Source organism: Symphalangus syndactylus, chromosome 16, assembly GCF_028878055.3.
Source record: "Symphalangus syndactylus isolate Jambi chromosome 16, NHGRI_mSymSyn1-v2.1_pri, whole genome shotgun sequence".
NCBI lineage: Eukaryota > Metazoa > Chordata > Mammalia > Primates > Hylobatidae > Symphalangus > Symphalangus syndactylus.
Genome location: NC_072438.2, coordinates 95,197,966 through 95,270,054, shown reverse-complemented (window position 1 = coordinate 95,270,054; position 72,089 = coordinate 95,197,966). Strand labels below are relative to the sequence as shown.

The following is a 72,089-nucleotide window of genomic DNA, read 5'->3' as shown; positions in this document are numbered from 1 at the left end:
CCTCTTTCAGGATTTATCTTTGGGATGAATAAGTGAACGGTTTTTTTCCAGCTTTTAAGTTCGAGGGGCACATGTTTAGATTTGTTACATAGGTAAATTGTTTGCCACTAATGTTTGGTATACGAATGATCCCATCACCCAGGTAGTAAGCATGGTACCCAATAGATGGTTCTTCAACCCTCAGACATCTCCTCCCACCCCACCTTTCTAGAAGTTCCCAGTGCGCAGTGCCTACCTTTCCCATCTGTATGCCCATGTGTGCTCAATGTTTAGCTCCCACTTATAAGTATTTGGTTTTCTATTCCAGCATTAATTTGCTTAGGATCATGGCTTCCAGCTGCATCCACATTGCTGCAAAGGACATGATTTTCTTCTTTTTTTGGTTGCATAGTATGCCATAGTGTATATGCACCACATTTTCTTTATCCAGTCCACTGTTGATGGGCATCTAGGTTGACTTCATGTCTTTGCTATTGTGAATAATGCTCTGATGAACATACAAGTGCATGTGTATTTTTTGTAGAATGATTTATTTTCCTTTGTGTATCTACCCAATAATGGGATTGCTGAGTCAATGGTAGCTGTGTTTTAAATTCTTTGAGAAATCTCTAAACTGCATTTCACAGTAGCGAACTAATTTACATTTTGAACAGTGTATAAGCATTTTATTTTTTCTGTAACCTCAGTGACACTGTTATTTTTCTTCTTTTATTTTTTTATTTTATTTTATTATTATTATACTTTAAGTTTTAGGGTACATGTTCACAATGTACCAGGTTTTGTTACATATGTATACATGTGCCATGCTGGTGTGCTGCACCCATCAACTCGTCATTTAGTATTAGGTATATCTCCTAATGCTATCCCTCCCCCTCCCCCCACCCCACAACAGGCCCCGGTGTGTGATGTTCTCCTTACTGTGTCCATGTGTTCTCATTGTTCAATTTCCACCTATGAGTGAGAACATGCAGTGTTTGGTTTTTTGTCCTTGCAATAGTTTGCTGAGAATGATGGTTTCCAGCTTCATCCATGTCCCTACAAAGGACATGAACTCATCATTTTTTATGGCTGTATAGTATTCCGTGGTGTATATGTGCCACATTTTCTTAATCCAGTCTATTGTTGTTGGACATTTGGGTTGGTTCCAAGTCTTTGCTATTGTGAATGATGCCGCAATAAACATACGTGTGCATGTGTCTTTATAGCAGCATGATTTGTAATCCTTTGGATATATACCCAGTAATGAGATGGCTGGGTCAAATGGTATTTCTAGTTCTAGATCCCTGAGGAATCACCATACTGACTTCCACAATGGTTAAACTAGTTTACAGTCCCACCAACAGTGTAAAAGTGTTCCTGTTTCTCCACATCCTCTCCAGCACCTGTTGTTTCCTGACTTTTTAATGATGGCCATTCTAACTGGTGTGAGATGGTATCTCATTGTGGTTTTTGATTTTCATTTCTCTGATGGCCAGTGATGATGAACATTTTTGCATGTGTTTTTTTGGCTGCATATATGTCTTCTTTTGAGAAGTGTCTGTTCACATCCTTCGTCCACTTTTTGATGGGGTTGTTTGTTTTTTTCTTGTAAATTTGTTTGAGTTCATTGTAGATTCTGGATATTAGCCCTTTGTCAGATGAGTAGGTTGCAAAAATTTTCTCCCATTCTGTAGGTTGCCTTTTCACTCTGATGGTAGTTTCTTTTGCTGTGCAGAAGCTCTTTAGTTTAATTAGATCCCATTTGTCAATTTTGGCTTCTGTTGCCATTGCTTTTGGTGTTTTACACATGAAGTTCTTGCCCATGCCTATGTCCTGAATGGTATTGCCTACGTTTTCTTCTAGGGTTTTTATGGTTTTAGGTCTAACATGTAACTCTTTAATCCATCTCAAATTAATTTTTGTATAAGGTGTAAGGAAGGGACCCAGTTTCAGCTTTCTACATATGGCTAGTCAGTTTTCCCCATTTATTAAATAGGGAATCCTTTCCCATTTCTTCTTTTTGTCAGGTTTGTCAAAGATCAGATAGTTGTGGATATGTGGCATTATTTCTGAGGGCTCTGTTCTGTTCCATTGATCTATATCTCGGTTTTGGTACCAGTACCATTCTGTTTTGGTTACTGTAGCGTTGTAGTATAGTTTGAAGTCAGGTAGCATAATGCCTCCAGCTTTGTTCTTTTAGGTAAGGATTGACTTGGCAATGCGGGCTCTTTTTTGGTTCCATATGAACCCTAAAGTAGTTTTTCCAATTCTGTGAAGAAAGTCATTGGTAGCTTGATGGGGATGGCATTGAATCTATAAATTACCTTGGGCAGTATGGCCATTTTCACAATATTGATTCTTCCTACCCATGAGCATGGAATGTTCTTCCATTTGTTTGTATCCTCTTTTATTTCATTGAGCAGTGGTTTGTAGTTCTCCTTGAAGAGGTCCTTCACATCCCTTGTAAGTTGGATTCCTAGGTATTTTATTCTCTTTGAAGCAATTGTGAATGGGAGTTCACTCATGATTTGGCACTCTGTTTGTCTGTTATTGGTGTGTATAAGAATGCTTGTGATTTTTGCACATTGATTTTGTATCCTGAGACTTTGCTGAAGTTGCTTATCAGCTTAAAGAGATTTTGGGCTGAGACAGTGGGGTTTTCTAGATATACAATCATGTCATCTGCCAGCAGGGATAATTTGACTTCCTCTTTTCCAAATTGAATGCCCTTTATTTCCTTCTCCTGCCTGATTGCCCTGGCCAGAACTTCCAACACTATGTTGAATAGGAGTGGTGAGAGAGGGCATCCCTGTCTTGTGCCAGTTTTCAAAGGGAATGCTTCCAGTTTTTGTCCATTCAGTATGATATTGGCTGTGGGTTTATCATAGACAGCTCTTATTGTTTTGAGATACATGCCATCCATACCTAATTTATTGAGAGTTTTTAGCATGAAGCATTGTTGAATTTTGTCAAAGGCCTTTTCTGCATCTGTTGAGATAATCATGTGGTTTTTGTCTTTGGTTTTGTTTATATGCTGGATTACGTTTATTGATTTGCGTATGTTGAACCAGCCTTGCATCCCAGGGATGAAGCCCACTTGATCATGGTGGATAAGCTTTTTGATGTGTTGCTGGATTCGGTTTGCCAGTATTTTATTGAAGATTTTTGCATGAATGTTCATCAAGGATATTGGTCTAAAATTCTCTTTTTTGGTTGTCTCTCTGCCAGGCTTTGGTATCAGGATGATGCTCGCCTCATAAAATGAGTTAGGGAGGATTCCCTGTTTTAATATTGATGGAATAGTTTCAGAAGGAATGGTACCAGTTCCTCCTTGTATCTCTGGTAGAATTCAGCTGTGAATCCATCTGGTCCTGGACTTTTTATGGTTGGTAAGCTATTAATTATTGCCTCAATTTCAGAGCCTGTTATTGGTCTATTCAGAGATTCAACTTCTTCCTGGTTTAGTATTGGGAGGGTGTATGTGTCAATGAGTTTATCCATTTCTTCTAGATTTCTAGTTTATTTGCATAGAGGTATTTATAGTATTCTCTGATGGTAGTTTGTATTTCTGTGGGATCAGTGGTGATATCCTCTTTATCATTTTTTATTGCATCTATTTCATTCTTCTCTCTTTTCTTCTTAGTCTTGCTAGCGGTCTATCAATTTTGTTGATCTTTTCAAAAAACCAGCTCCTGGATTCATTGATTTTTTTGAAGGGTTTTTTGTGTCTCTATTTCCTTCAATTCTGCTCTGATCTTAGTTATTTCTTGCCTTCTGCTAGCATTTGCATGTGTTTGCTCTTGCTTCTCTAGATCTTTTAATTGTGATGATAGGGTGTCAATTTTAGATCTTTCCTGCTTTCTCTTGTGGGCATTTAGTGCTATAAATTTCCCTCTACACACTGCTTTGAATGTGTCCCACAGATTCTGGTATGTTGTGTCTTTGTTCTCGTTGGTTTCAAAGAATATCTTTATTTCTGCCTTCATTTCGTTATGTACCCAGTAGTCATTCAGGAGCAGGTTATTCAGTTTCCATGTAGTTGAGTGGTTTTGAGTGAGCTTCTTAATCCTGAGTTCTAGTTTGATTGCACTGTGGTCTGAGAGACAGTTTGTTATAATTTCTGTTCTTTTACATTTGCTGAGAAGTGCTGTACTTCCAACTATGTGGTCAATTTTGGAATGGGTGTGGTGTGGTGCTGAAAAGAATGTATATTCTGTTGATTTGGGGTGGAGAGTTCTGTAGATGTCTATTAGGTCCACTTTGTGTAGAGCTGAGTTCAATTCCTGGATATCCCTGTTAACTTTCTGTCTCATTGATCTGTCTAATGTTGACAGTGGAGTGTTAAAGTCTCCCATTATTATTGTGTGGGAGTCTTAAGTCTCTTTGTAGGTCACTAAGGACTTGCTTTATGAATCTGGGTGCTCCTGTATTGGGTGCATATATATTTAGGATAGTTAGCTCTTCTTGTTGAATTGATCCCTTTACCATTATGTAATGGCCTTCTTTGTCTCTTTTGATCTTTGTTGGTTTAAAGTCTGTTTTATCAGAGACTAGGATTGCAACCCCTGCCTTTTTTTGTTTTCCATTTGCTTGGTAGATATTCCTCCATCTCTTTATTTTGAGCCTTTGTGTGTCTCTGCACGTGAGATGGGCTTCCTAAATACAGCATACTGATGGGTCTTGTCTCTTTATCCAATTTGCCAGTCTGTGCCTTTTAATTGGAGCATTTAGTCCATTTACATTTAAGGTTAATATTGTTATCTTTGAATTTGTTCCTGTCATTATGATATTAGCTGTTTATTTTGCTCATTATTTGATGCAGTTTCTTCCTAGCCTTGATGGTCTTTACAATTTGGCATGTTTTTGCAGTGGCCAGTACCGGTTGTTCCTTTCCATGTTTAGTGCTTCCTTCAGGAGCTCTTTTAGGGCAGGCCTGGTGGTGACAAAATCTCTCGGCATTTGCTTGTCTGTAAAGCATTTTATTTCTCCTTCACTTATGAAGCTTAGTTTGGTTGGATATGAAATTCTGGGTTGAAAATTCTTTTCTTTAGGAATGTTGAATATTGGCCTCCACTCTCTTCTGGCTTGTAGAGTTTCTGCCGAGAGATCTGCTGTTAGTCTGATGGGCTTCCCTTTATGGGTATCCAGACCTTTCTCTCTGGCTGCTCTTAACATTTTTTCCTTCATTTCAACTTTGTTGAATCTGACAATTATGTGTCTTGGAGTTGCTCTTCTCGAGGAGTATCTGTGTGGCGTTCTCTGTATTTCCTGAATTTGAATGTTGGCCTGCCTTGCTAAATTGGGGGAATTCTCCTGGATAATATCCTGCAGAGTGTTTTCCAACTTGGTTCCATTCTCCCTGTCACTTTCAGGTACACTAATCAGATGTAGATTTGGTCTTTTCACATAGCCCCATATTTCTTGGAGGCTTTGTTCATTTCTTTTTATTCTTTTTTGTCTAAACTTCTCGCTTCATTTCATTCATTTCGTCTTCCATTGCTGATATCCTTTCTTCCAGTTGATCTCATTGGCTACTGAGGCTTGTGCATTCGTCACGTAGTTCTCGTGCCTTGGTTTTCAGCTCCATCAGGTCCTTTAAAGACTTCTCTGTATTGGTTATTCTAGTTATCCATTCTTCTAGTTTATTTTCAAGGTTTTAACTTCTTTGCCATTGGTTTGAACATACTCCTTTCACTCGGAGTAGTTTGATCTTCTGAAGCTTTCTTCTCTCAGCTCATCAAAGTCATTCTCCGTCCAGCTTTGTTCCATTGCTAGTGAGGAGCTGCGTTCTTTTGGAGGAGGAGAGGCCCTGTGATTTTTAGAGTTTCCAGTTTTTCTGCTCTGTTTTTTCCCCATCTTTGTGGTTTTATCTACCTTTGGTTTGATGAAGGTGATGTACAGATGGCTTTTTGATGTGGATGTCCTTTCTGTTTCTTAGTTTTCCTTCTAACAGTCTGAACCCTCAGCTGGAGGTCTGTTGGAGTTTGCTGGAGGTCCACTCCAGACCGTGTTTGCCTGGGTATCAGCAGCAGAGGCTGCAGAACAGTGGATATTGGTGAACCGCAAATGCTGCTGCCTGATCGTTCCTCTGGAAGTTTTGTCTCAGAGGAGTACCTGGTCATGTGAGGGGTCAGTCCACCCCTACTAGAGGGTCGATTAGGCTACTCCCAGTTAGGCTACTCGGGGGTCAGGGACCCCCTTAAGGAGGCAGTCTGCCCATTCTCAGATCTCCAGCTGCATGCTGGGAGAACCACTACTCTCTTCAAAGCTGTCAGACAGGGACATTTGAGTCTGCAGAGGTTACTGCTGTCTTTTGTTTGTCTGTGCCCTGCCCCCAGAGGTGGAGCCTACAGTGGCAGGCAGGCCTCCTTGAGCTGTGGTGGGCTCCACCCAGTTCGAGCTTCCAGGCTGCTTTGTTTCCCTACTCAAGCCTTGGCAATGGCAGGCGCCCCTCCCCCAGCCTCGCTGCCAACTTGCAGTTTGATCTCAGACTGTTGCGCTAGCAATTAGCGAGGCTCCATGGGCGTAGAACCCTCCGAGCCAGGTGTGGGGTATAATCTCCTGGTGTGCCGTTTGTTGAGCCCATTGGAAAAGCGCAGTATTAGGGTGGGAGTGACCCGATTTTCCAGCTGCCGTCTATCACCCCTTTCTTTGACTAGGAAAGGGAATTCCCTGACCCCTTGCACTTCCCGGGTGAGGTGATGCCTCGCCCTGCTTCAGCTCATGCACGGTGTGCTGCACCCACTATCCTGTACCCACTGTCTGGCACTCCCCAGTGAGATGAACCTGGTACCTCAGTTGGAAATGCAGAAATCACCTGTCTTCTGCATTGCTCACACTGAGAGCTGTAGACTGGAGCTGTTCCTATTCGGCCATCTTGGCTCCACCCCCTATTTTTCTTCTTTTTCAATTATAGCCATTCTGACTGGTGTGAGATGGTATCTCATTGCAGTTTTGATTCACATTTTTCTAATTAGTGATGTTGCGCATGTTTTCCTATGTTTGTTGGCCATATGTATGTCTTCTTTTGAGAAGTGTCTGTTTATGTCCTTTGCCCATTTTTAATAGGGTTATTTGTATTTTTGCTTATTGAATTGTTTGCATTCCTTTTAGATTCGGATATTGGATCTTTATCAATGCATAGTTTGCAAATATTTTCTCCCATTCTGTAGGTTGTGTGTTTAAACTGTTGACAATTTCTTTTGCTGTGCAGAAGATTTTAGTTGAATTACATGCCCCTTGTCAGTTTTTGTTTTTGTTGCAATTTCTTTTGGCTACTTAGTCATAAATTCTTTGCCAAGGCTAATGTCCAGAATGGTATTTCCTAGGTTTTCTTCTAAGATTTTTGCAGTTTGGGGTTTTACATTTGATCTATCTTGAGTTGATTTTTGTATATGGTGAAAGATAGGTGTCCAGATGCATTTTTCTGCATATAGCTAGCCAGTTATTCCAGCACTATTTATTGAATAGGGAGTCTTCTCCCCCATTGCTTGTTATTGTTGAGTGATCTTTGATTCAGTGGCAATTCAGTCCAATTTTATCCAGTTCAATGTATATGAAAAATGATGTTTCATGGTCAACACAAAAGTACTTGACATAAGACTAAACTTGTCATTACATGGTGTGTCCTCTGGTGTTCTTCTAAGGCTCAGCCCCTTCCACTAATTTCTGCCCACTTTTCTTTTCTGCCTGCCATGGTGTTAAGCTATCCTAGACTAAAAAACACAAATTTGGGGCAATTTGTTGTGGCAGCCCCAGAAAACTTGGGAAACACAAGTTTCCTGGGGCTGGCACAACAAATTGCCCCAAAATTCATGGCTTAAAACAACAGAAATTTATTTTCTTACTGTTCTGGAGGTCAGAAATTCAAAATCAAGATGCCAGCAGGGCCGCATTCCCTCCAGAGGCTCTAGAGAAGAAAACCTCCTGGGCTCTTCCAGGTCTGGTAGCTCCTGACATTCCTTGGCTTGTGGCCACATCAATCCAATCTCTACCTGTGTATTAGGACTTGGAAATACCATTTTAGGGAAGACAATTGAACTGACTACAAGGGGAAAGATTCTGCTGGGGATTTCTGTGTCCTTGGGCCACCTGGTAGGTGAGGTAATGCAGCTCTTGCAGGTTTGATGGGAACTGTCCTATCCCAGAGGCAGAAACAATAGCAGTGAGCAGAGCCTGACACACAGCCAGGACGCAGGGTCCTCCTGATGCAATTTAACTTCTATCAGGGCTCTTTCATTAAATTAAGGGAACAGTCATTTGAGACTCATAATTTATAATTTTCTCTTCCAATGATATAACTCCCTTTTCACAACTCCTATTTTTTATTAAACTCAGAGTCCTGTAGAGACCTTTAGTGGTGCTATAGAGGCAATAGGGTAAAGTTGTCTGTGGCTCCCTGACCTTTGTTCCTCCACAGTCTGTTGAGGAGGCCATAGCCTAGGGCCCCGGTCTTCTCTAATTGCGAAATGGTTCTGACCAGCCTGGGGCTGAAAGCCATTGAATGAAGGTGTGCACTAAAGGGAGGATCATCAGCCTGGTACAGCCTTGAGAACATACCTGAGTACACCTGCAAGCTAGAGCCAGACCATCTCTAAAGGTGGAGAGGTCTGATGAGCACATATGAAGAGATGCTAGCCATGCAGTCTTGAGCTTAGTCAATCATGGGCTGCTGTATGCAGGACTCATGCACTTCCTAGAACATAGGAGGAATCTTAGATACAGAACCAAGCATCATTGGTGGCATCACTGAATCTATTTACTGATGACAACAATGATGACAATTTTCAGTGCCTGAGGATTGGTATAGATGTGGCTGATGGCAATGAGGCAATTCTACAGTGTAGGAGTGATTTGTTGTATTTGTCATTGATTTGTTTACTAATATTTGGAGCCTTTTAGTACCTTCAAGTGTATTTTAGAAATCTGATGTTAATAACACCAGTGCCCATCCAACAGTCCCAGGCCTATGATCTGGGGGTCTCAATCCACCTTTCCCTTGATCTCTCTCCTTCACTACCCCACATCCATAATCTCGTTGTCCACTTGCACCCCTTTTCAGACCACCTGGCCTCTGCTGAGAGCATCATGGTCTTTTTGTCCCACAGGAAGCTTCACACGTAGTTCCCCTCAGCCCCATATTTGCCTTTCCTGTCCAGACATTTTGGGCGACAAAGTGCAGGGTTGGACACGTGAGCTTTGCTGCTGCTCCTTGAAAAAGCACCCTGCTGGGTGATGCATCTCTTTTAACCAGACTTGACAGTGTTTGATTCACCTTTAAACATCTCAGCTCCACCCAGAGCTGCATCTACTAAGTGGTAAATATAGAACCACACTGCACAGCTAAGCTGAATTGGCCTTTTCTATAAAAGTAATGACTTTAGTCTGCTGGGAAATATTCTGAAGGTTAATATCCCAGAGTGCAAGAGAGAAAATGAACAAAGAATTGCTTCCAGTCAGCTCAAATACATAATGATTTTATGATGTCTCCTAATTACATTTTTTATTGAAAAATATATCTAGATGTTCATGTCTCCAAGGGCATAACCACAGAGCACTACACAATTTGGAGTTTTCCAGGTTCCGAATTTTGTCATTTTAAAAAAACACATTTATTTCCTTAATTCTTTTTAGAAATTTAAGTTTTTAAATAAAAATAATGGAATGCTAACACAGTTTATAATACATATTAATTAAATCATTATTTTGCATTATTTGCTGTCTGATAATTTAGGTCAAGAATTACTCTAATTCACATTAACATAATCCACACTTACACATTTCTACATTAGTAAGAGTGACGGTATTTTTAAAAGTAGATGAGTCAAAACAGAGCAATGTGAAAAAGAAGTCATGGGGACTTTCCTCCACCGGGAATTTTTTCCAGGAAATACAATTCCAAATACCATGTACTTAAAAAAAAAAATGCAGTATTACACAGCATTTTTTGATGGTAGAAAATTCACTTTCAACAAATTTTCTGGCTAACTGGCTAAAAATGATTTTCTTTTTTAACCATCTTGACCTAGTTGAGCTTAGCTGCTTTTTTTCGGAAAAAAGAAAAAGAAAAAGAAGTAAAACAAAAAAAGCCTGTTTGAACCTTAGAAAAAGAATTTGAGTGAATAATGAACCTCAAAGCAAAATTCAGTATTCTGTTTTGTTGTTTCATGACTTCCAACTGTCTAGAATTATAACCATTATTATTACACAAGAAAAATTATTATTTTGGCTATTAAAATAATTATTACATTATTATTTCCAACTTTGGAAATTGAGATGTGCAAAAATATTTCCCCAAGGAAGTCCTATTTATTACCTAATTATTGGGGAAGTTTTGTTCAAATTGAGTTATTGCTACCAACTGGACTTCTATGACGCCTTCCCTTTCTTTGTTTTAGTGTTAGCATTATGTATCTAGCAAGGGCTGGCACACAGTGGGCATTCAGCAAATGTAGGTTTCTGTGGAAAATACAAAATAATGGATACAAAATAGACCCTCGACAATAATGAACGCATATTTGCTATTCATTCAGCAATACATTAAGTCTCATCCATTGGGCAGATGGGACGTCAACAAGTGCTAATTAAGGACAATAATACTCATAACTCTGAGATGTGCTTAATTGGAAACAAGGAGTATAGGATGTTTCAGGCTGGTTATATTCCTGGATGGAATTCTTTTCCACAGAAAGTGTCATCAGGGCTGTAATTGATGCATTCGTTTTTAATGTAAAACACTAGAACGAAACCTATTTCACATTGTAAAACATTTTAAAAAGCAAGCCTTTCTCATTCGTTAAAAGGTTGCCTGGTATTTCACTGAACGCAATTAACTGCTAAACCAGGTAGACATTGATGAGCATGTGATGATTTCTAGTCTTTGCCACTCCAGGCAATGCTCCAGCATGGGTTCTTGGGCCACATCCCTTCCCATATGTGTGAGCATGTCCACAGGATGACCTCTTGTGAGAGAGTTACCAAGTCAAAGGATACCAGCTTTCTGAAGTATGATAATACAGTATTGTCATATTACTCTTCAAGAAGCAACATTAATGAATGCTTCAACTAGCAACATATACTACTGCCAACATTTATCACATTGAAACAAATGTTTTTGATAATCTAATAACTGAAAATGATGTCCCTTTTAGTTTTTATTATTTAATAAGTGAGGTTGAATTTTTAAAAATATATTTCAAAGTATTTCTTCACATCTTTTGCCCATTTTTCTATTGGATTGTTTTTGTTCTTTCTGATCTGTAAAAGCTCTGTGTTTTTAAAATATCAGCTCTTTGTGTGTAGTATATGCTATAAATGTCTTTTTAGTTGATTTTTTTTTGTACTTTATTTCTGGCATTTTTTGTCATGCAGTAAATTTTAACTTTTTATGTTGTCTATTTAACTTTTCATGACAAATGTCATCTAACTTTTGTCAATTTGAGTTTTTAATTTTGCTTAAAATCCTCAACTCTCAGTTCAGAAAAATTTCTGTATTCTCTTAGTACTTTTTAAGGTTTGTTTTGTTGTTGTTGTTGTTGTTGTTGTGTTTTTGTTTTTGCTTTTGTGTTTTTGAGACAGAGTTTTGCTCTTGTTGCCCAGGCTGGAGTGCAATGGCGCAATCTTCGCTCACTGCAACCTCCGCCTCCTGGGTTCAAGCTATTCTCCTGCCTCAGGCTCCCAAGTAGCTGGGATTACAGGCATGCATCATCACGCCTGGCTAATTTTTTGTTTTTAGTAGAGAGGGGTTTTCACCATGTTGGTCAGGCTGGTCTCGAACTCCTGACCTCAGATGATCCACTCGCCTTGGCCTCCCGAAGTGCTGGGATTACAGGCATGAGCCACCGTGCCTGGCTTTAAGGTTCAGTTTTTAAAATTGCCTTTTTATATTTGTCTGGGGGTTATTTTGATATAAGCAATAAAATATGAATCTAAATTTGTCATTTTTTCTTAGATGCTAGCTAGACACTACACATGCATATGTATTTGTGTATATATGTGTTAAATATAGTTGTACAACATCACATGTTTAAAAAGGTGAAAGAAATACATAGGACTAAGAGAGAGTCATTAATTTTTTTCAAAGAATATAAGTAGGTCTTCTGAAATATTTAGAATTTCAGATTTATTAAACCTAAAGGAAAGAAATATAGAGATAGGACGATGTTATGGACTACATGTAAATTTCTATGTTTAAGCCCTAACTCCAAATGTGATGATATTCAAAGATGGTCCTTTAGAGGGTAATTAGGGTTAGATGAGGCCATGGGGGTACAGCTCTGCTCTGGCAGAATTAGTGGGCCCATGTGAAAAGAGACACCAGAGAGCTTGATCTTCTGCTCTCCACCTGCTTGCACAGAGGCAAGGCTGTGTCAGCACTCACCAGAAACCAGCCCTACTGGTGCTCTGATCTTGAATGTCCGGCCTCCAGAACTGTGAGAAGGTAAATTTCGAGTGTTTAAGCCACCCAATCTATTGTACTTTGTTATGCTGGGCTAAGAAATCTCAGACAGATATTTATTTACCAGCTAAAATAAATCCAAATAATGTTTAAATTAAAATAGAAGAAACACAGATTAAACTTAAGGAGGAACTGTCTGACAATTAGTTGGCCAAAATACCAGAATAAGCTACCGAAGATCATGAGGTGATCTCCTGAAGATCATGGGGTGAGGGAGAAGTTGGGGGAGACAAACCAGCCAGATCCTTGTTCTCGGGGGAAGTTAAAACATGTACCTGTTTGCAGGCAAAGGATTTGCCTATCTCATTGCTTATGATTATTTTCTACTTACAGAATTGGATATCAGGTGATGTCTATTTTAAAGTTGTTATTTAGCGTTTCTGCATCAAGCTATTGAGATTGATTTATGACTACCTTTTATTTCAGGATTTAATATTTGAGGAAAAAAAATGTATGGACATTTTTCAGCGAGGTGGACTCTCCTTCAGTGTGTTCAAATTCTTTGAATGAAACAAATTTTGGTTGAATTTTGCCAAGAGACGGGCATTTTAAAAATACCTGATTTCTGCCCATATTGCTTGAGTATTGAGAAATCAAACTGGGGCCCATGCCAAAGTCTTCATAGATACCTACAGTCTAAATAGCTCACTTCTGATCACATGACAATTCAATGGCAGGATTCATCCTAAACTCACCACCTGTTTAAGCCTTGCCCACAAGCACCAAGCCTTTCTTCTCATAGGAAAAGAGATATTCAAAGGGGGCTAAGTTCCAAAGATAATTCTGGGATACGTTAATGCCATCTTTAAATAGAGGTCTTTTTTTGCTTAGACTCCTCAGTTTCCTTAGTAGATTCAGGGTGCAGGGAACTTATTAAGGAATCAACTAGTGCCTTATTGCTCTGTTGAGGACTGAAGGATACCCTTCCAGCACTGGGAAACTTTTTGTTCCTCCCAAGTACCCATACACTTTCAGGTAATGACTAGGGGAATCTTTGATTTATAGATTGTGAACACAAAAATTCATTTTCGAGGTAGCCAGGAAAGGGAAAAAAGGTTCAGAAGATCTACAGCATTAGAAACTATAGCTGAGAAAAAGAAAATTGAGCAGAAATTATTGTGAGATATTATTCCTTCAATTCCCAGCAGCTAGAAGGAAAAGGTACCTGCAGTCCTAGCTGGATATTACTTTGTGATAAGCGTCTGATTATACACGTTGGTCTTTCATATTCCAACACAGGTAAAAAATTATGTAGGTTTAAACCGCTGGTGCATATCAATGAGCAGATATAACCAACAATGGCTGATGGCTATCAATATGCTAAGGATAGTAAGTTGCCACAGGAAGCCTGTTAAAAAAACTCAATTCTGGCCACACAGCCACCATCCAACAGGGTCACTCAGAAACACCAATGCTGGTTGAGGTCCCTCTTATGTCCAGTCAGGTAACCCCATTACAAAGCACCGGTGACTTGGAATCCAGGGTGATTCAAAAGACCAGGCTGATCGCTAGCCACCAGCAGGTCAACTAAGTTAACTGCTGAGCACCTGAGTGCACCACTGAAGAACAAACTGGGGATGGAATTGTAACTACTGCACCAATGGACACTGTAAGAAATGCACAAATGATGAAGAGACCAAGGCGTGATTCTTTTCCTGTGCACACCACTCCGGCTATTCTAACTCTCAATTCCTCTCCTCTTATTACTGCTCTATCTCTCCATGCCACTGGGGCACTTTAACCCAGTTACAGAGCACAAATGTTCCAGTTCACCAATGTTTAAAAATTGGGGCATTTTTTCTCAAAGCCAATGCCAATTGCATTCTTTGGGAAAGTGTCTTCTAGCTTTCTGAATCATGCATTGGTAGGTGGTGGCTATATATTTCAGGGCAGTTATATATTGTGAGTAGTCCAATGATGTAGGAAATGTTGTTTTTTCATATGGGGCTTCCTCTTGTCAAGGCAGATGTAGCTGAACAAACCGGCATCCCTGACAGCCCTGAAAGCCCAGGCCCTGGAACATGGAACTGTAAGCATGTCAGAATCTAAGCAGCTCCAGCGACCGCAGGAGCTACAGCTCATCCATGTTTGTTCTAATTTTCTGTTTATCTCTCTCTGTCCTCACTCCTCTGTGTTTTGCTTATAAAAGAAAAATTATGCTGAACCAGTTAAACAGCCAAGGAAGACTTTATTCAAAATGATTACAACAGAGGAGAGAGCTTCAATTCAACACTGTGGAAACAAAATGAGGGAGTTAAGTGCTGAGATGGGCTAGTGAAGTACTCAAGGTTGTGAGGAAATAAGTTGCTTAGTGAAATTTGACCATTTGCGTTTGCTAATTGGTGCTTATCAAATTTAGACTCCTGCTTTTTCACAGAGACTGGGAGATAGGGTCGATGATATCTACATTGATGATTATATTTCAGAAGGATGAGTTGCATGTCCTTGGGAAAGACAGAATGGGTTGCAAAACTGGCAAGAAGCTGGGTGAAGATTTACATCTCAAAGGGGCAGAGAAAGGATTTAAAATTGCAAGTTTTCTCAAATAAATGCTCAAAGAAAAGGGAGGTGTATTTATTAGTCCATTTTCACACTGCTGATAAAGACATATCCAAGACTGGGCAATTTATAAAAGAAAGAGGTTTAATTGGACTTACAGTTCCACATGGCTGCGGAAGCTTCACAATCATGGTGGAAGGCAAGGAGGAGCAAGTCCCATCTTACATGGATAGCAGCAGGCAAAAAGAGCTTTTGCAGGAAAAATCCCTCTTAGAGTAACCATCAGATCTCATGAGACTTACTCACTATCATGAGAACAGCATGGGAAAGACCTGCCCCCATGATTCAATTACCTCCCACCATGTCCCTCCCACAACATGTTACCTCCCAAATTCAAGATGAGATTTGGGTGGGGACACAGCCAAACCATATCAGGAGGCAAGAAGCCTAGAGTCGAGAAGAAACCTGTCGAAAGTTTAGTCAAGCTAAGGGGAATGGTAATGCTGTTTTGGTCAGTCTTCTCCATTTTTCTTCTGGTAACAGTGGACTGACCTTTCTTCCTCTCACAACTCCTACCACTGGCCATGGACCAAATAGCCCATGCTCATTATCCATTCAGCATCAGCTTCTGCTGTGAGGCCAAGGTAGTGCTATGTCACAGAGATTTCCTGCCAGCTGGCCTCAGGATTCATAGGCCTCACCCAATTTCTATTTCTTTTTTACATTCATTTGAATTATTTTGCTTTTTCTTCTGCCATCTGGAATAACCATAGACCTAAGTGTATCTTCACTAATTACGAATTTTTCTTTCTTTTGGGGATTGTAGTCAATGTTTATTACCTACAAATTGAGTTATTGGGTATCTTTTTTATTTTTGTGCAGTTATAAATCACTGTCTACCTATAGATAAACTAAACTTCTTCAATAATTTTTTTCAAAAAAACTTTTTCTTTTTTCACTAAGTTCTCTATGTAACACACCATCATCCTTTTCCACTTGAAACTTAATTTTAAAGCCAATATTCATTTATTCAAAGACAAGGTCATCCATCACTCCCATAATCTCCTGAAAAGATAAGAGTAATAAAAAGAAAAGGTGATATGTCATATTTCCTTGACAAATAAAGCCATAAGTTGTAAGAATTCACATGCTTGGGTCTATCTTTGGCAACAGAACTAAGAAAGGTATCATAAGTGATATATATTTATTTATGCCCACTGGTTAGAATTACTTTACCAAGTAGTATGACTGCAGAGATGCAAGGAATTTATTCAAGCAAGGTGGAAATGGAATGCTTTGTTACAGTTTGAAAAAGACAGTGTCAGCTAGGAGGATTAGGTTCAGCTGCAAATTATTAAAAATTCAAGCAAAAGTAATAATAAAACTGTGGCTTAAACAAGATTTTTAAAATCTTGCATAACGAAGACCCAATATAAGTAGCCATAGACTACCAGCCTCTCTGTGGTCATCAGGGACCCAGACCTCTCCTCCCTGATGACGGTGCATCCCTGGCTTGTTTGCACACTGCTGGGGTTCCTTCCACAGAAAGGAGAAAGCAGGTGAAGAAGAGTGAGCCCTCGATTTTAAGAACACTTCCAGGAAGTTGAACAAAACATTTTTCCTACCTCCTTTTGGCCATAACTTACTCATATGGTCATCTCTAGCCTAAGAGAGGCTGGGAAATGTGGTCTTTAAACTTGGCAGCTGTGTACACAGCCAGAAATCTTAATTCTTATTTTACTAAGGGTAAAAAGGCAGATCAGATACTGGGGAGACCCAGCACTCCCCACCACACTGACATTATGTCTCTGTGAAGACATAGATGGTGTCTTCCTTCTTTGTTCAAGAAGGAAGTATATATATATATTATATATATATAATATATATAATATATATACACACACAAATAATTCCAGTGTCCAGGCATATACTTATCTAGGTGTACAATGGTGAGAGGACTCATGAAGGAACTTGGAAGTGTGTATGTTGTAGCCCATAACAGGATTTCAGTAGTTAACAAAAATCATGTAATTGCTAACTTTATTGGGCATCTATAATGTGCCAGGAACTGTTCCAAACACCTTACCCATACTAACTGTAATCACATGTAGTTCATTCTCACAAAACAACTGTGATAGGGACTTTTAATATCTACTTTTAACAAATGAGGAAACTGAGGCAGTGCACACTGAAGCAGCCTCAGCCCTTCAGCTTGCTGCTTTCTGCCGTCACCTTCCTTATGGTAGACAACATCAGATATTTTGATTTCAAGGTCATTCTCTTTGATTATTTCAGCATCAAAATTTTACAAAAGGATGTGGTGGTGCCGACAAAATGTTCTGCCATTCTCTTATTTAGCATTGGTGTCTTCCACTCACACTTTGAATTGATATCTTGTTTACACCACCGAAGGAAATATTATACATGAATTTCTAAGAGATCCCACTAAATTCATGTTCAACATAAGTCTTTAGTGATATACAGTGTATGTGTATACACATAAACTGAATTTTAATGAAATTTCAATTGCGACCTTTTTATCTAGTGGTTTGAGTTAGTGAGTTGTTTGATAAGACAAAACTTATGTGGATCACAGAGGAAATTTGACTGAATTGATTAAAATTCCCTAATATGCTTATAAATATGATTTATAAAGAAGCTCTTCTAGTAAATTTTGAAAACCGTGTTTCTTAACAGGATCTTTTTCATTTTTTTCTCTCCTTGATATTACTTCTAGAATTTTTAAGACTTCTTCCTTAATGGGAAAGCTTAGTATAAAAATGCAGACCCACAAGTCTTACCTACTTTTCACTTTTGATCAAGAAGTTATATGCCACCCAATTTCTGAATTAACCTCAAAGTCACGCCTGCAAATAGTTTGCACATTGGGCTTTCTTTACTTGTAGATAGGGATTAGATTCTGAAAGCCTTAAAGCTCAGGAAGGACGTCATACAAACTCTAATTTTGCCTCATTTTTTTTTTCCTTAAATGATGCCAGTGATGTTATGCCAAAGTGAACTAGATGTCAGATCCAGCCCAGGGAGTTGGTAAACCATTGGCCTCCTGGCTTGTGTCAATTCAAATGAGAGTGGTGGTGTGATTTCTGCTAATAATGATCCAGGATTTCTGCAGGGGCTCAGCCCCAGAGTGCAGGATATGAGCTTCTCCCCAACCAGTGCTGTGGCCCAGAAGCCTCCCTGAGTTCCCATGTGTTGCAGTGCAGCAGATAGTGCTGTCTTCAACTGGCAGAACAATGTAATTAGCAAGGATCCAGGGCACCAGTGGGCATTGCTCCTGCTGACTTGGAAGAATGGGCAGCTTGCAGATAAAACATCTGCTATCTAGAATGTTCTGCTTTCTGTGATGAACAAAAGGAGTAGGCCAGGGCCGTGGGCATTGTCTAAGAAAAATTGCACCAGACAAGTTAAATGGGCAAGGAAGACTTTATTCATGACTATTGCAATGGGAGAGATTGAATTCAACTGCATTACAATATAAGGTGAGAAGGTTTTTAAACTCTGGGGTGAGTCAGTAGAAAAGTATTGAAAGTGTCTATCAGGGAGAGAGGCTGGTTGATGTGATGAGGCCATCTGTGCTTGCTAATTGGTGCTTATTGAAGTTAGGCTCCTGTCCTCGCAAGGAGACTGGAGATAGGAGCCCTATCTTTTTTTTTTTTTTTTGGAGACAGAGTCTTGCTCTGTCACCCAGGCTGGAGTGCAGTGGCGTGACCTCGGCTCACTGCAAGCTCTGCCTCCCAGGTTCACGCCATTCTCCTGCCTCAGCCTCCCAAGTAGCTGGGACTACAGGCGCCTGCCACCACACCCAGCTAATTTTTTGTATTTTTAGTAGAGACGGGGTTTCACCCTGTTAGCGAGGATGGTCTCAATCCCATGACTTCGTGATCCGCCCACCTCAGCCTCCCAAAGTGCTGGGATTACAGGCCTGAGCCACCGCGCCTGGCCCAGGAGCCCTATCTATCTTTCTTAGTGATTACATTTCAAAGGCCTAGCTCCAAGATCCACCAGGAAGACATTTTCTGGGTTGTAAAACTAGCAAGAGACTGGGAGAAGGTCTACATTTGAAAGGAGTAGAAAAAAATGTATAGAGGCAAGATTTCTGTAGTAAATGCTCTGAGAAAAGAAAGGCCAGGGGTCTAGAGTCAGGAAGAAATCTGTCTACAGTTTAGTTGAGCTGAGGGGACTGTTAAGTTCACGTTGGTTGGTGCACATGGTACTTCTCCTACCAGGAATCATAGCTCAGCCCACCACATGTCCTCTGACCCTCTCACTCCTCTTCTCAGGCACTCTCTCACTCCTTCTCTTCTCAGTTCAAATACTATCTCTGAGCCAGCCTCACTCCCTCAGGAAATCTTCCTGGAGTTCCACTACCACCCTGAGGCCATGTCCCTAGTAATCAAGCCGTATTACACTTCCTCCTTTGCTGTCTGTCCTCATCTGACACTTGTCCTGTGCTTTCTGAATCCTAGCCTGGTATTTAGATGATAGTAGAAATTCCATCAGTGCTGAGTGACTAGTCCACTAGTGGATGAACACCAGTTTCATCCAATTGTCTTAAAACATTTTAATATGGCATGTTTTCTAGAACAAGAAGCTCATTCATATGCAAATTTTTGCAGGGAATGTCATTTGTAATTCTTCACCTTGAGTGGACATAAAGCAACAATGTTATGGCTATATGGCGGTCATATGGTATTTCTCCAGAATTAAAAAACCCTTCCTAAAAGTTATTATATTTGTCCATCACATTAAAGTTTATATAAACATCCCACATTGCCTCATTTGATTTTTACAAGTAGTCCATGTAGTAAAGGCATAGGACATTTTATCCCCATTTTAAGGTAGGAATATTATCAAGTGACTGAGCCAGATGTTAATTTAAGTCCAAGTCATGAGTTCTTTCATCACCCACCCCCAGCCCCTTCCTCCACTCCCACCCCCACCCCGCCACTCCTTCTAAAAAAGGTCCCTCCTTTCCACCAACTACCGCAGTCCATCCTCAGCGAATATGATGTGGACTCTATCTGATTCTGAATTTCTCTGACATAATAACATGTATTTTTTAATCAAGGAGTGAATAATCTGGAAGTAAAGACTTGAATTCAGGGAGAAGAACATCACACACTGGGGCCTGTCGGGAGGTGGGGGGCTAGATAAGGGATAGCATTAGGAGAAATACCTAATGTAGATGACGGGTTGATGGGTGCAGCAAACCACCATGGCCTGTGTATATCTATGTAACAAACCTGCACATTCTGCACATGTACCCCAGAACTTAAAGTTATAATAATAAAAAAAGAAAATAGGTAATACAATCTCATCTTTTGATTGGTGTATATATATATATATATACATATATAGAGAGAGAGAGACTTGAATTCACACTTTGGGTAATTTAGACACCTAGTATAGTGCTTATTACTTGAGGATATATTCTTAAATGAATCATTCGCTTTCAAAGGCACATTGATGCTTCCCAGCGCCAGTCTTCCTCCATAGTCTTTCCCTTTCTTTTCTCATTTTACTTTGTCAGAGAAGCAGGAAATTTCTGCCAATGAGAGGAAGTGTAGGCAGTGGAAATTTCTGCTCCTTGTGCTAAAGTAGTAAGAATATTATAATAATGAAGATAATGAGGTGATTATCCAAAATTATCTTTGATAGGAAAAAAATGAGGAACAGTAGAGATAAGTGATCTGAATAATACATAGTAATGTAGAAGCATATGGCATTTCTAGAAATTATATTCCATAATTTCTTGACATTGATAAAGCTTCAAGGAGCATAGAACCTGCTTAATTTTTCTCAAAGAAGTCATTACTGTATTTACAGTTGATATTTTTTCCTTAATATAAGGAGCCAGAACCAGTACTTCATATACTTACCAGCACATAGTCTCTCTGCATAAATGTTTGCTGATGGAAGAAAGGAAGGAAAGAGAGATTCAAAGATTGAATGATAAAGTGGGGACCCTGCATTCCATGAGGCTGAGTCACTGTCAGTCCCCAACTCTTCCCCCTCCACGGCTGCAAGCCTGCCCTCCCCACGCTACAATGGCCACCTCCACTCCTCTTGGTTGAACACGGAAAGGAGCAGCAGAAGTCGGATGATTTAGATTTCTTCTTCAGATTAGCTATTTACCACTTAGCAAAGCTTAGAGGAGCTGAATTTGAAGGGCTGAGGACCAAAACTTGGCTCATTTGATGTAAGCCTCACAGCGATCCAGGCAGTGGAAGGAGACGTGGACCAGGAGCCGAGGGCCAGGCGAAACTTCCAAAATGAACAGGGCTTGGCTGAGCTGCCCACACACAATGTACAGCAGGGAGGCCCCAGGCATGGGGCAAACAAGGCTCCAAGGGTATCATCCATGGCATGCTTGCTACATGCTACCACCCGATGCAGGGACACAGTTATGATCCCCATTACCCATGTGAGCAAATGAATACTTAGGGCTCAGGCCTATCTGGCAGAGGCTAGAGACTTCTACTTCTACTTGGGGCTGGAAATAAGGTCTGTCTATTTGCAGAGCCCGAGACACTAATTACTTCTGCTATTGACCATATTGCTCCTTCTTTCACATAAATGTGACATAGTTTGTGGAGGTCACTCTTGGGAGATCTCTTCCTGCTGTCTCCTGCAGTAGACAGCCTGAGGATGAAACATGACTTGGAGCCTCACATATCTATGATAGAATCAACAGAGCCTGCACACGCCATTCTCCAAGCAACAGGGACCCAAAAGCTGAGGCTTGAAGGAGGTTGAAGGAGGAGCCAAAGGGAGGGTTTCTTTAACTTTCTGAGCGTTAAAGTCAAACTGCAAAGCTTTTAAGGTACGGATGAAAGCACTTTTGCAGCAATATTCACTGAAAAAACCAAATAGCCTGCTTTCTAAGAAACTCTTTTTTTATTATACTTTAAGTTTTAGGGTACATGTGCACAACGTGCAGGTTAGTTACATATGTATACGTGTGCCATGTTGGTGTGCTGCACCAATTAACTCGTCACTTAATATTAGGTATATCTCCTAATGCTATCCCTCCCCCCTCCCCCCAACCCACAACAGTCCCCAGAGTGTGATGTTCCCCTTCCTGTGTCCATGTGTTCTCATTGTTCAATTCCCACCTATGAGTGAGAACAGAACATGCAGTGTTTGGTTTTTAACCCAAATGTCCAACAATGATAGACTGGATTAAGAAAATGTGGCACATATACACTATGGAATACTATGCAGCCATAAAAAATGATGAGTTCATGTCCTTTGTAGGGACATGGATGTAGCTGGAAACCATCACTCTAAGAAACTTTTCTAACTGAAGCCAACTATCTGCTTCCTTTCAAGTCATTTCAACAGGGACAGAAGTATCATTGCATTGTAGAGGCAGAAATGTCACTATACAAAGTTCAAGGTACCTGAGGGTTTGGGCCATGAATAAACTTCAAAGATCTATTAGCACCAGAAAAATATGCACTTTGGCTAGTGTCTGTTTGTGTTTTTCTTCACTAGGGAGCCAGTCCATTATGTAATTAATTAAAAACATGTCTATATCAAAATTTGAACCATAAGTCCATAATGATAAAAAATAGATAGGTCAATAATTCACTAAATGGGACAGGAGAAACTTCTTCCTATAGCAGAAGGCCAATATTTAAATGTAGAAGAAAGGATGAAAGAAATCTATACATCCATCACGAGACTGATTGCTACCTGCATGATTCATCAAAGAAAGCTTAAGTCATTGATGCACGTTTCATGAGGAAAGAATATGTACCCAGCCTTACGATGTCTTCACATGGATCAACTACTACTTATGTAAAGGGAAAAACATTAACTCTGCAGTGAAGAAACACAGTAGACACCTCTCTAACCAAGTCAGCAAAGTGAATGTCACCAACAAGACAAACTGGCCTTTCAGCCTCCTGAAGAGATGTACAAGAAAAACAACTTCACTCCCACTGTCTTCTCACCCAAAATGCTCAGTGCCACCTGAGCATGAAGAAACCTCAGACTGACTCAAACTGAGGACTGTTTTATAAAATCTCTGCTCTATACTCTTCGAAAAGGTCAATGTCATAGAAGACCAAGAATTAGGAGAAAGTGCTTCAGACTAAAGGAGATCAAGGAGGCAAGACGACTCATACCAAAGTGAGATCCTGGGCTCCACTCAGGACTGGGGAGAACTGCTGCAACGTACATTATTAAGACATTTGGTGGAATTTGAATACGGATTGTGAATTAAAGCCCCCAATATTTCAATGTAGGTTCTTTCTATTTTCCCTAAGTGTCGGCCAGTCTGAGAAATAAAGAGAAGTAGTACAAAGAGAGGAATTTTACAGCTGGGCTTATGGTTAATTTACACTCACCATGATGTTGATGTAAATTTTTCTGAATTTGATAATTGCATTATGGTTCTGGAAGTGGTTGCTCTTGTTCATGTACACAGAAGTATGTGTATTTGGCCTAATAGGCAAAAGATCTCTAACTTACTCTCAAGTAGTTTGTCAAATATTAATAATTATATACTCCCATTATTATTGTTATTATTATATAAAGAGAGAGAAGCAAATGTGACAATATAAATAGTCTATGGATCTAGGCAAGTGGGACCCTGGAGCTTATATAGTTGTACTATACTTGCAACTGTTCTGTAAGATTGAAATTTTTCAAATAGATGTTAAAGAAAGTTAAAAATCTTGGACCTGGTCCTTCTCTCCTATTTTACATTTGAGAATTCCAGTCTCATAGCAATTAAGTTAAAGGTATCATCTGTCAGTGGAAGAAACTGTACTAAAATCTAGATTTCCTGAGTCCTACAAAAATGTTCTGTCCACTTCCCCAGAAAACTGACATATGTGTGTTTTTTTAAAAAAAAAATTAATTGAACAACCCAGGTCATATTGCAGATAGCCAGGAGCTGGTTTTTAATTTTTTTTTTCTATAAAGTAGATATTCGTTCTATTTTCACAGACAAAAGTGGGAAGGAGAGCTGGATCAGGTAGAAGCTATTCTTACCTTCTTGCTGTAATAATTAGGAGATACCAAGCACATTTTATTATACCCCATTTTTCAACTTCTCCCAAATATATGTAGAAGCAGACAGATTTCACATGAAAGTAGCCATACTGAAAGTGGAAAAACGAGTCTTTCTTCATTACTGAGCCTGCGACAATACAAAGAATTTTGCTCCCAGTTTGCCACACCCCATCCCAACCGCCTGCCCAGGAAGCTATCCCACATGTGTTCTGCAACTTGGAGCATTTGACTTGATAAGCTGTGCCATGGAGCTCCTGACCTCTCTTAGGAGGGATAAAAGGGCCATGGATTTCCAGGGAGACTTTATGTATTCAGTTAAGTCTCTGGAAGGGTTCTCAACAGAGGGAATAGGATTCAAGCTAAATTCATGCTTTTATGGACACCTAAGTTTTAACAAATATGCTACAAGGACAACATTCCATCGCAAGACCTGCCCCAATGGAGTCAGGCACATAATCAAGGCCGTGTCTCATTTATTTTTCCTTTTAAGTTGTATTTATATTACAGTGTTGGGGGCACAGACTCCAGAGCTCGAAAGTGTTTGTATCTGGAATGTCAGTCACTGGCTTGGTGACCTCGAGCAACTCACTTAAACTAACTTTACCCCAGGTTCCCACCTGTAAAGTGGAGATAATAATAGCTGTATTCTTCATTTATGCTTTATAAAACCAATGATTGAAATTTAGTGGTCACATTTATGGACTTACTTAAATCCTACCTTATTTCAACACAGGATCATGAAACAACAGATTAAAGACAAATAAATGATGACATTGAGCTTCACGAAAAACAAGGCAAAGAGAATATGGCGAGGCCTTCAGCAGTCAAAGCCCTCCCGGCCTGAAACCATCCATCCCAGGGAGCTGCAGAATTTTTGTGCTTTCTTGTTTCCACGATGAAAAATTTGTACATTTCTAATGCAATCAAACATAGACTGAGAGTTTTTTGCTGTCCTGAATTTTGTCTAATGTCCTGAAGCTGAGAATAGTGGGGTGGGTAATAAGTTAGCCCACATTCTAAAGGGAAGCACTGGATACTTTCCTACCAAATTGCCCAGCGATGGCCAACTTGGTTCTCGTGAATGCCATCCCCAGTAACCACCTAAGAGAAGACCAAGGCTTCAGTGGAAGAAAATCATTTAAAGAGGTCGAGAGTTGACATCGTTTCTTTCATCTTCCAATGTTCATGTCTTCCCAGCCTCCCCAAGCCAAAAGGCAGACATGGGGGTAGGAGGGAGGAGAAGAGTGGCTTGCAAAAAGGGAGGGTAGCATCTCGTCCTGGCTAGATGCCTGCTGAGCCATGGGTTATTCCAAGCCCACCCTGTTCAAACGGTGCTATTCAAATGTAGCACAATAGCTGAACTGGTGCCCCCACTCCAAGTTTGGGGGCTGTAGACACTGGGATCTACCCCTTGCCTCCAGAAACCTGAAGGTGGGAAGCTGGCTGTGGAGCTGTTACAATGGAGGTTCCAGGTAAGAAGGCTGCAGCAAAAGCTACCTTTTCTGCTATGCCTTGGGAAGGTGGGCAGCCAAGGGGCCTTGAAAGAGCCTGTACAAGGGGCCTGTGTGGTGGGACCTCAGCGGGGAGGTGCTGAGAGAGCACTGAGAGAGGCCTGTTGAGGTGACGTCACTTGGCTGATGAGACTGCTTAGGTTTGTGATTACTAGAGGGGTGTCTACAAAGAGTCACACAAGCACCCAAGGAGGTGTGAACCCTTGGTATGTTTCTCCTGACAGCCTTTGGTAGCCAAGATAATTTTTTAAAAGCACCAGCTGAATAAAATGTCTTGTATTAATGTTTTTCTGTTTCTTCTTTCTCTTATCCCAGACCCTATATCCTGAAGGTGGCTCCAACGAAAAAAGAGAAGCAGCAAGGTAAATTCTAGAAAAGACTAAACATTTTCCTCTCTTTGGTGTAGAGAAAAATGAATGAAAAACAGGAATTTTTTTTAGATTTTATTAATGTTATGATATCTGATAATGAGACTGTTCTAATACCTGAAAGGAACCCCAAATCTTTGGAATCCATCCAAGGTATCTTTCATACGCAGCACAGGGAGAACTGGCTAAGCCTATTTGCAAAAATTATTTGTTTCCAGGATTGTAACCTGCAGAGTCCAGCTTATTCCATTAAAAGGTGGTGTCGATTTGTCAGGTCCACCGGATGCGAAGGACCTAGTTCCCCAGAAGGAAGCTTTCCTGTTCTGAACCCATGAGAGATTCTCCCAATTCATGCAGAGAGGTGTGCAGCATCTTTCTTCATAGCCCTACACCCTATCCAGCCTTAGGAAGGAGTTGCCAAGAAATCTCTGTGGCCACACTTGAATATTTTTGGTTGATTATGCATCAAGAACCAGTTATTATTTTATGATATGTTTAGAGAAACCAAATCTTTCTTGGTCTTCATTTCTCCCATACAAAACAAACACATAAAAATTCCCATCTCTATAGAATCTTTTAAGTATTCCATTTTTTAAGTATTTACAGTGGAGATTGGGGCCTACAGTAGATGCTTCATATTCTCTAATTATCACCACAAATCATGCTGAAAGGCTTACAGAGATCATGTAACTTCCTGGCTGTGTCTAACTGAAATTCTGTATCCTTTGACCAACCTCTCCCCAGTCTCTCCCCACCCCCAGCTTCTGGCAACTACCATTCTACTTTCTGCTTCTATGAATTTGTTTTTTTTAAGATTCCATATATGAGGATCATGCAGTGTTTGTCTTTCTATTCCTGGCTTATTTCATTCAACCTGTGTCCTCTTGGTTGTTCCACGTTGTCGAAAATGTTAGGATTTTCTTTTTTTTTTTTTTATTGCCTTCTTTTATTTTATTTTATTATTATACTTTAGGTTTTAGGGTACATGTGCACAATGTGCAGGTTTGTTACATATGTATCCATGTGCCATGTTGGTTTGCTGCACCCATTAACTCGTCATTTAGCATTAGGTATATCTCCTAATGCTGTCCCTCCCCCCTCCCGCCACCCCACAACATTCCCCGGAGTGTGATGTTCCCCTTCCTGTGTCCATGAGTTCTCATTGTTCAATTCCCACCTATGAGTGAGAACATGCGGTGTTTGGTTTTTTGTCCTTGTGATAGTTTACTGAGAATGATGTTTTCCAGTTTCATCCATGTCCCTGCAAAGGACATGAACTCATCATTTTTTATGGCTGCATAGTATTCCATGGTGTATATGTGCCACATTTTCTTAATCCAGTCTATCGTTGTTGGACATTTGGGTTGGTTCCAAGTCTTTGCTATTGTGAATAGTGCCTCAATAAGCATACGTGTGCATGTGTCTTTATAGCAGCATGATTTATAGTCCTTTGGATATATACCCAATAATGGGATGGCTGGGTAAAATGGTATTTCTAGTTCTAGATCCCTGAGGAATCGCCACACTGACTTCCACAATGGTTGAACTAGTTTACAGTCCCACCAACAGTGTAAAAGTGTTCCTATTTCTCCACATCCTCTCCAGCACCTGTTGTTTCCTGACTTTTTAATGATGGCCATTCTAACTGGTGTGAGATGGTATCTCATTGTGGTTTTGATTTGCATTTATCTGATGGCCAGTGATGATGAGCATTTTTGCATGTGTTTTTTGGCTGCATAAATGTCTTCTTTTGAGAAGTGTCTGTTCATGTCCTCTGCCCACTTTTTGATGGGGTTGTTTGTTTTTTTCTTGTAAATTTGTTTGAGTTCATTGTAGATTCTGGATATTAGCCCTTTGTCAGATAAGTAGGTTGCAAAAATTTTCTCCCATTCTGTAGGTTGTCTGTTCACTCTGATGGTAGTTTCTTTTGCTGTGCAGAAGCTCTTTAGTTTAATTAGATCCCATTTGTCAATTTTGGCTTTTGTTGCCATTGCTTTTGGTGTTTTAGACATGAAGTCCTTGCCCACGCCTATGTCCTGAATGGTATTGCCTAGGTTTTCTTCTAGGGTTTTTATGGTTTTAGGTCTAACATGTAAGTCTTTAATCCATCTTGAATTAATTTTTGTATAAGGTGTAAGGAAGGGATCCAGTTTCAGCTTTCTACATATGGCTAGCCAGTTTTCCCAGCACCATTTATTAAATAGGGAATCCTTTCCCCATTGCTTGTTTTTGTCAGGTTTGTCAAAGATCAGATAGTTGTAGATATGCAGCATTATTTCTGAGAGCTCTGTTCTGTTCCATTGATCTATGTCTCTGTCATGGTACCAGCACTATGCTGTTTTGGTTACTGTAGCCTTGTAGTATAGTTTGAAGTCAGGTAGCGTGATGCCTCCAGCTCTGTTCTTTTGGCTTAGGATTGACTTGGCGATGCAGGCTCTTTTTTGGTTCCATATGAACTTTAAAGTAGTTTTTTTCCAATTCTGTGAAGAAAGTCATTGGTAGCTTGATGGGGATGGTATTGAATCTATAAATTATGTTGGGCAGTATGGCCATTTTCACGATATTGATTCTTCCAACCCATGAACATGGAATGTTCTTCCATTTACCTTACTATACTTTAACGTCATAATTTTCTTATTCTTTTGCCCTACATTCCTTGCTAAATAAACTATACGTTTTTATGGCAGCAGATTTCTTTAGCTTTGTTTGATATACAAATATGAATAAGACAATAAATATTGAATTACCAAAGGGATGAATCATTACAAAGCAATAGTAGATTACAAGAATTTGCAAGGCAGAGGGGAACAAACTTTTTGAAAGAGTTGACTTTGCACACATCTAGACCAACCTATATATTTTATGGAATCAACTAAAGTGCTTGAAAATACATGTCTAGAAACCACTGTAAAAGTACTGTAAACCACCAGAAAATCATTTCTGTACACTTTTATCTAGAGGAAGCTAGCCAGCTCTATAAAATAAAGACTAATTGAATATTTTGTTGACACCATTTTAAGAGCCAGAAAAGAACATTTTGTAGTTCTTCAAGGTTATATTTACCCTAAACATTTGAAAAATCCAAATCTGAGCTGACAGATCAAACATAAAATCCCATCAGGCCTTTGCTGCCGCATATAGCATCTTTTTTCCTACATAAAATCTATCCTGTGCACCTCTATCTACTGAATGAAGCTTTCTGTTTCCAGAGTGTGGCTTTTGTGGTGAACAGAGGTTTGTACTGATTTTAACACTGTAAGCAGGCAATCCTCCAGCCCTTATCTATTTCCCCCTAGTCCCATCCCATTGCCTGTTTTCCTCTATATCCTCAGTCTCTGCCTTGGCGGCAGCTCAGATGACTCCTGACCTAGTTCAGCCAATGGCAGGAGATAAAAGGGTGGAAAGAAGAGAACAGGTGTGGCCTCAGCCTTGACTGCAGCACCAGATCCCACCAGACAGGCCTTGGTGGCCCCACTCCTGTCTCTGGACTCATAGTGTTGCCTCCTCCCTAGGTCAGCCAAGCCTAGCAGTGGGAGTGACTTCATGTGTTTGCCAATAGCTGGGTCTCCCCACAATGTTCTGTTGGCCTCTCAACTTCTTTCATTGTCAAGTTACCAATCTCCTGAATTAACTCCTCTTTTTTGTTGTTGTACATATTTAGAGTGGTTTCTGTTTCCGTGGCTGAACTCTGAGTAATAGAGCAGCAATAATTTCCCAAGGGAAAGGAGGAAGACGGGTTGGCTCCAGTGAAGACACTTAGGATGTGAAGAGTTCCCATAACAGTTCACCATCTCTGGGGCAGTTACACAACAGGGATCCCTGACTTCTTCAGAACTGAGAGTTCAAATCAGGACTATCTGGTGATGAATCTATCCATTAGAAGCTGATAAGTGGCTTACGTGGACTATACGAGGTCTCACTATGTTGCCAGGGCTGGACTTGTACTCCTGGACTTGAGCAATCTTTTTTCCTCAGCTTCCTGGGTGGCTGGGACTGCAGGTGTGAACGACCACATCCAGACTCTACAGTTTTCATATAATTGTCCATCTGTGATGCCACATACCACATCTCAATTTTACAGATGTTCAGAGAAGTTAGGTAACTTTTCCAAACTCATCCAGCTAATAAATAACATTGTAAATTACATCAACTGAAGGATGCTTGTTATTGATTACAAATTGCATTTATCAGTTGGTCAGATGACTAGTCAGCCACTGGATTATTCCAAGAAGATTCTATCATAATAAGTTATTAGAAAGTTGTTCTTAGACAAATTTTATGCTTTCTCCCAGACCTGAAAAATAGCAAGGCACATATATAAAATACGATAATTCCCAGTGCTCATTTATCAGCAATCTGGAACTTCCACAAGTAAGTTTTAACAAGTTAATCACCTGTCTTAGAAGTATATATGATCTTAATAATAATAGCTGAGGTTTATACAGTGTTTAATAAATGCCTGGCATTCTTATAAGCATTTACATTAATTAATTCATTTAATTCTCAAAAGAACCCTCTTAAATGAGGGGATTTTAAAAAGTTAATGGAAAATATAATTAAAAGATAAAAATAAAAAATACAAACTTTATTATTCAACATAAGCTCCATCAAGGTAAAGACAATTATGATTATTATTTTTTGAGACAGTCTCACTCTGTTGCCCAGGCTGGAGTGCAGTGGCGCAATCATAGCTCACTGCAGCCTCAAACTCCTGGGCTCAATCAATCCTCCTACCTCAGCCTCCCAAGTAGCTGAGATTGCAGGTGCGTGTGGGCACATCCAGCTAATTTTTTTATTTTTAGAGAAACGAGGGTCTCACTGTGTTGCTCAGCCCAGTCTCAAACTCAAGACACTTTTGTAAGCAATAATACCAGCTATTTAGTTCATCCCTAAAGAACTGAGGGTCAGAAGGAGCCAAATCAGAACTGTAAGGTAGATTCTAATGATTTCCCAGAAAAACTATTGCTAAATTGCCCTTGTTGATGAGAAGACTGAGCAAGAGCATTGTTGTCATGGAGAAGAACTTTATGGTGAAGCTTTCCCAGGTGTTTTTCTGCTAACATTTTGGCTTTTTCAAAACACTCTCATAATAAACAGATGTTATTCTTTGGCCCTTCAGAAAGTCAACAAGCAAAATGCCTTGAGCATCACAAAAAACTGTTGCCATGACGTTTGCTCTTGACTGGTCTGCTTTAGCTTTGACTGGACCACTTCCACCTCTTGGTAGCCATTGCTTTGATTTTGCTCTGTCTTCAGGATCATATGGGTAAAGCCTTGTCTCATCTCTTCTTACAGTTCTTCAAAGAAAATCTTCAGCATCTTGATCCTACTTGTTTAAAATTTCCATTGAAAGATCTGCTCTTGTCTGCAGTTGACCTGGGCACAATGGTTCTGGCACCCATTGAGTAGAAAGTTGGTTTAACTTTAATTTTTTAACCAGAATTGTGTAAACTGAGCCAATTGAGATATCTATAATGTTGGCTATTGTTTCTGCTGTTAATCATTGGTGCCCTTCAATTAAGGCATAAACAAGTTAAATTGTTTCCTTGCAAATTGATGTGAATGGTCTGCTTCTGTGGGCCTCATTTTCAGCATCATCTCTTTTCTTCTTAAAACAAGCTATCTATTTATAAACTGCTGATTTCTTTGGGAGCCTTGCCTCCATAAGCTTTTTGTAAAGCATCAATGACTTTACCATTCTTCAACCCTAGCTTCACCATAAATTTGATGTTTGTTTTTGCTCTAGTTTTAGCAGAATTTATGTTGCTTTGATAGGGAATCTTTTCAAACTGATATCTTATGCTTCCTAATGCCTCAAACTAGATCCTATTCAGTCAGGTAGTAACAAGTTAGTATGAGTTTATTTTGGTGCAAAAAATTTTGAAATACATGCATGGATTTTTTTATAATATACATTTTCTATTAACTTTTTGAAGCCCTCTTGTTTGTATAGTATCATTTTCCCCATTTTATTTATTGTTTTATTGTTATACATTTAGGGGATACAAGTACAGCTTTGTTATATGGATATACTATGTAGTGGCAAAGTCTGGGCTTTCAGTTGCACCCATTGCCCAGATAATGAACACTGTACTCAAATAGGGAGTTTTCAACCTTCACCTCTCTCCTACCTTCCCACCTTCAGAGCTCCAGTGTCTATTATTTAACTCTGTATGTCCTTGTGTACCTATTGTTTAGTTCCCACTTTCAGAAGAAAACGTGGCATTTGACTTCCCATTTCTGAGTGATTTTACTTAGAATAATGGCCTCTAGTTCTATCCATGATGCTGCAGAAACCATGATTTTGTTATTTTATGGCTGAATACTATTCCATATATATATAATGGAATAGTATTTTTATGGCTGAATTCAGACAAGATTTTTAATAATTCAGACAAAATTTATATATATATATTTTCTTTACCAAATCTCTGTTGATGGACACTTAGGCTGATTCCAAGATTTTGCAGTTATGAATAGGGCTGTGATATACTCTTTTCCATAAAGATTGTACTAATATACATTCCCACCAATGGTGTACAATTGTTCCCTTTTCTCTGCACCCTCCCCAACATCTGTTGTCTTTAGACTTTATAATAATAGTCATTCTGACTGGTGGAAGGAGAAATCTCGCTGTAGTTTTAATTTGCATTTCTCTGATGATTAGTGATGTTGAGCATTTTTTCTTATGTTTGTTAGCTGCTTGAATGTCTTCTTTTGAAAAATGTCTTTTCATGTCTTTTGCCTGCTTTTTAATAGAGTTATTTGTTTTTTTTTTTGTTGAGTAGTTTGAGTTCCTTGTACATTCTGGATATTAGGGCTTTGTTGGATGAATAGCTTGTAAATATTTTCTCCAATTCTGTAGGTTGTCTGTTTACTCTGTTGATTATTTCTTTTGCTTTGCAGAAGCTTTATTTTAACTACATCTCATTTACCTATTTTTATTTTTGTTGCACTTGCTTTTGAGGTCTTAGTCATAAATTACCTCCCTATGTCAATGTCCAGAAGAATTTTCCCTAGGTTTTCTTCTGGAATTTTTATAGTTTCAGGTATTATATTTAAGAATTTAATCCATCTTGAGTTAATTTTCATATATAGTTAGAGATAGGGATCCAGTTTTATTCTTCTGCACATGGTTATCCAATTTTCCCAACACTGTTTATTAAATAGGGTGTCCTTTGCACAAGGTATCCTTCAACTTTGTTGAAAATCAGTTCGTTGTGGGTATTTGGCTTTATTTCTGGGTTTGCTATTCTGTTCCACCAATTTATGTGTCTATTTTTATGCACAGTATCATGCTGTTTTGATTACTGTAGCCTTGTAGTATAATTTATAGTCAGGTAATGTAATGCCTTCAGTATTGTTCTTTTTGCTTAGGACTGCTTTGGCTATTCAGGCTCTTTTATGATTCCATATAAATTTTAGAATTGTTTCTTCTAATTCTGTGAAAAATGACGTTAGTAATTTGATAGAATTGCAATGAATCTGTGGATTGCTTTGGATAATATGGTTATTTTAATGATATTGATTCAATCCATGAGCATGGAATGATTTTCCATTTGTTTGTGTCATCCACTATTACTTTCATCAGTGTTTTGTAGTTCTTCTCATAGAGATCTTTCACCTACTTGGTTAAATGTATTTCTAGTGATTTTATTGTTTTGTAGCTATTGTAAATGGGATGAGCTTTTGTTTTGGTTCTGAGCATGATATTTATTGATGTATAAAAATACCATTGATTTTGTATCCTGAAACTTTACTGAAGTCATTTATAAAACTTAGGAGTCTGTTGGAGGAGTCTTTGGAGTTTTCTAGGTATAAGATTGTGTCATGGAGCAAACAGTGACTCTTAATTCACTTGCTAGATTGCTCTAGCTAAAACTTCTAGTACTATGTTGAATAGGAGTGGTGAAAGCTAGCATTCTTATCTTGCTCAAGTTCTTAGGGGGAATGCTTTCAACTTTCCCTATTTAATATGATATTGGCTGTGGATTTGTCATGTATAGGTTTTATTACTTTAAGGTATTTTCCTTTGATGTCCAGTCTGTTGAGGGTTTTATCATGAAGGGATAATGAATTTTATTGAATACTTTTCTGCATCTATTAAGAGGATCATATGGTTTTAAATTTTAATTATTTTTATTTGGTGAATTATATTTATTGATTTCCATATGTTGAACCATCTTTGCATTTGTGGAATAAATACCACTCAGTCATGGTGTATCTTTTTGATGTGCTGTCGGATTCGGTTTGCTAGTATTTTTTTTTTTTTTTTGAGGATTTTTGCAGCTGTATTTATCAGGCATGTTGGTCTGTAGGTTTTGGATGTTGTTGTTGTGTCCTTGTCTAGCTTTGGTATCAAGGTGATGCTGGCTTCACAGAATGAATTAGGGAGGATTCCCTTCTCCTCGATTTTTTTGGGAATACTTTCGGTAGGATTGGTACCAGTTGTTTGTACATCTAGTAAAATTTGGCTGTGAATCCATTTGGTCCTTTGCTCCTTTTATTGTTCTTGGGAGATCTTTTATTACTGATTTATTTTCACTACTCATTATTGGTCAGTTAAGCATTTGTGTTTCTTTCGTGTTTAATCTTGGGAAGTTGTATGTTTCTAAGAATTTATGCATTTCCTTTAGGTTTTCTAGTTTGTGTGTTTAGAGATGCTCATAGTATTTTCTGATGATGATCTTTTGTGTTTCTGTGGCATCGGCTATAATGTCATTTTTGTCATTGCTGATGGTGCTTATTTGAATCTTTTCCTTTTTTCTTGGCTAATCTAGCTAGTAGCCTATTAATTTTGTTTATCATCTTTTCAAAGAAGTAACTTTTCATTTCTTGATCCTTTTCTTTTGTGTTAATATCATTTAGTTCTGCCCTGATCCTTGTTATTTCTTTGCTCCTGGTAGCTTTGGGTTTGATTTGCTCTTGTTTTTCTAGTTTCTTTAGGTGCAACCTTAGATTGTTAAGTTGTCATCTTTCTATCTTTTAAATGTAAGCATTTAGTGCTATAAACTTCTTTTAGCACTGCTTTTGCTGTATCTCAGAGATTTTGTTATATTTGGTCTCTATTTTTATTCATTTCAAAACACTTTTTAATTTCTGTCTTAATTTCATCATTGATGCAATCATCATTCAGGAATGGGTTGTTTAATTTTCATTTATTGCTATAGTTTTGAGAGTTCCTTTTGGTATTGATTTTTAGTTTTATTTTAGTGTGGTCCAAGAAGATACTTGATATAATTTTGATTTTTAAAAAATGTATTTAGACTTACCTTGTGGTCTAGTGTATGGTCTGTTTTGGAGAAAGTTCCATGTGCAGATGAAAGGAATGTATATTCTGTGGTTGTTGTGTAGAATGTTCTGTAAAAATTTGTTAGGTTCATTTGGTCTAGAGTACAATTTAAATCTAGATTTTCTTTGTAGATGTTTTGTCTCAATGATTTGTCTAGTGCTGCCAGTGGGATGTTGAAGTTTTTCCCTATTATTGTATTGCTGTCTATCTCTTTTTTAGGTCTAGTAGTATTTGTTATATGAATCTGGGTGCTTTAGCGTTGGGTGCATTTGTATTTAGGTTTGTTATGTCTTCTCATGGAATTGATTTCTTTATCATTATATAATTATCTTCTTTGTATTTTCCAACTGTTGTTGATTCAAAGACTGTTTTATCTGATATAAGCGTAGGTACCTCTGCTAACTTTTAGCTTCAATTTGCATGAAATATCTTTTTCCACCCTTTTACTTTGAGTCTGTAAATGTCTTTACCATTTAGGTGGGCTTCTTTCAGGCAGCATATGGTTGGATCTTGTTTTCTAAATCAATTCCACCAGTCTATATCTTTTAAATGGACTGTTTAGTCCATTTACATTCAATATTTACATATTGATATATGAGGTTTTATTCCTGTCATAGTGATAATTGTTACTTGGCTGCTCTGTGGTCTCAATTGTGTGATTGCTTTGTAAGATCAGTTTCATACTTTCATGTGCTTTTATGATGATGAGTATTGCCCTGTTGTTTCCATGTTTAGAACTCCTTTGAACATTCCTTGTAGGTCAAATTTAGTTGTGATTAATTTCCTTAGCATTTGCTTGTCTGGGAAAGATTTTATTTCCCTTTCATTTATGTTACTTAGTTTAACAAGATATAAAATGCTTGGCTGGCAGTTTTTTTTCTTTAAGAAGACTGAAAATAGGACTTCAATCTCTTCTGGCTTATAAGGTTTCTACTGAGAAGTTTATTGTTAGTCTGATGGGATTTCTTTTACACATGATTAGACACTTTTTTTCTTGCTGCTTTTAGGATTTATTTTTCCTTCATGTTGACTTTAGTAGTCTAGTGACTATTTGCCTTGGTGAGGTTTTTATGGCTAAGTATCTTCCACATGTTTTCTGCAGTTCTTTTATCTCACTGTCTAAATCTCTAGCAAGACTAGGGAATTTTTCCTGAATTTGTGCCTTAAATAGGTTTTCCAAGCTCTTTCCTTTTTCTTCTTCTCCCTCAGAAACTCAAAGGTTTGGTTGTTTTAAATAATTGCATATTACTCAAAGACTTTGATTTTTTTTTTAATTTTTTTCTTCATTTTTGTCTGACTGGGTTAATTTGAAAGAATTGTCATCAAGTTCTGAAATTCTTTCTTCAGAATGGCTTAGTTTATTGTTAAGCTTTCAACTCTATTTTGTAATTCTTCAGTGAATTTTCTATTTTCAGAAATTCTGCTTGATCTTTTAAAAAGTATCTCTTAAGTATATTTTTTCATCCAGATCTTTAATTGTTTTGCTGAATTCTTTGTGTTGGTTTTCAAATTTCTCTGGGACTTCATTGAACTTACTTACAATTCATATTTTAATTATATATCTGTCATTTCAGAATTTTCATTTTGGTTTGGATCCATTGTTGAATAACTAGTGTGATCCTTTTGAAGTGTTGAACCACTGGGTTTTTTTCATATTCATGGTGTTCTTACACTGGTTCCTTCTTATCTGCAGAAGCTGACTTTTTTAATGTTTGAATTTACTTTTGTTTGAATTGGACTTTAAAAACTTTTATCTTTCCTTCTTGAGAATGTGACTGTTATATATGTTGTGTCGGTCATTTGGCTTTGATTCTGGGTGTTTTCCAGGGACCAAGGCTCTGTACGAGTTCCTTGGGTTACAGATAGCCTTTGTCTGATGGCTTTCTCAAATGTTGGTTCAAGTAGCAATGTACTGGGCATATAAGCAGGCTCATTCTAACTGGCGTGAGACAGTATCTCATTGTGGGTGTGATTTGCATTTCTCTAATGACCAGTGATGATGAGCTTTTTTTCATATGTTTGTTGACCACATAGATGTCTTCTTTTGAAAAGTGTCTGTTTATACCCTTTGCCTACTTTTTGATGGGGTTATTTTTGTTCTTGTAAATTTGTTTAAGTTCCTTGTTTATTCTGGATATTAGCCCTTTGTTAGATGGATAGATTACAAAAATTTTCTCCCATTCTGTAGGTTGCCTGTTCACTCTGATGGTAGTTTGTTTGCTGTGCAGTTTAGTTAGATCCCATTTGTCAATTTTAACTTTTGTTGCAACTGCTTTTGGTGTTTTAGTCATGAAGTCTTTGCCCATGCCTATGTCCTGAATGGTATTGCCTAGTTTTTCTTCCAGGGTTTTTATGGTTTTAGGTCTTATATTTAAATCTGTAATCCATCATGAGTTAATTTTTGTATGAGGTGTAAGGAAGGGGTCCAGTTTCAGTTTTCTGCATATGGATAGCCAGTTTTCCCAGCACCATTTATTAAATAGGGAATTCTTTCCCCATTTCTTCTTTTTGTCAGGTTTGTCAAATATCAGATGGTTGTAGCTGTGTGGCATTATTTTTGAGGCCTCTGTTCTGTTCCATTGGTCTATATATATATATCTGTTTTGGTACCAGTACCATGCTGTTTTGGTTACTGTAGCCTTGTAGTATTGTTTGAAGTCAGGTACCATGATGGCTCCAGCTTTGTTCTTTTTGCTTAGGATTATCTTGGCTATATGGGCTCTTTTTGGTTCCTATGAAATTTAATGTAGTTTTTTCTAATTCTGTGAAGAAAGTCAATGGTAGCTTGATGGGAATAGCATTGAATCTATAAATTACTTTGGGCAGTATGGCCATTTTCATGATATTGATTCTTCCTATTCATGATCATGGAATGTTTTTTCCATTTGTTTGTGTCCTCTCTTATTTCCTTGAGCAGTGGTTTGTAGTTCTCCTTGAAAAGGTCCTTCCCATCTGATCTCGGCTCACTACAACCTCCGCCTCCCAGGTTCAAGTGATTCTCCTGCCTCAACCTCCTGAAACTGGGATTACAGGCATGTTCCACCATGCCCAGCTAATTTTTGTATTTTTAGTAGAGACGGGATTTCACCATGTTGGTCAGGCTGGTCTCAAACTCCTGACCTCGTGACCCACCTGCCTCAGCCTCCCAAAATGCTGGGATTACAGGCATGAGTCATCGTGCTCAGCCTAGATTTTCTAGTTTGTTTGCATACAGGTGTTTATAGTATTCTCTGATGGTAGTTTGTATTTCTGTGGGATCAGTGGTGATATCCCCGTTATCATTTTTTATTGTGTCTATTTGATTCTTCTCTCTTTTCTTCTTTATTAGTCTGGCTAGTGGTCTATTTTGTTAATCTTTTCAAAAAACCAGCTCCTGGATTCATTGATTTTTTGAAGGGTTTTTCGTGTCTCTATCTCCTTCAGTTCTGCTCTGATCTTAGTTATTTTGTGTTTTCTGCTAGCTTTTGAATTTGTTTGCTCTTGCTTCTCTAGTTCTTTTAATTGTAATGTTAGGGTGTCAACTTTAGATCTTTCCCGCTTTCCCATGTGGGCATTTAGTGCTATAAATTTTCCTGTAAACACTGTTTTATCTGTGTTCCAGTGATTCTGGTATGTTGTGTCTTTGTTCTCATTGGTTTCAAAGAACTTATTTATTTCTGCCTTCATTTTGTTACTTACCCAGTAGTCATTTAGGAGCAGTTTGTTCAGTTTACATGTAGTTGTGTGGTTTTGAGTGAGTTTCTTAATCCTGAGTTCTAATTTGCTTGCACTTTGTTCTGAGAGACTGTTTGTTATGATTTCTGTTCTTCTGCATTTGCTGAGGAGTGTTTTACTTCCAATTATATGGTCAATTTTAGAATAAGTATGATGTGGTGCTGAGAAGAATGTATATTCTGTTAATTTGTGGTGGAGAGTTCTGTAGATGTCTATCAGGTCCACTTGGTCCAGAGCTGAGTTCTAGTTCTGAATATCCTTGTTAATTTTCTGTCTCATTGATCTGTCCAGTATTGACAGTGGGGTGTTAAAGTCTCCTACTATTATTGTGTGGGAGTCTATATCTCTTTTTAGGTCTCTAAGAACTTGCTTTATTTATCTGGGTGCTCCTGTATTGGGGGCATATATATTTAGGATAGTTAACTCTTCTTGTTGTGTTGATCCCTTTACCATTATGTAATGCCCTTCTTTGTCTTTTTTCATTTTTGTTGTTTAAAGTCTGTTTTATCAGAACTAGGCTTGTAGCCCCTGCTTTTCTTTGCTTTCCATTGCTTGGTAAATATTCCTCCACCCTTTTATTTTGAGCCTATGTGTGTCTTTGCATGTGAGATGGGTCTCCTGAATACAGCACACCTATGGGTCTTGACTGTTTATCCAATTTACCAGTGTGTGTCTTTTAACTGGGGCATTTAGCCCATTTACATTTAAGGCTAATATTTTAATGTGTGAATTTGATCCTGTCATTATGATGCTAGCTGGTTATTTTGCACATTAATTGATGCAGTTTCTTCCTAGCCTTGATGGTCTTTACACTTTGGTATGTTTTTGCAGTAGCTGGTACCGGTTTTTCCTTTCCATATTTGGTGCTTCCTTCAGGAGCTCTTGCAAGGCAGGCCTGGTGGTGACAAAATCCCTCTGCATTTGCTTATCTGTAAAGGATTTTATTTCTCTTTCACTTATGAAGCTTAGTTTGGCTGCATATGAAATTCTGGGTCAAAAATTCTTTTCTTTAAGAATGTTGAATATGGGCCCCCACTCTCTTCTGGCTTGTAGGGTTTCTGCAGAGAGATCTGCTGTTAGTCTGATGGGCTTCCCTTTGTGGGTAACCTTTCTCTCTGGCTGCCCTTAACATTTTTTCCTTCATTTTGACCTTGGTGAACCTGATGATTATGTGTCTTGGGGTTGCTCTTCTTGAGGAGTATCTTTGTGGTGTTCTCTGTATTTCCTGAATTTGAATGTTGGCCTGTCTTGCTAGGTTGGGGAAGTTCTCCTGGATAATAACCTAAAGTGTGTTTTCCAACTTAGTCACGTTCTTCCCGTCACTTTCAGGTACGCCGATCAAACATAGATTTGGTCTTTTCTCATGGTCCCATATTTTTTGGAGGCTTTGTTCATTCCTTTGCATTTTTTTCCCCTAATCTTGTCTTCATGCTTTATTTCATTAAGTTGATCTTCAATCTCTGATATCCTTTGTTCCACTTGATTGATTCAGCTATTGATACTTGTGTATGCTTCACGAAGTTCTCATGCTGTGTTTTTCAGCCCTATCAGGTCATTTATGTTTTTCTCTAAACTGGTTATTCTAGTTAGCAGTTACGGTAACCTTTTATCAAGGTTCTTAGCTTCCTTGCATTGGGTTAGAACATGCTCGTTTAGCTCAGAGGAGCTTATTGTTACCCACCTTCGGAAGCCTACTTCTGTCAATTCATCAAACTCATTCTCCATCCAGTTTTTTTCCCTTGCTGGCGAGGATTTGTGATCCTTTGGAGGAGAAGAGGCATTCTGCTTTTTGGAATTTTCAGCATTTTTGCGCTGGTTTTTCCTCATCTTTGTGAATTTATCTACCTTTGATCTTTGATGTTGGTGACCTTCGAATGGGGTTTTTGCATTGGTGTCCTTGTTGTTCATGTTGATGTTATTGGTTTCTGTTTGTTAGTTTTCCTTCTAACAGGCCCCTCTGCTGCAAGTTTGCTGGAGGTCCACTCCAGACCCTGTTTGCCTGGGTATCACCAGCAGAGGCTGCAGAACAGCAAAGATTGCTCCCTGCTTCTTCCTTGGGAAGCTTCTTCCCAGAGAGGTACCCACCAGATGCCAGCTGGAGCTGTCCTGTATGAGCTGTCCTGTATGAGGTGTCTGTCGACCCCTGCTGGGAGGTGCCTCCAAGTCAGGAGGCACGGGGGTCAGGGACCCACTTGAGGAGGCGGTCTGTCCCTTAGCAGAGCTCAAGTGCTGTGCTGAGAGATCTGCTGCTCTCTTCAGAGCCATCAGGCAGGAACATTTATGTTTGCTGAAGCTGTGCTCACAGCCGCCCCTTCCCCCAGGTTCTCTGTCCCAGGGAGATGGGAGTTTTACCTATAAGCCCCTGACTGGGGCTGCTGCCTTTCTTTCAGAGATGTCCTGGCCTGAGAGGAGGAATCTAGAGAGGGAGTTTGGCTATAGTGGCTTTGCCAGGCTGCGGTGGGTTTTGCTCAGTTCGAACTTCCTGGTGGCTTTGTTTACACTGTGAGGAGAAAACTGCCTACTCAAGCCTCAGTAATGGTGGACACCCCTCCCCCTACCAAGCTTGAGCATCCCAGGTCATCATCCCAGTGGATTTTAGCTTGCTGGGCTCCATGGGGACGGGATCTGCTGAGCAAGACCACTTGTCTCCCTAGCTTCAGCCCCCTTTCCAGGGGAGTGAACGGTTCTGTCTTGCTGGCATTCCAGGTGCTACTGGGGTATGAAAAAAATCCTACAACTAGCTCAGTGTCTGCCCAAATGGCTGCCAAGTTTTATGCTTGAAACCCAGGGCCATGGTGGTGTATGCATCTGAGGGAATCTCCTGGTCTGCAGGTTGTGAAGACCATGGGAAAACTATAGTATCTAGACCAAATAGCACCATCCTTCATGGCATAGTCCCTCATGGCTTCCCTTGGCTAGGGGAGGGAGTTCCCTGGCCCCTTGCATGTCACTGGTGAGCTGATGTCCCACCCTGCTTCTGTTGGCCATCTGTCTAACCAGTCCCAATGAGATGAACCGGATACCTCAGTTGGAAATGCAGAAACCATCCACCTTCTGTGTTGGTCTCGCTGGGAGCTGCAGACCGGAGCTGTTTCTATTTGGCCATCCTGCCAGCCCTCCTTCATGTTGGGTCTTTAACTGCCACGGTACTTGTCAGTTAGCACACAATTTAGCAGAAATGCTGCTTTACTGACTTGATAAAAGTTGGTCAAGAGTCTTATTATTTGTCTTTTTGCTGTGGATTTTTAAGAAAGTCGTTATCTTCATGGTCTGATTTCTTTTTGAGACAGAGTCCCACTCTGTCCCCAAGGTTGGAGTACAGTGGCCTGATCATGGCTCACTGCAGTCTCGAACTCCTGGGCTCAAACAATCCTCCTACCTCTGCCTCCCAGGTATCAAGGCGTAGGTCACTACACCTGGCTATGTCACCATGCCCAGCTAGTTTTTTAATTTTTATTTTTTGTAGAGATGAAATTCCACCATGTTGCCCACAGTGGTCTTAAACTCTTGAGCTTAAGCTATCCTCCCACCTTGGCCTGGTAAAGTGCTAGGATTACAGGCAAGAGCCACCCTGCCTGGCCCATGATCTGATTTTCAACAAGATAAAAGCTACTCCTAAGATGATATTTTCACTCTGTCACTCTCTCTTGTTCTCTCCCTTTCTACTTCATCTAAGAATCATAGTGGCAGAGATATAACTGTTAGGCAGTAATTCTACTAAATTATATAATTCCCCATTTCACACTCTTAAAATTCAAGTTTGGTGATAATTATCCCACTATATTACTAATATTTCCACATAAATTTTTTTCCAGATACTTCAGATTATGACAAGGGTTGAAAGAGCCTCGCCACATTGGCTGCTTAAGAACAAAAGAAGACATTGGTAAGGAGGTAATGAAGAGAGAAATACAGTCTAAAATATAATCTGTAGTTTGTTTGCTCAACTATAACAGAAAGAAATTGGGGCAGAGAGGTTATGGACCATCCTTTCTCATCCCCGCCTCCACTCTGCACCCTGTGTAGACCAGGAGACTGCAGTGAAAGCTCATGAGTTTGACTTCTTTCTCCCAACATATCCGCCCGGGCTTATGAACACCACCTCATGAGCTAACTTTCGTCATTGGAAAGGTGAAATGAGGCAATCCCTCTAAGATTCATCACTGAATCAGGAGTTAAGTAAGAATCCCCCCACTCTGCCTCATTTTGAGATTTTTGGCAAATAAGACTGATTTTATTTCTTTATATTTTTATTGTACGTAAAGTAAAACGAGACAATATTTGGGCATCGCATGAGGCAGAAAACACAGACGAGGCAATGAATGATTTAGACAATTTGTAAAGACATCGCTATTATTTCAGATCAAACAGATGGGCAAGAACACACACCCATGGAGAGGTTAATTGATTGATAGGATCAGTGAAAAGCTCAATGGACACTGAGACACAATGAGATACTGAGATCATTACAAAGCCATCGCTGTGAACTCTTCTTTGGAAAACCTCCATCCCATTTATTAAAAGAGTTGAATTCATCTCCCTTTTTATGTGTTACAACAGAGAAAGATGACCTTGCAGATTGTCTAGAAGTATTAGACCTGAGAGCACACATGAGAGAGTCTTTATGGTTGGAAAAGCCACTGCAGATCTTTGTGTCTTAACATTTCTAACTCAAAATAACAAAACAGGAAGAATGATTTAGGTTCCTTGGGATGAAAAGACTCTCCAGTTGTGCAAGTATGAATATATAATTATAAAATTATATATGTGTACAGAAAGTATTATTTGTAATTGTGTTCATATTTACTTATTTTGATACCTACTGCTAAGTTATCTAGGATTAAAGATGGGAAACTAACTGAACTGTACAATTTCCTCTGAATATATGAGACCTGCTGATAATTTTTAGATTAGAGACACAATGTTGGTAAGCAAAGAAGGCTTCCTGAAATCCAAACAGGACTGCTTCCTTTTAGAACAAGGCTAGTGCAGAATCACCTCCTTTTTATCCACAGGCCAAATCCTGCTTCCAGGTAGGTTTTCTTTATCCCAACTGATGATTACAGAATGTTTGTACTAACATTTAAATATTAGGAGTATTCACATAACAGCTTGGATATTTATCTCCTCTTGGAAATCAGAGGATCTGACCACAAAGAGGTCTTAAATCCCCAGAGGGTCACCACTGGCTCAAAGCAAACAGTGGTTCCCTTTCATTTCAGTTTTCAGTAGGTACCAACCTGCCCACTATTCATTCACTCAACTGCCTGCTCCTGTAGGAATGCAAGATTGTTACCTTTTGTCTAGGGATTGGATTTCAGCTTTACAAGTTCAAAAATTTTATTTAAATTCATATAAGGTTTGGTCTAGCATAAGGCATCTGTTTCACAGTATCCAAAGATTCCACCTGACAAACAAAATGCCCATTTGTTAACTTATCATTAGAAATATTGACCAGGCCAAACACAGTGGCTCACGTCTGTAATTCCAACACTTTGGGAGGCTGAGGCAGGATCTGCCTCACTTGAAGATCTGGATCACATGAGGTCAGGAGTTGGAGACCAACCTGGCCAACATGGTGAAACTCCATCTCTACTGAAAATACAAAAATTAGCCAGGCGTGGTGGCACACATCTATAATCCCAGCTACTCAAGAGGCTGCAGCAGGAGAATCGCTTGAACCTGGGAGGCAGCAGTTGCAGTGAGCTGAGATCACGCCACTGCACTCCAGCCTAGGCGACAGAGCAAGACTCATCGAAAAAAAAAAAAAAAAGAAAAAAGAATTATTGACCAAATCACTGTTATCAAAAGTTCTGTACATTCTCTCTCAAGTATCTGTCTCCCTAAGAAAATCAAGCTGACGGTCGGGCGCAGTGGCTCACGCCTGTAATCCAGCACTTTGGGAGAAGGAGGTGGGCGGATCACGAGGTCAGGAGATCGAGACCATCCTGGCTAACACAGTGAAATCCCGTCTCTACTAAAAATACAAAAATTAGCTGGGCGTGGTGGCAGCAGCCTGTAGTCCCAGCTACTCCAGAGGCTGAGCCAGGAGAATGGCGTGAACCTGGGAGGCAGAGCTTGCAGTGAGCTGAGATCGTGCCACTGCACTCCAGCCAGGCCTGGGCGACAGAGCGAGACTATGTCTCAAAAAAAAAAAAAAAAAAAATATCAAGCTGACAATGTTTGGTGAGTTGAAAAATGAGGCAAGTGGGTAGTTAGAGAATCTTAAAGACAAACTCACATTGGGATGTATCAAACCCTTCTGGGCCAGCATGATGGCTCACGCCTGTAATCCTAGCACTTTGGGAGGCTGAGGCAGGTGGATCACCTGAGGTTAGGAGTTCGAGACCATCCTGGCCAACATAGTGAAAACTCATCTCTACTAAAAATACAAAAAGTTTTCTGGGTGTGGTGGCAGTCACCTGTAATCCCAGCTACTCAGGAGGCTGAGGCAGGAGAATCGCTTGAACCAAGGAGGCGGAGGTTGCAGCGAGCCGAGATCACACCATTGCACTCCAGCCTGGGCATCAAGAGTGAAACTCAGTCTGAAAAAAAAAAAAAAAATCCTTCTAAGACCTCCAACCAAAGGTATCTGCCTCCTTCAGGGAGTGGATTTCAAGATGTTTTAGTAGTACCAAGGCACATGGAGGTGGCTTAGGTAAGTCACTGCCCCTCTGCTCCCCAAGCCCCACCTCCCACATACTTGAACACTTCAACCACAGCGCCTCACTTTTACATGGGTCACCCCGTTTGAAAAGTGCATCTGTCTGTGCATGGAGGGGGGCACTTAAACGTAAACTCAAAAGGAATTTTGAAGGCCACAAGCTTAGACACTCTTCTTGATGTTGGCAGAGACATCATCAATTGAGAACTGGCTTATGGTAGCAGAAGACAGTTTCCTGAGAATATTCCCTTGGGCTACTGATAGAGATTTCACTCCTTACATAGAAATCTCTGCAGATAACTAGGCTCACACTTTCAACATTGCTCCTTGCAATCACTGTTTCAGAGAATGGCTGTTTCCTAAACTCACTGCATCTTAAGAACTATGTATGGGTTATAGGATATTCACATACAGAATATGCATAGTTAAATAGGATTCTTCTTTAAGGGGAGAGAAGCTGCTTCCCCGATTTGGTATGTATCTTGCATCTTAGATAAGACTTTATAGAACGAGGAAATTCGTGTCTACTTCTAACACCCTCAGTGGAGAATATCCTGTTTTAAAATGTTAGTATGTTTATATGTATACATAAATAATATGTTGATATGTACAGTTTTTATATGTGTGTGTGTATACTCCATTGAGAAAACTACTTTACTCCACTGAGAAAATCATTCAATTTAATTAGGTGCTCTTATTCAAGGGGATTGTTTGCTGCTGACAGTGGTAATGGCAATAAATGCACTGATACATTTTGGCCTTTTTGAGGTTTTTAAGAGTAACATGGTAACCTTTAGAAGGGCAGCTGATACAACAACATTCCATTTCTGATTCTCCTCTGGAAGGTTTTTTAAAAGCTCACATTTCTTCTAATCCCCTTACATGACATTTTCTCCCAAACTATGATTTTGGCTCTATTTCTGTGCAAATGAATTGAATTTTATGAAGGAGTCTTTGGAAAGAGAGGCATGTGTGCTGTCCAGAAGATGCCCATAGAGCTTTTTATAGCATCTAAAACTTACCCACAAAATTTTGATCATAGGATAATCGAACCACAGACACTGCTTCAGTATGTTTACCTATAAAACTACTATATATTAAATATCTGAAACATTTTAATGCTTTGTATTCTATTTATTATCATAAGTGAATTCAACATTTGATGGGGAAGTTAATGGAATTCCAATAACTTGAAAATTTGAATTACTTATTATGGGTTCATGTTCAAAATTTTTTCTTCTAAAAACTTTCCATTATCATAAATATTTTCATCCACCTCAAACCCATAAAAAGAATAAACTATGCTATGCTTACAGAGTTATGCCAGAATCTTTGTTTTCTAATGGGATTCTTTTCTAATGAAAGTGTTTTTTTTTTCTGCCCATTTTTAAGTGAGGGACACAAGTAAGTAAATGTTTGAAAACAAAGTGAGAGTTTTTAAACCAAACATGTTTGGTATCCAAAATATGAATAACATACAGGTGACTGAAAAGAAGATATTTCCTAAAATTTCACCAAGGAATGTCAGGTATGAGCTACTTGTTGGAAGAGCCAAAGATCAAGTTGTTGAACTAATACCAGAAACAGCTCATGGAAGCTGCCTTCCAACAGCTACATCTTATTTCGCCAGTGGAATTTGGAAACTGTCAGCAAAATGTAAAATGTATCCCCAGCAGCCTTCTCTGGTTTCTTCCTGGCTGTTCATGTGGTTTATTTAACATCATTTGCTTTCTTTTTAAACCCCTAAGGGACAGAGATGGGGAAGAGGGTGTATTACAAACCATTCTGTCTCCTTTTAGTTCCTCTGAGCCAGATGTGTATTTTCCTTAAGCGTATCATTGGCTTTTTGTTAAAATTCCAAGGGATTCAAAGAAAATCAATCTATATTTTTAATAAACATGCTGAAAATTATTTGTTCAGTTGACAGTTTAAGTAAATGATCCGTGTTACTGCTAGAAAATCATCTTATTTGCCCATTTTTTGTATTTGCACATATAGATTCTCCTGAAACTGTTTAGAATAAAGCAAGTCTTGTGAAGACCCTGTGTGAAGCTGGTGTTTGTTTAACTCATAGATTTAATAAATTAATGTCTAGAATAGTCAGAGAGACCCAACGCTTTGGCTGTTAGTTTGAAAAAAAAAAAACTTGTTATAATTCTCAACGTAGCTATTCTATTCTACTATCCAAGTCAGCACAGCATGTTACAGACTTGGGATAGTATTGTGTTATGAGTATGACAGAATTACCTGTATAGTGGGGATTTCATATGATTCAATTTAATGTATAAGGTAATACTTCAACTTAAATTCATATGAATCAATTTCTAAATTGATCTATCAACTATACAGTAGCTCCTAAAAGGGGAAAAAGTGGGACAATATTGAGACTGTTGAATAAAATAGGGCCTACTTAGTGAGATACATAGAAATCTGTTTTTTTTTTTTCTCTTAAGAGTCCAACTAAGCTAGGTAAGCCTTAGCACTAATCCCATCATCCAGAGAGTGGGCTAGGGCATTCTCTGGGCTCCCTGTGGCCAGGACATGTTGCTACACTGAGAAGGACAGCATTGGGCCAGTGGCCACTGGATGGCAGTTGTTCAGGGGCGATGTTACAGGTAAAGACAGGATGTTGTCTCTGGATTTTAGGTTATATAACATCACTGAGTTCAAACTTACTTACTCACATCAACAATGAATGGGTGATCCATTAGCCTGCTATCCTCTTATGCAAAGGTTAAGTCTTGAAGGACAAGTATGAGCACCTAAAAGAAAGAAGGGAAGTGGGGCTGTGATGATTCAGACAGAGGAATCAGCCGGAACAGAGACTGAGCTACTGGGAGAGGAGGTGGCTGACCTGTCTTCGTTACATAGGTTCTTTCTACCAATGTCATTCCTCATTTTCTCTTTCCTTCTAATGACTCATCTTCCTTCCACTAAGTAAAAGTAGACTGCTAACAATTTTATATGTATAAGATTTAAAATTTTTTTGAAAAACAGATAATTAGAAACACTGAATTTGCCCTCAAGAGAATTGTTGACAATTATCTTGAAGGTGATAATTTTACCATAGTTAAGAGTATGAAATTTGGAATCAAAAAACCCAACTTTGATTCTTAACTCTACCACTTACAGAACAGGACCAAAAAAAGTTACTCAACTTCTTTAAATCTTGATTTTTCTTGTCTATAAAAGGAAAATGAATTATTTATCTAGAACAAATGCAATCAAACCCTTATAGGCATTGCTGCTGGAATTGTAAAACATAGCTCTTTGGAAAACAGTTTAGTTGTATCTAGAAAACCCCATTGTCTCAGCCCCAAATCTCCTTAAGCTGATAAGCAACTTCAGCAAAGTCTCAGGATACAAAATCAATGTACAAAAATCACAAGCATTCTTATACACCAATAACAGACAAACAGAGAGCCAAATCATGAGTGAACTACCATTCACAATTGCTTCAAAGAGAATAAAATACCTAGGAATCCAACTTACAAGGGATGTAAAGGACCTCTTCAAGGAGAACTACAAACCACTGCTGAGTGAAATAAAAGAGGATACAAACAAATGGAAGAACATTCCATGCTCATGGGTAGGAAGAATCAATATCGTGAAAATGGCCATACTGCCCAAGGTAATTTATAGATTTGATGCCATCCCCATCAAGCTACCAATGACTTTCTTCACAGAATTGGAAAAAACTACTTTAAAGTTCATATGGAACCAAAAAAGAGCCCACAATGCCAAGTCAGTCCTAACCCAAAAGAACAAAGCTGGAGGCATCACGCTACCTGACTTCAAACTCTACTACAAGGCTACAGTAACCAAAACAGCATGGTACTGGTACCAAAACAGAGATATAGATCAATGGAACAGAACAGAGCCCTCAGATATAACGCTGCATATCTACAACCATCTGGTCTTTGACAAACCTGACAAAAACAAGCAATGGGGAAAGAATTCCCTATTTAATAAATGGTGCTGGGAAAACTGGCTAGCCATATGTAGAAAGTTGAAACTGGATCCCTTCCTTACACCTTATACAAAAATTAATTCGAGATGGATTAAAGACTTACATGTTAGACCTAAAACCATAAAAACCCTAGAAGAAAACCTAGGCATTACCATTCAGGACATAGGCATGGGCAAGGACTTCATGTCTAAAACACCAAAAGCAATGGCAACAAAAACCAAAATTGACAAATGGCATCTAATTAAACTAAAGAGCTTCTGCACAGCAAAAGAAACTACCATCAGAGTGAACAGGCAACCTACAAAATGGGAGAAAATTTTCGCAACCTACTCATCTGACAAAGGGCTAATATCCAGAATCTACAATGAACTCAAACAAATTTACAAGAAAAAAACAAACAACCCCATCAAAAAGTGGGCGAAGGATATTAACAGACACTTCTCAAGACATTTATGCAGCCAAAACAAACATGCAAAAATGCTCATCATCACTGGCCATCAGAGAAATGTAAATCAAAACCACAATGGGATACCATCTCACACCAGTTAGAATGGCCATCATTAAAAAGTCAGGAAACAACAGGTGCTGGAGAGGATGTGGAGAAATAGGAACACTTTTACACTGTTGGTGGGACTGTAAACTAGTTCAACCATTGTGGAAGGCAGTGTGGCGATTCCTCAGGGATCTAGAACTAGAAATACCATTTGACCCAGCCATCCCATTACTGGGTATATACCCAAAGGACTATAAATCATGCTGCTATAAAGACACATGCACGTGTATGTTTATTGAGGCACTATTCACAATAGCAAAGACTTGGAACCAACCCAAATGTCCAATAACGATAGACTGGATGAAGAAAATGCGGCACATATGCACCATGGAATACTATGCAGCCATAAAAAATGATGAGTTCATGTCCTTTGTAGGGACATGGATGAAACTGGAAATCATCATTCTCAGTAAACTATCACAAGGACAAAAACCCAAACACCGCATGTTCTCACTTACAGGTGGGAATAGAACAATGAGAACACAGGGACACAGGAAGGGGAACATCACACTCCGGGGACTGTTGTGGGGTAAGGGGAGGGGGGAGGGATAGCATTAGGAGTTACACCTAATGCTAAATGACGAGTTAATGGGTGCAGCACACCAACATGGCACATGGATACATATGTAACAAACCTGCACATTGTGCACATGTACCCTAAAACTTAAAGTACAATAATAAAAAAAAAAAGTTAAACATAAACTTATCATATCACCCAGTACTTATTTTCTAGTTAGTTACCCAAGAATAGTGAAAACATATGTCTACTACTGGATAGTTGATAGAACCATTCAGAAATGAATTCACATGAATTCAAATTGAAGTATCATCTTAATCTTCATAACAATATTAGTTATAATAAGCAAAAGGTGGAAAAATCCAAAAGTTCATCAACTGGTAAATGGATAAACAAAATGTGATTTATTCATGCAATGGAATAACATTCAGTAATAAAAGGCAACAAAATACTTAGACATTCTATAACATGAATAAATGTCAAAAACATTATGCCAAATAAAGGAAACCAGATAAGGCTACATATTATATGATTAGATATAAATGAAATGTCCAGAAAAGGCAAATCTATAGAGACATAAAGTACACTGGGGGCTGCTTGGGGTTGAAGACAGGAATGAAGTCAGTATAAAGAGGCAAGAGAGATCTTATCAGAGTTATAAGAATGTTCTAAAATTAGTTAATAGTACTAGTTGCACACCTTGGTAAATTTACTAAAAGTTATCAATTGTGTAATTACACAGGCAAATTTTACGGTATGTGTAATGTATATCTCAATGAACCTTTTTAAAACAAATCATAGCAATCAACCAAAATGGTTAAATCATATAAGTTTAATACAAATACTCACTAAAATATTGATATTTGAAAATAAATTTTCAAATAAACCAGTAATAGCCAATTAGAATATTTAATGGATAAAGGGTCCCAATTGTAGGAGCAACAAATACTAAAAAATATTGCTTTACTGGAGATATAGCAGAACCTGAGAAGCCTACAGTCTGTACTAGTATGCTTGGGTTTACATCCCAGCTACCATGGTGGGCAGGTGAAATTAGCCTCTTTCTGCGTCAGTTTACTCACCTAGGGATGATAACAGTATGTGTACCATAAGGATGTTGTAAGGAATAAATAAGATAATATTTACAAAATGCAAAGAGCAATGCCTGGCATATAGGAAATGCTATATAGTGGTATAAAATGTTCATGCCCATGCATAAAATACAGAAACAAGAATATTCATTACAACATTCTTTGTACAAGTGAAAAATTAGAAATAATGTCTGTTAATTTAAGAAATGACTATATAAATAATGCCAATATTTTGAAGACTATGTAGTATTTTTAAAGAATGACATAGATCCATATGTTTTAGTCTGGAAAAATCTCAAAGATACACTGTTAATGGAATACAGAAAGATACGGAACAATAAAAATAGAATGATTCTATTTAAGTTAAAAACATGTTGCTTGTGCACGTAAGTGTATGTGTGAGTTATTAAAAGAATAGGTTCTGAAACGATACATACCTATCTGGAGTGTGGATGGCAAGTGTGTGAGAGAAAAGACTTTAACTTTTTATTTTGCATTTCTTCCTTGTTTAAATATTTAAACATAAGAATTCATTCAAGAACTCACATAAGGATTAAAGTGGAAAGTTAAACAAATAGGCCTGCTACGTATCTCAGAGAGTGGGCGCTGCCATCCAATGAGCCCTTCTATGTAAAGAGTGCCGCACATCAACACATAAGAGCAAAACAGCTGCACACCGATGTGTTCAGTAAGTGATGGCTTTTTAAATCCTGAAAGAGATTACCTGTACACTCTCAGAAGCTGACTGAAAGTCCTTATGGAAAAGAGGAAATCTTGCCTCACAGGTCAACTTCAAAGCCATGATGGACATATGTAAAAGATATAAGAAAAGGCCCAGGTCTTAAGCCACAGCATATTGTAAATCCTTTTATTTTCCTAGATTCAGTGAAACCATTCCTTTTGAATTGTGCTGCAAAGATGGCCTTCGTTCAGAAATTGGAAAGTGCAGCTAGTATTAGAAGAATATTGCCATCAACAACCTGCTTACTGTACAGTGTTGTCTAGATTAACATAGAATATTCTCACTCATATATTGGATGGTCTGGATGAGGAAAGCCCAAGAGATATTTGATGTAAACAAAGCCCAGCTTCCATTTTTCTGGCTTAGATCTAATTTGAAATGTCCTGAGTGGCAGAACTTCTTTCTATCCATTCTCCTGAGAGCCTTTCTATTAATCAAATATTTCCTATTATCAAGAAACATTTCCTGACATCCAGTCTAAGTTTTTATCTTTCTTATGGCATTACATAATTTGGTTAATAAAATTACCCTATTAGCAGATCAAAAATGACATTCATGTTGTTACCCATTTTCTTGTTGTTGCAGCGTGATTATGTGGATCTAAAGCAACCAGGAAGTGAAGTGAACATCATTTTCTTTTATTTCCTTCATCTCTCCCATAGATATGAAGAGTCAGGTCACTAGAAAACAGAATATCATGGGATCATGTTTGACCGCACAAGTGGTCTCTATCAATATCTATGCCTGAAGAGGAAGAATGTTTGCCTAGTAAGGTAAAATAGTTGGTTATCTACCTCTGTTTGCCTGACTTATCCCTGCTGGTATTAGTAACCACTACAGAGGAAGAACAAATAGAGAGACAATTACAAAAATGTGTGTCAAGATCTTGGCATTAATAGCAACAAAATTATTTTATATTGTTTACATGTAATACTAATCTAAAGCTTGCTAAGACGCAAGTAAAATGTTAGGGTCAGAAAAGACAGAGGTAACTAGAAGCCCTCTTGTTATGTTGAATGGGAAAGAAAAAAGTCCACTGGGTATGAATCACATGAGTTGTTTCTGTGGCAGGTGCCTGCAGCAATTATTTCCCAATGGGTGCTTAATAAAAACAGAAGATGGAAAACTCAATACGTAGGGTCAATACTGATCACAGTTCATTAGCACAACAAGTTGAGGACAAGCGAAGGATAAATGTGCCTCGTCCTCCAAGCAGCTGAAGTGCACTTCCCCAGGCTTCTGTCTTCTCTTCTGAGTCACTGAGTCTCTGTGCTCTTTGACACCCTATAACTGGAGGATTATGATTACTTGGTAGGCTTCTGTGCTTAACTTGATAAAACAACAAAAAGTCACACAGAGAAATCTTAAAAACTCGCGGTAGCTTGTAAAGCCACAACTCCACTCTTATTTCATACCACCTTCCTCTCTATCTCACTTTTCCAGATTGAAATATGCCGCTTTCCTTGAGATATGAATCACTAAAGTACAAAAACTAGTTTTAAAGCATGCATAGTTGACCAGGCACAGTGGCTTACACTTGTAATGCCAGCACTTTGGAAGGCTGAGGCAGGAGCATCACTTGAGGCCAGGAGTTTGAGAGCAGCCTGGGCAATAGAGCCAGACCCTCTTTCTACCAAAAATAATAATAATAAAAAATAGCTGGGCAAGGCGGTGCAAGTCTCTAATCTCAGATACTCAGGGAGCTGAGGCAGAAGGATCAGTTGGGCCCAGAAGTTTGAGGCTGCAGTGAGCAATGATTGCACCACTGTACTTCAGCCTGGGTGACAGAGCAAGAGCCTGTCTGTTAATAAATGAAAAATATAAAATAAAATATTGATAGCAGTATTTAGTGGGAAAACATTAATTCGAGTCTACTCATAATTTTGAATTTTGAGGTCTGGATTCATTTAGTAAAAATCATGTTGAGTACATTTTCCAAACTATTTGAATACACGTTCTCCTTATGAACTAATTTAACTACCATAGCTTCGAAGAAAATGGCTTGCCTTGTGGTGTGTGATAAGTTTTGGGTGGGCAGAACTCCATCAGCAATTATTCCTGAGACAGGAAATGGTGGCTCTGTGATCACAGTTTCATTGGAATATTTGGTGTAAAATGCAAAACAAAACATGGCAACACATGGGAGGATGACAACAGAGGGGCTACAGTGACATGTTGCAGGGGTCATGAGAGTCATAGGAGACACTTGGCATCCTAAGGACCAAATCTTAAAAGGAAAGCCCAGGACAATTGTGTATTTCCCTTTGTAAATGGTATTCAATGCATTTAAAAAGTATTACATCTAGAGAGCTGAGTTAATGTTCAAGTCCCTCTAATCTCCTATCTGCCCACTTCCCACTGCTGCCTTCTGGCACATTTCATAGAGAGGATAATTCCTTTTAAATTGATTTCTCTCTGGGCAGCATTTCCTTTCTTTGTAATAATGCATCCTGCGCAACGAGCTCTTTAGACTTCAGAACCTTATAATCTAAAGAAAAGGCAGAATCATCTCCACCAAATGTGGAGATCTGATTGTGTAGTGGGGAAGACTTAGCTCCCTCAAGTTGTGCTCTAGGGCCAAACCCTTTTCCATTTCTACTGAGGATGTCTCTGGAGTGCTGAGAGGTGGAACTCCAATTAGGGGAAGACTGACGGGCTGTTCCTCTAGACACTCCATGGGAGGGCCACTTAATAACAGGAAGCTCATTGGCCTTGAAACCCCCAGGGTCCTCCAGAGGGCTAGAGTGCCAACAGGGACATCCTTGGAGGGGTCCTCACCCCGGGCTTGGAGAGTCCACCTCACTATCACTCTCAGATGATTGCCTGGCAGCTGCAGGATATCCCAGGGCCTGACTTCTCCCTTTCACAGCCTCACTCATCTCCCTGAGGTATGTCTTTCCTGAGGTTCTGGAATCAAGAATGTTTAGTAAATTGTATAGGCCTATCTGGGACCTTTTCATGGCACATATTTCTGAATTCTTTCTCTCTTGACAGACAACTCTTCCATCTTCCAGGAATTATTGAGTTTTCTAGTTCTCTGATCTCTTGGTGATACTGTAACCAGCAGGACATTTTATTGCCTTGTCCTTTTGCCTAACCCAATTTTTATTTTTTCTTGAAAAAAAATATCAGTATAATATGCTAAGATCAACAGAACTTTGGGCTGGTCTTCCAAGGAAATGGTGTCACCCTTTTAAAAGAAAACGTCAAAGCAAGCAACCAACAATTGCAATAGAAGGCCAACACTGTTCCTTCTAAAAACAGGTCAGAATCGTCGTCTCTCTGGCTTTGAAGAACTCTGCATTGCTAGGTCTCTGTTATTTTCTCCCAGCCATTCTTTTTGGGATTTTCTGTCTGCTGCCATCCACTAACCTTTGCATCCCCTTTCTCCAGCCTACCCCTCATGTGGGGATAAGAGCCCGTTGTATCTGTAAAAATACAACACATGTCTCAACAAAATTTCTAGCTTAGTCACGGCAGCCACCAGAACACTCTACAAATGTAAAAGATGACCCCAACCTGATGGCATTGGAATATCTAACTCAAAAATAAACTTTATTCTGGAGAAATAGGAAATGTGTCCAGCAAAAAGAACTTCAGCTCTTTCACCGGTGAGAATAAAAGGACTCGTGGCAAATCAAAGCACTACTTGGTACAGAGATTGCTGTTTGCTTGGTCAAAGGTTGCACTGTCACCCTTTTCAAAGTTTAATTGCCTTCACAGCAATCTACCCGGTATTGGCTTTCCTGTTTGTCTTATTAGGGCAGCAAAGCACACCCTGTGTTCTCCTCACAGGGAATATCTTGTTTCATCACTAATTGTCAAGATTTGGGAAAAGGTCAACTAAGCTTATCTGAACGCCTACTAAAAATAAAAACCCTTTGAATGATTATCTTTTCTAAAAAGATAAATTATGGTGAATAAAATCTTAGTCTATTTAATAATCTTTCTCAAGACATTTGCATTTCATTAATAATGTTAACATATTCCTGACATGTTATTAATGTTTTACAGATTAGAAAGTGTGTGTATATATGTGACCTTATTCATTTTCAAAACAGCATTTTGAAGAAATATTTTTTTCTTTTTAAAATTATAGATGATAAAATTACATTTCAAATAATGTATATAACTGGCTCATGAAAATATAGCAAACCAAAGTTTCCATTATTCCACATTGCTTCTCATCAGTTCTTAGACTGAAGAATGGAAAGTTCATGGACCTGTAATTAGTGACAGACACAAGAGGGACAGATGAACTCCTGATATTATATCTAAAGCTTGAACCCTCCCTCTTCTTTCCAGAGTAGTTCAAAATTATACCCTATTCTACCCATTGTGGGCCAAGGAGCAGCACCTGATGACCCCATGTTACATGGCATGCCCCAAAGGGACCATTCTCACCCTAAATAATTTCATGGCACGCAAGACGAAAGAACTCCATAATGGCACACACCAATGAGTAGCATGACAGAGGACACAAGGGAGATTCTGAACCCTGCTACCTCTCTGTTTTGTGGCTAAAAGTTCAACAGATACAGTATTTGAAGGCATCCCATGCTGGGATTGGAGAGGCTCACCTTTACATTGTATTGGGAAAGTATTAGTCTTCTCCAAAGAAGTTGTATGTTAGATGCAAGTTATTCTGACTGACCTTGAGATTGTCAACCTTATCTTCTTCTTAGTTCAACCACAAAAAGACAAGGTTCGTGTACCCCTTGTCTCAGTTGGGAATAAATGTTGGCCTAATCCTGAGGATAAAAATAGAGCAATCTCTCATTAAAATTCAAGTTATATGAGGACAAAGTTGTTTTCTTTTCTGTTTTGTTCACTGCTGCTTCCTTATTGCCTACAAACATGCCTGGTACACCATAGAGGCTGAATATGTAATATTTGGATGCAATATAATATACGGATGTGTGTGTATCTATCTATATGTCTGCCTGTCTGTCTATATCTCAACACTTTCTCAAATCCGACCCTCCCAATCTTAAAGAGCATGGTGTGGTAGACAATGATCATGCTCCTAATACACATTCTCCCCATTCCTTCCTGGTGATGAAACTCTCAATTTTTAGCTGGGTGTATGGCCATTTAGAGGAAAGACTGCATTTCCCAGTCTTCCTTGAAGCAAGACCTTGCCATGTGGTTAGAATCTGAGCAGTAGGTGGAGGGGAACATCTCTCATACCAAGTTCAGTAGGTATCTTGCCTCTTTCCCTCTGCCTAAACATGTATGAGATGGCTGGAACACCAGAGGACAGGAGGTAGAAGCCACATGTTCAAGATGATGGAGCAATTCCATGGCTGGAGACTGAGGTCCTGACAATCATGATGCACAGCCCCATAAGCCGCTGTTAAGCCATTGTTATTTTGGGTTTTCTGTCATATGCTTTTTTCCATAATACCTTTATAAAGTTTTCTAATAGTTGAATGAACACAACATTCTATTTTATTGCTATATTCTTAGTTTTGTTTTCATTGAACACGAATTTTGTGGAGTGTTGCTTCTGCTTGTAATCAATGTTGACTCATCCTAGAAATCTAATCTCAACTCTCCTGCCTTGTAGAGGCTCAGATTGAAACTCCTGCACATCTTGTTTCTTGCTGCCCATCGTCAGTGGACAAGGCATGGCAGCTTGCAGGGAGAGGATCACTGAGGATGAACAGGATAAATCTTGACATCTTGGAATATTTCCTTTTTTTTTTTTTCAGACGGAGTTTTGCTCTTGTCGCCCAGGCTGGAGTGCAGTGGCACGATCTCGGCTCACTGCAACCTCCGCCTCCCGGGTTCAAGTGATACTCCTGCCTAACACTCCCAAGTAGCTGGGATTACAGGCATATGCCACCATGCCCAGCTAATTTTTTTTATTTTTAGTAGAGACGGGTTGGCCAGGCTGGTCCCAAACACATGACCTCAGGTGATCCACCCACCTCGGCCTCCCAAAGTGCTGGGATTACAGGTTTGAGCCACCGTGCCCGGCCAGAACATTTTCAATCTGCTTTCTGCATCGTAGCTTTACAGTTAGGTTTGAAGCAAATTCTCTAAAACCAGTCTCATGCATTTTTCAAATGCATGGCAAAAGATACAGACTAATTATTTTCCCATGAACCTACTGTACTTCCTGTGAGCAAACGGATTCCCACCTGCACTTTAAGTACCACCTCTCCGCTAGTGGTCCCAGGTTCCTCTTTCTCAACTGTTTCTTAAACAATGCTTTCTTGGTCTACATTCTTACAGCCAATATTTTATTGAAATTCATTTCACTTCCTCTTATTTAAGAAAGAAATCACCATGAATAAGTTTTTCACTATCAGCACCTTCCCTGATATTTTCCCCTCAATTCAAATGGTGTTTATTGCCATCACTATCATCTTCTTGAGAGTTACTGCTTTCTTTTTGCCTGTATGTTCAATTGTGTCTCAGACATCTCACAGGTTTTTCAAGCTCAGCATTTTCATATTTGAAGCTCTCATAATCATCCTCCCCTCTACACCTGTTCCATTTCCTATGTTGATAATTTCACTCTGTCTCAGTGGCCTGAGTCAGAAACCTGGGAGATATCCTATCTCAAAATGCTGTTTTGAAAATGAATAAGGCCACATATATACACGTACTTTCTAATCCGTGAAACATTAATAGAATTTCAGAAATATGTTAATATAATTGATGAAATGTGAATTTCTTGAAAAAGATTATTATCCAATATGAATTATCCATATTATTCAGTATGAATTCATTTATTCAGTATGGATGAATTGGTTCCATATTCGGTTGGTCACCAAGTCATCAGTGCCAACACAGGCTTAGGTTTTATTTTTTGGCCATTATGTTATTTAATTTATCATCACTTATTACCTGAGACTTATCAAGAGTCTTCACACTCTGCTTCCAATCAGCCCGCTTCAGTTCATCCCCCACCCTTCAGTCACAGAGTTCTGTCTACACTGGAATCATGGGCATATGACTCTTCTCTTAACTCCCAAGCTGAGCGATTCTGAACTGAAGCCCTGGCCACGGCCTGCTCTTGGGCTTCATCTGCCAGCCATCCCTTTACATTCTATACTTTTGCCAGAAGCAGTATGCAGTTGGGGGAATTGGGGAAATGGGCTTTGGGGTTAAACCTGCATCCTCCTCATATGCCCATTTTCCTTCAAGACAGCCTTTAAAACCCAGCAGAACTGCAAACTGTCAAGCACTTCCCTGACCCCCAACCTTGGCCAAGGATCAAGTCTTACCATGTAGAATCTACTAGATCACCTTGTGAGCAGCTCCATAGCTGAGATCACCTTTGCCTCTATCTTTGGCATCAAGCAAGGAACTTCACATCTAGTGAGTTGTTGGAAGTTAGTTGCTTAATGAGCTAACACAGGAACAGAAAACCTAACTGCATGTTCTCAATTATCACTGGGAGCTAAACATTGAGTACACATAGATGCAAAGAAAGGAGCAACAGACACCAACACCTACTTGAGGGTGGGAGGAAGGTAAGGATTGAAAAACCACCTATCGATTACTGTGCTTATTACCTGGGTGACAACATAACCTGTACACCAGACCCCCATGACATGCAATTCACCCATATAACAAGCCTGCACATGTACCTCTGAGCCTAAAATAAAAGTTTAAAAAAAAGTTAATTGCTTAAACGAGTAAGTAAAATTCCATTTGAATCATCCACGTCCCTCAAGGGAGAGCTATAGATTATCGGAATAGGTATGTTTCTCTCCATTCCCTACCTATCTTTCCTAATTCAGAAAAATTGTAAACGCAGGTAGATTAATTTATTTCTACACAGTACTGTCTTTTTGGAACGTATAGTTACTTCAAGTTCTACCTCAATATTTTCTCTCCAAAACAAGAAGCAAAAGCAACATCTCAACCAGATTCTTTTAAGCCTTTTAACATTTTAGAGTTTCTGGCTTTGTTTTCAGACAGTTCACAGATGATTAAAAATCAATAAGGATTCAACATTTGAGAATTTATCTCCTATGGGACAATCAATGCATGGAACAGCCAAAACAATTTGTAATTTTTGATCAAGTCCTTATGATAGAAATAAAAACCAGAGCACGACTAATCCCATATTGGAAAAAAGGTTAAGGGAATGAGAAGATAATTCATATTAACTGAGTACCTACTGTGCGTCAGACGCTATGCATGGAGGTTCACAGTGGTAAACTGAATCTTTACATATAATCTAGGAAGTAGTTATAATTACTATGGTTTAACTACCGAGTGCAGTGAGATTCAGAGAGGCACACGCCTGTGGAAATTAGCTCACAGCCTTTCCGGTACTCCAGACCACAAATGCTGTTATTATAACCTGTGGGAATCCCTGACATTAAAGCAACAGTATATGCTTTAGTTCAAAAATGTTCATGAACATATTTTTTTCTTTAATTTCAGTAGCTAATTCACTTGTTTGCATTTAATTTCATAGATTTTTTTTCTTCAGCTTTTATTTTAAGTTCAGGGGTACGTGTCCAGGATGCTCAGGTTTGTTGCATAGGTGAACATGTGCCATGGAGATTTGCTGCACAAATCAACCCATCACCTAGGTGTAAATCCATCATCCATTAGCTATTCTTCCCGATGCTCTCCCTCCCGTCACCTGCCCCTGACAGGCCCCAGTGTGTGTTGTTCCCTACCATGTGTCCATGTGTTCTCATCTTTCAGCTCTCACTTGCAAGTGAGAACATGCAGCGTTTGGTCTTCTGTTCCTGTGTTAGTTTGCTGAGGATAACAAAGGACATGGATCCTTAGCAAACTGAGGATAATAGTTCTATCCATTTGCAAGGATTCATATGCATATCCATTCGCAAAATTCATATCCTTTGCAAGGATATGGTGTCATTCTTTTCTACGTCTGCATAGTATTCCATGGTGCATATCTTACCACCTTTTCTTTATCCAGTCTATCACTGATGGACATTTGGGTTGATTCCATGCCTTTGCTATTGTGAATAGTGCTGCAATGAACACACGCATGCTTGTGTCTTTATAATAAAATGATTTATATTCCTTTGAATATATACCCAGTACTGGGATTGCTGGGTCAAATGGTATTTCTGCTTCTAGATCTTTGAGGAATCGCCACACTGTCTTCCACAATGATTGAACTAATTTACATTCCCACCAACATTGTAAAAGTGTTCCTTTTTTTCTCTGCAGCCTTGTCAGCATCTGTTGCTTCTTGACTTTGCAATAGTCATTCTGACTGGAGCGAGGTGGTATCTCATTATGGTTTTGCTTTGCATTTCCCTAATGATCAGTGATGTTGAGGTTTTTTTCATATGTTTGTTGGCTGCAAGAGTGTCTTCTTTTGAGCAGTGTCTGCTCATGTCCTTTGCCTACTTTTTAATGGGGTTGTTTGTCTTTTCTTGTAAATTTGTCTAAGTTCTTTGTAGACTCTGGATATTAGACCATTGTCAGAAAGATTGATTGCAAAAATTTTCTTCCATTCTGTAGGTGGTCTGTTCACTCTGATGATAGTTTCTTTTGCTGTGCAGAAGCTCTTTAGTTTAATTAGATCCCATTTGTCAAGTTTGGCTTTTGTTGCCATTGCTTTTGGTATTTCCATCATGAACATCTTATATATTTTTAAAAAATAAACCTTTTATTTCTGAATAGCTTTAGATTTATAGGAAAATAATGAAGGTGATATAGAGTTTCTATTATTATTATCATTATTATTTGAGACAGAGTCTTGCTTTGTTGCCCAGGCTGGAGTGCAGTGGTGTGTGATCTTGGCTTACTGCAACCTCCGCCTCCCGGGTTCAAGCAATTCTCCTGCATCAGCCTCCTAAGTAGCTGGGACTACAGACGCGTGCCACCATGCCTGGCTAATTTTTTTTTTTTTTTTTTTTTGGCCATAGGGCAGGGGGGACAGAGTCTCACTCTGTTGCCCAGGCTGGAGTACAATGGTGACATCTCAGCTCACTGCAAGCTCTGCCTCCTGGGTTCAGGCCATTCTCCTGCCTCAGCCTCCCGAGTAGCTGGGACTACAGGTGCCCACCACTGAGCCCGGCTAATTTTTTGTATTTTTAGTAGAGGCGGGGTTTCATCATGTTAGCCAGGATGGTCTTGATCTCCTGACCTCGTGATCCGCCTGCTTTGGCCTCCCAAAGGACTGGGATTACAGGCGTAAGCCACCGCACCTGGCCTTTTTTTTTTTTTTTTCATATTTTTAGTAGAGACAGGGTTTCACTGTGTTGGCCAGGCTGGTCTCAAACTCCTGACCACATGGATCCGCCCGCCTTGGCCTCCCAAAGTGCTGGGATTACAGGCGTGAGCCACCGCACCTGGCCAAGTTTCTCCTATTATTAATAGCTTATTTTAGTGTGGTATCTGTTTGCCACAATTAATGGAACAATATTGATACATCATTATTAAGTTGAGCCCATACTTTATTCATATTCCTTAGTTTTTAACCTGACTTTCCTTTCCTGTTCTTGGATCCCTTCAGGGTACCACATTACACTTAGTCATCATGGCTACTTAGGATTTTCTTGGTTGTGACAATTTTTCAGACTTTCCTTGTTTTGGTGACCTTGATAATACTGGTCAGGTATTTTGCAGAATGTGCCTCAATGTGTATTTGTCTCATGCTTTCCTCTTGACAGATAGCTTTCTCATCAGTGAAACATACAGCTTGAACTGAGTGATGGATTTTGTAGCTCTGACTTTCCCCAATGCTCATACTGTGCTCTACTGAAGAAGTTGCATTAACCCTTTCAGGAATCCACAGAAAACATAAAACACAGGCAAACTGGTTCCACAGAGACACATTTCCAATAGAGCGTCAGCAAGTGGATACAGCAGATATGGCCCTTCCCTTTTCAGATGCGTTAGGATAATAATAGACGCATAGAAATAAACATCAATTAATACTTCACAGCTCTTATCAATCCAGAGATAGCACCTGGGCTTTTAATGCCTTTTTCCCCTTTTATTATAAAATGCCTTTAATGCTATTGTACTTTAGTGGGAAATTACTAAGTGAAAGACCTATTCCCATGTTCAGTGGCCCCTGGTCTTAAGCTATTCATAATTTTTAGGCACTGATAATGCGTTTGGGGTTTCAAATCTCCAGGGATGAATGTTGGTAAGAATAAAGCTGAAATGAATGTTAAGATCATATGCTAATAAACGTTATATCCTGCCTGTTCTGAAGGTTTGCAGGACTCTGTGGATTAATTGTGAGACTCAGAGAAGAAACCAACTAGACAGGTATCACATGTGCTAAAGAAATAAAAGCTAGCCTGCTATATGACAGAAAGCTTCCTTTCAGTAAATGGTTGCTGAATTGAGAAAAGACTACTGCAATGATGATAAATAAAAAGATAAGGCAACGACTTGCTGAAAAAATGTGCTATGTATCAGGCTCCTGCCAAGTGCTTTCTAAGCATGGTTTTACTTAATCCCCATAAAAATCCTACGTGGCAGCCACTGTTTTCATTCTTTTTTTTTTTTTTTTTTTTGTGAGGGAGTCTCGCTCTGTTGCCCAGGCTGGAGTGCAATGGCATGACCTCGGCTCATCACAACCTCCGCCTCCCAGGTTCAAGTGATTCTCCTGCCTCAGCCTCCCGAGTAGCTGGGATTATAGGCATCTGCCACCATGCCTGGCTAATTTTTGTATTTGTAGTAGAGATGGAGTTTCACCATGTTGGCCAGGCTGGTCTTGAACTCCTGACCTCAGGTGATCCACCCACCTTGGCCTCCCAAAGTGCTGGGATTACAGGTGTGAGCCTCTGTGCCCAGCCTTTCATTCTCATTTTAGGATAAGGAAATGAGGCCAGGAGAAGTGACCTGCCCAAGGTCACATGGTCAGTAACTAGTGACACCACCTGAGAGATTCTGACCTTCTCAGAGCCACATTCCTTGATAAGAGGACACCCAATGAAAGGGAACAAGCTGAGGGCAGGAGAGTGCTCCTTGGGAAATCTCACAGCACAGAGATAAATACTTCCTCCCAGCCCTGAGTCTAAGGAGCCAGACAGTGAGACAAAAGCAGCTCCAGAGTCTACTCAGATTCCGACATCACAGTTGAAGACCTAATTGACATGCCTTACATAGAACACGTGTGTCCCTCACCATCCCCGGGGTGACTCTCTGTGCAGAGTTTCTGCATTTAGTTATTTTCTATATTTGTGAAGGATAAACAGGCTTCTTTTTGTGTTTTATCATTCATGAATTAGCTCTTCCCTGAGCCAAAGTCCGATGTAAGATGATCAGATGCCAGTAGGTCAACTCAAGGCTTTGAAAAATAAAAATTCTTCATGTGTGAACTACAAATCCAACCCACATTTGCTTGTTATGCAGAAAATTGTATTTGCCATGTCCTGCTTGCTTAGCGTAAAATGTTGGCTGTCGTTTTTTTTTCAGGCCATTAATATTGGCAAATCTTGTATAGACACAAGTGGTTGTAATTCTTACTACCATTAAGACAGTAGATGGGTGGCTTTGAATTTGGGCCAGGTGAGCAAAGGCATCCCCTCCCTCTCCACTTTCCAGCCGTTTGGCTCACTGTAAGGACTCAGCTGTGACATGGCAAGTATCTTTTATGCACATTTCTGTGATTTGCCCAGCACACGTAGAACCATCATGAGCCTTTTAATAGCCAGTAATAGTTTGTCATAAACTTGTAAAATAAGATGCTTTTTGTTTAATACTCAAGTGCATTAGAAACCTGGCATCAACACAACAAGAAAGTTTGTTCTCTTGAGATTCAGTAGAGAGATTCAGTGTCACATAATCATTCCAGAAATTTTAAAATGGCTTCCTTTTATTCGGTGCCAAGAAATGCCAAGCTCCAGAAACTTCCTATAAAGCTCATCTTGATAGTTTTTAAAATACTTTAGGTATCACACTCACCCATGTTTTTTGAATGACAGCTGGAGTTAAGAATTCTGTTTCCTTTAAGGTAATATCCCATAACCCCTGATTTTTTTTCAACTCTATGTTTGGATTTTTGCCAAATATTGCTATTGATCAAAGGAAGAAAATGTTGTGCTTAGTTTTACAATGCTGGGTCCATCAAGATTGAACATGGTCTTCCTTTCTCAAAACGTAGACTTACTGTGTTGGTATTCTACAACCTGCTCTGCCCCACCTCCACGACAGTCCATCATCACAGCTGCTCCCATTATAGATGTGGGATAATGTGTGGAATGTGTTCATTACTCTTTTTGTAAACACACACACACACACACATGCACACACACACATGCACACACACACACATCATAACTCGTGTTCAATGATCTAAAATCCAAAACTCATTTTGGATTTAATTACATATATTGCTTTTTTTTTTTTTGAGACAGAATCTCACTCTGTCGCCAGGCTGGAGTGCAGTGGCACGATCTCAGCTCACTGCAACCTCCGCCTCCCGGGTTCAAGCAATTTTCCTGCCTCAGCCTCCCAAGTACTTGGGATTACAGGCACCTGCCACCACTCCTGGCTAATTTTTGTATTTTTAGTAGAGACGAGGTTTCACCATGTTAGCCAGGATGGTATATTGCTCTTTTTATGTGCTTCTAAATATAATCATATGGCAGAAAAGAGAGGCCAAAAAAACTAGTTAAACTGGGTTTACACTCTCACTTCATTGCCCGGACATTTCATGATTCTCTCGAAAGCATCTGCAAAGCTAGAAGATCTAGATTCTCAAAATTCCACCTCCTCCCAGCTTTTGTCCACTCTCTCTGTTTTACCCCATATCAGTTTGGTTATAACCGCAGTCCCTTCACCAGTTTTCATAAGAAACCCACATATGCCATTGATTTCGAGTTTAGTGAGCTTGGGAAATATCTTGGACTTTGGGAGAGGGTCACAGTGCAGTGGGGCAGATTTCCGCAGCCCAGCTGGCTTCTCATCTACCTCTCCCAGCTCTTCAGTTCTCCTTTCAGGATGGCTCTATGAAGATTCCTTTCTTTCATTCTTTCACTTATTCAGAACAAGGATCTAATCCCAAATTTGCACAGGATGGCTTATCGAAGTGTTCTGAAGAATAAAGAGACTTCCATTTGACATGTGTGGAGTAGCCATCTTCTCCCTGTGTCTTCACATGGTCTTCCATTCGTGAGTCTACCCTAATCTCTTCCTATAAGGACACCAGTCATATTGGATTAGGGCCCACCCTAATGACCTTATTTTAATTTAATTACCTCTTTAAAGATGTTACTGTGTTTCCAAATACAGCCACATGCTGAGGTTTTGGAGGAGAGGGCTTCAACATATGAACTGGGGGCTGACACAATTCAGCCCATGAGACTCCCCTTAAATGAGCAGCTCATATAATTGAAGATGCATGAGAACAGAGACCTTGTCTGCCTAATTCTCTCCTGTATCCTTCATGCTTATGAGAGTGCCTAGAACATGCTAAAGACGGAATGAATAGGGACTTTACTGTTGTTGAATAAGTTAAAGGTTGGAGGAGGTGCCCAGCACAGAGCAAACAAGTGGTACTATATCTCTGCTGGATTTCCCGAACAATCCTTACATGATGTTTCCCAACTATGTTTTAGGAGAAAGTGATGAGGGGCAGGCATATCATGAACACATATATGATGCTGGAAAATTTACTGCTGCTGTTTTATTTCCAAAAGGTAGAGTCAGGGTGTAGATATCATTCGCCTCACCTTCTCCCAGCCATGTGTCTACAGCACTAATACTGAACAACAAGGTTTTCCTGGCATCCGATCTCAGAAGACCAATGTCACAAATGTGACTGAATTTATATTTAAATAAAAAGAAAATTTAAAAGTATATTTTTTCTTGAAAATTTTAGCATTTTTAGAAATACAGAACCACCGTTTATATTCTTCAATAAAAGTTCTTTCTTTTTAAAAGTTCTGAGTTTCATACAGATGAGTCCTTAGCCAACAATCCATTGCTAGCTACTTAGGCCACACAGGTTTGAGAAGTTGACAGTATTTCTATTATCCATCTGAGAATCTCTTTTTGGTTGGTCTGTCTATATTAGAACTTCTTGGAAAATTTTGTTGATGTTATAATATTTGACTCATAGACTAAGAAGATAGAATAACTATTTCACAATTATGTGTTTTGAAGAAAGCATATAACTTACAGGGAAATAAAATAACTCTTCTCTCATTACAGTGTTCTATGATTCTCTCTGAATTCCAGCCATTGTCCATCACTATAACTCTGGGCATTCTTTTGAATCATCACTAATCAAAGATGTTTGTCTCCAGAGCTCTTGGCATCATATAATGTCTAGCAACCTCATGTGAACTATAAAGAACCTTGGCACCAAGGGTGCAGCATAGCTCCATAACAAAAGTGAATACATTTTGGGCATCAGCAGTGCATTCAAAAAGAGGTGAGAGTGTATATTATCACTGAGCATTTTGGGTAGTGGCAAATAAGTGTAAAAGGGCTCTATTATTAGTTCAATCTAGAGAGAAGAAGTACTAACTACAACCCCAGAGGAGAAATACTAACCAGCAACACTGGAAGGAAGAACTACTAACCAGCAACTCTAGAGGAAAGGGTGGCAGGCAGAGCAGCTTAGACTCAGACACTTCTACTCAGCAGAACCCACTCTCTTCTGTCTTGTGCATTGTGCCTCTGATGTTAGTATTTGGCTGAGAACCACCCAAATGGTTCCAACCAACCCTCTCATGCCGTGATGCATTCATCTCATGCCATGATGGAGCCATCTCATGCCATAATGGAGTCATGTCATGATAGAGCCATTTCATGCCATGATGGAGTTATGCCATGATGGAGTCATGTCTTGCCATGGTGGAGCCATCTCATGCCATGATGAAGCCATCTCATGCCATGGTGGAGTCACCTCATGCCATGATGGAGTAATCCATCATGGATGGAAACCCACATGGAAAATACGAAGGCACTTCCCTCATTACTTCTGCCTCAGGTGACCAGAAGTAGACAGCCATTTGCCATTTGAAAATAGGACTACTCCATCTTTAACTTCCCCAACTGTCATGCCAGAATTTCTACCTCCATGTGCCCTGATCCAGAAAATGTTCTTTAACCTGACGTTTGCTGGATGCTTGTCAATACCCTTCTTTCTTGGGAGATCAAGGGATGGGAGCCCTCAGAGTGCTGAGGAGGAGACACCCAGCTGCGGGTGAAGCCGCATCTGTAGATGAAGCACTGGGGAGACGAGCAACTCATTGTAACTTATCAGAGAAAAAGTGAAAAGTTGAAAAAAAAAAAAGAGAGAGAGCAACAACCTTTGGGAGAACGAAAGATCTGAAATATACAGAAAACTTACTTGATTTTCTGTACAAGTAAGTACTCTTAGGGGAGCTTAGAGTATAAGGTTCACCAAATTTCTCCTTAAAGGTCTAGACAGTAGGCCGGCCACGGTGGCTCAGGCCTGTAATCCCAGCACTTTGGGGGGCTGTGGCGGGTGGATCACGAGGTCAGGAGTTTGAGACCAGCCTGACCAACATGGTGAAACTCTGTCTCTACTAAAAATACAAAAAAATTAGCCAGGTGTGGTGGCACATGCCTGTAATCCCAGCTACTCAGGAGGCTGAGGCAGAAGAATCACTTGAACCTGGCAGGTGGAGGTTGCAGTTAGCTGAGATTGCACCACTGCACTCCAGCCTGGGCGACAGAGTGAGACTCCATCTAAAAAAAAACAAAAACAAAAACACTGGTCTAGATAGTAAATATTTTAGGCTTCATGAACTAAAAGGTACAATCAAGGATATTATATAGCTACTCACATAGACACTTAATGTGAAACCATTTAAAAAACGTAAAAGCCATTCTTGGCCTGTGGGCTATGCAAAAACTGGCAGCAGGCCATAGATTGCTGATCCCCAAATGACAGGTTTGGTGTGCTATTGGACATCTATATTCTCTTAAAAGAAAAAAGAAAAGAAGAAGAACAACAGCAACATCAAAAAAAGAAAACTTAGCTATGGGGAAATTTAAATTTACAATAATGTAGCCTTAAAATCAATGTAGTACCTTGGATCTGACTTCCATTTTTAACAGCTTAACTTAAGTACTTTTAAAGGCAGGGATATGAATTGGAGTTTGTTGACCTCCAAGGTCTCAGGACAAAATTTAGTTTTCCCTGACTTTATGGTTTCAGAGTTGATATTTTTAAAGTGGACTGAGAAATATTGAGAATGTCAGCTTCCCAAGTTATACCTTTCCTTCTTATGCTCCTCCGTGTAACAGTTTATGAGACTGTGTTCTCAGAAAACACTTGGAAATGAAAATAATTGCCTTGTTCTAGAAGATAATATTTCAGAAGCGAAGACACAATATTTTTAGTCAGTGGATAAAAGGGAAAATATAGTATTCTTTCTTCTTAAGAGTGGTGTTGCTGATAGCTCATTTGGGAATATCACATAAAATTATTCAAGCTCACCTAAAATTAATAGATACAATACAAAAGGAATGACTTGAAGATGGGAATGCTGGATATTTACCAATATCATTCTGAACATTTTTAAGGATACTTTAAGGCATTTTAGCTTCTGTATGTCAAAGATGTCTTTGAAAATAGTTTTTTATGGTGGACCCATGCCTTATCATAGTAGAGGCAGAAATCCCTGTTAGGGATTTGTACAATCATTTCAAAAAGGGAGGATAAAGGATTGGATAAGGGTTGTAGTATCGTAGAAGGTTGGCTCAGAATTGAGATATATTTTGAGAGTCCAATTTGCTAATGAACTGTATGAGGAAGGTGAGGGAAAGAGTGAAGACAAAGATGAATCCTGCATTTCTAGTCTAGCAAACTGGGTAAATTATGGCACTAATTCCTGAGAGGAGGGGAGTGTATGGGGGAGAATTTAAAAATCCTGTTTTGCACATGACATGTTTGAGACTCCTGAGATCTCCAAGTAGAAATATTAAGGAAACATTTGGATGCTCAGGGGAGATGTTAGAGATGGATGTACAAACACAGGAATTATCAGCTTTTGGAGGATTTAAAGTCATGCGTCTGGATGCAGTCACACAGAGAGAAGGAGAGACTGTGGATAGAGAAGGGACATCTCCACCCCAGAACCTCCATTGTGTGGACTCTGTAAAGATTGAGAGGATCCACAAAGGAGGCAAAATCAGTGAGGTAGGAGGGGTCCTAGAAGACAAGAGGAGAAAGCCTCTCAAGAGAGTCAAATTCTACAGTCAAGAAGAAATGAGCACTGACATTAAAATGGGCCAGAGCAGTCTGTAGCAACCCAAGGGGGCAATGGAGAGAGGTGAAGCCTGGTTGGAGGGGCTCAGAAAGAGAGTAGGGGAAGTAGCTACAGACCCTTGCTCCTCAAGGCGTGGTCCTTGGTGGAGAACCATTGGCATCACCTGAGAGCTTATTAAACTTGTTAAGTATTCAGAATCTCTCTCGCTCATATTTATTTATTTATTTTAGAGATGGGTTTTCACTGTGTTGCCCAGGCTAGAGTGCAGTGGCTATTCAAGGGCACAATCATAGCACACTACAACTCCAAGCTCCTGGGCTCCAGAGATCCTCCTGCCTCAGCCTCTCAAGTAGCTGAGAGTACAGGAATGCTGGAGACTTACTGAATTAGAGCCTGAATTTCAGAAAAGTCTCTAGATTATTTGTGTGCACTTTCAAGAAGTGTTGGTCAGCATCTCTGTTGAGGAGTTTTGCTGCATACATGAGTAGAGAGAAACAAGGCCATCCTCTGTGATAGCAAAGGGAGATGTTGGGTAAAGGATTATTTTTTAAAGTAGGACCTAATACAATGCATATTCATGCTGATTGGGATGATCTCTTAAAGAAGGAGACATTTTTTATGGCTGCATAGTATTCCATGGTATCCCACGGTGGGTACCTAGGTTGATTCTATATCTTAGCTATTGTGAATAGCACAGTAGTGAACAAATGAGAACATGTGTCTTTTTGGTATAAGGATCTGTTTTCCTTTGGAATAAAATAAAGTCCTGTGTAGCAACAAGGATAGAGCCAAAGGCCACAATTCTAAGCAAATTAATACAGAAACAGACAACCAAACATTGCATGTTCTCACTTATAAGTGGGAGCTGAACATTGAGCAGACATGGACATAAATATGGGAACAATAGACACTGCAGTCTACTATAGTGGGGATGAAGGAAGGGGGTATGGGTTGACAAACTGCCTATTGGGTACTATGCATACTACCTGGATGCAATATACCCTTGTAACACATCTGCACATGTATCCCCTGTATCTGAAATAAAAATTGAAATTTAAAAAAAGATGGAAACATTTAATGACAATAGAAAAAATTAAGTAATAGCAAAAGCAGAGACCTAAAGTGGGCAAACAGACAAGGAATACTGGATACAAGTGGAGGAATGAGCCCAAATAGAAACAGGAGGGAAGACAGAACACATGGCCTCATTGCAGGGAGAGTTGGTTCATTTGTGATGGAAGAGAGAGTCACTCTCATTTTTTTCCCATTTTCTCAGTGAAATAAAACAGATTCATTAACTGAGAATAAGCAGGGAAGTTGGTATTTAGAGGTTATAGAAAAATCAGGATATTTGAACCAGCTTCTCTAGGAACGTAAACACAATTTGCAAAAGAAATATAGTAGAATTATTGGACAGTGTTAAGGATTTACTTAAGATTCATGGTCATAGATTAAAAAGAAAGATCATTGAGCATAATTACATATTTTTTATGAATCCATATGAAGCTATCCAGGTGTAGTCACAA

The 72,089-nt window shown here is 39.3% G+C and overlaps 1 long non-coding RNA gene across 1 annotated transcript; it reads left to right on the top strand.

Annotated features, from left to right (window-relative positions):
- Window positions 1-25,764: 25,764 nt before the first annotated feature.
- LOC129464868 (uncharacterized) lies at window positions 25,765-53,169 on the top strand. Its single transcript, XR_008651785.1, has 3 exons — window positions 25,765-25,853; window positions 42,681-42,751; window positions 53,065-53,169. It is a non-coding gene; the product is annotated as an uncharacterized lncRNA (long non-coding RNA).
- The last annotated feature ends 18,920 nt before the right edge of the window (window positions 53,170-72,089 follow it).